The sequence below is a fragment of the Oncorhynchus masou genome, chromosome 15 (assembly GCF_036934945.1).
Source record: "Oncorhynchus masou masou isolate Uvic2021 chromosome 15, UVic_Omas_1.1, whole genome shotgun sequence".
Taxonomy (NCBI): Eukaryota; Metazoa; Chordata; class Actinopteri; order Salmoniformes; family Salmonidae; genus Oncorhynchus; species Oncorhynchus masou.
The window spans coordinates 13,097,017-13,168,184 of record NC_088226.1 but is presented as its reverse complement, the minus strand read 5'-3'; the positions used below and the strand labels follow the sequence as shown (position 1 = coordinate 13,168,184).

Here is a 71,168-nt window from a genome sequence, read left to right as displayed (position 1 = left end):
AGATCCTCCTGTTGATTCATTTGTTAAGAAATCACTCAGAGAGATTTTGGCTGGTTGGGTGATGAATTTGGGAAGTAGCCATGTTGTTGTGGGTCAATGACAAGCTGCACTGCCAGCTATTAAGAGTCCACCGTAGTCAGAACATTGTGGAAAGATGCAGGTAATATTTCTCTATGCTTCGGCCCTCTGGTAGAATGTCAACCAACCCCTTGACAGTGTTTCAAGGATGCTGCATTGACAGGGTTCTGAAAAACAAGGACTACTCACATGACAGACATGCTCCATTTTGCACAACTTTTTTCTTACATCAAATGGTGACAAAAAGTATGAAAGACTTCCTTTGTTGAATCCATCATTGCAACTGATCATGTTTCTTACCTTTGAGAGGCCATTTGTCTAGGGGAAATGTTACTGTAAGTTGAATATAAAACCAAATGGAGTGTGTTCTATCCTCCCAGTTGAAAAGATCAAATAGGATTTAAAATGCTGACTGGCACAATTTACATAGAATATCGTGCAAGACCTACTCCACTGGGCACACACTGTTTAAATCAACGTTGTTTCCACGTCATTTCAAAGAAATTACTTTGAATCAACGTGGAATAGACGTTGAATTGAAAGCTTCAAATTCCTCTGCGTATACATCACCGACTATCTGAAATGGTCCACTCACACAGACAGTGTGGTGATGAAGGCGCCACAGCGTCTCTTCAACCTCAGGAGGCAGAAGAAATTTGGCATGGCCCCTAAGACCCTCACTAACCTTTACAGATGCACAATTGAGAGCATCCTGTCAGGCTGTTTCTTCGCCTGGTACAGCAGCTGCACTGCCCGCAACCACAGGGCTCTCCAGAGGGTGATGTGGTCTGCCCAACGCATCACCGGGGGCACACTGCCTGCCCTCCAGGACACCTACAGCACTCGATGTCACAGGAAGGCCAAAAATATCAAATCATCAAATCAAATCAGGTTTTATTGGTCACATACACAAGGTTAGCAGATGTTAATGCGAGTGTAGCAAAATGCTTGTGCTTCTAGTTCCGACAGTGCAGTAATATCTAACAAGTAATCTAACAATTCCCCAGCAACTACATAATACACACAAATTTAAAGGGGTGAATGAGAATATGTACATAGAAATATATGGAATAGATGGTATAAAATACAGTATATACACATAATAATGTAATGTATGATATGTAAAAAAAGTGACATTATTTAAAGGTGCGCTGTTTAAAGTGACTAGTGACCCATTTATTAAAGTGGCCAGTGATTGGGTCTTAATGTAGGCAGCAGCCTCTTTGAGTTAGTGATTGCTGTTTAGCAGTCTGATGGCCTAGAGATGGAAGCTGTTTTTCAGTCTCTCGGTCCCAGTTTTGATGGACCTGTATTGACCTCGCCATCTGGATGGTAGAAGTGTGAACCGGCAGTGGCTCGAGTGGTTGTTGTCCTTTGAACGTCTTTTTGGCCTTCCTGTGACATCGGGTGCTGTAGGTGTCATGGAGGGCAGGTAGTTTGCCCCCAGTGATGCGTTGTGCAATCCGCACCACCCTCTGGAGAGCCTTGTGGTTGAGGGCAGTGCAGTTGCCTTACCAAACTGTGATTGTGAATCTGTAAAAGTTTGTCAGGGTTTTAGGTGCCAAGCCAAATTTCTTCAGACTCCTGAGGTTGAAAAGGCACTGTTGCGCCTTCTTCACCACACTGTCTGTGTGGGTTGACCATTTCAGTTTGTCTGTGACGTGTACGCCAAGGAACTTAAAACTTTCCACCTTCTCCACTGCTGTCCCTTTGATGTGGATAGGGAGGTGCTCCCTCTGCTGTTTCCTGAAGTCTGCAATCATCTCCTTTGTTTTCTTGATGTTGAATGAGAGATTGTTTTCCTGACACCACACTCCAAGTGCCCTCACCTCCTCCCTGTAGGCTTTCTCATCGTTGTTGGTAATCAAGCCCACTACTGTTGGTTCGTCTGCAAACTTGATGATTGAGTTGGAGGCGTGCATGACCACGCAGTTGTGGGTGAACAGGGAGTACAGGAGGGGGCTGAGCATGAACACCCGAGCCATGGCCTGTTCACCCTGTTACCATCCAGAAGGCAAGGTCAGTATAGATGCATCAAAGCTGGGACCGAAAGACTAAAAAACAGCTTCTATCTCAAGGCCATCAGACTGTTAAATAGCCATCACTTGCTGCCTACCACCCGGTTACTCAACCCTGCACCTTAGAGGCTGCTGCCCTATATACATAGACGTGGAATCACTGGTCACTTTAATAATGGAACACTGGTCACTTTAATAATGTTTACATACTACTTTACTCATCTCATATGTATATACTGTATTCTATTCTACTGTATTTTAGTCAATGCCACTCCGACATTGCTTGTCCTAATATTTATACATTTCTTAACTCCATTCTTTTAATTTAGATTTGTGTGTATTATTGTGAATTGTTAGATATTACTGCACTGTTGGAGCTAGAAACACAAGCATTTTACTACACCCACAATAACATCTGCTGAATATGTTTATGTGACCAATACAATTTTATTTTATTTTATTTGAATTGACGTCTGTGCCCAGTGGGACATTTCATGATCCATGGCCAAATGTTTTTTCTCTCGCTCCCTCTTTTTCTGTTATGGGATAATTGCATGGCGACCTAGTAGTCTGCATTCTTTGTTTTAGTATTGCCTAACTGAGAGAAGATCATTGCTAGTCCACACAGAACCATGCTCCTAATTTTCATAAGTCATGGGGTCAAGGAAGAGGGATGGGGGGATAGGTCGGGCTGAGCTGAACCACGCCTTCTCTGCTGATTAATGCAGTGCAGCACAGCCTCTAACCAGAAGCACATGCAGGCCTTTTGCAGCCAAACCAAATTAATGAATGTCTATCATGAGACGAGTAGAGGACGGGGACAGAACAACAGAGAAAATGTTGAGACACACAGCTTTATTGTATGGCCTCTTGTTTGGCAGAATCTATTTGGGCCATCTATGTTTGCGTCTATAATGTCTCTTGGTAAAAGTGCAATAAAATAGAGCCAAAATGCCTTCTCATGGTGAACACATGACAAAAAAGGATGCTATAGCCACATAGAGGTGTCATGGCCATAGGGGCCACAAGGGCACCTCATATTTGTGCTGTTTTGTTCAAATAATTACTAAACAGTTTATTATTATGCATGAATTATTTCTAAAAAGACCTTACAAAGCAGGCACACTGACTGGACCAGGCAAAGAGTACCCCTACATCCTCCCTAGTAAGTGGTTCCTTCCAAGGTGCACCATGAGCAAAGATATGCTATGCAGGATGCTCGATACTCTAGTGCATGCAGACAGTATCGTCAGTGAAGGAGGAGAGAGAGTGTTGATTGACACACAGCGTTTGATTAGATTTTAGCTGCTGGTGATGAGGAGGACTTGCAGGAGGTATGTTTGTAAATGAATTTGATCAAGCTATGTAGCCTATTGATTCCTTCTTGATGAATACATAAAAAAAAATATTTGTTGTTTTTCTGTAATATCCCAATCTCGCACCCCCCCCCCCCCTCCCCTCCATCATCACATACTTTGTGAACCCTCTAAAATAATGGGTGCATGACGCCCCTGTATCCATATACAGGTTATACTGAGCAGAATTGCATGGCTCCATCCCTCTGTACTTTAATGAGAAATACTCTTCTAACCCAACCTCAATTAATCAAAATAACTTACATTTCTCTCCTATTTAGCTAAAGTTATATCCCACAAGACAGGTTGAGACATGTTTCACTGCACATAGCAAAATCCTCAGTTGCTGCAAAGCATTTTCACAATCTTCTTCTGCAAGTCAGGACACTTTCCTTGTGAATCATCACACATTCCCCTTTATCTTTTCTCACCAAAGAAGTGAAGATAAAAGTCATTCCTCTCCAAGTCATGAAAGAGAGGAGACAGATCCCTCTAACTTCCTTATCAGATTACACACACTCCAGTCATCGGTTGATTATAGGCCTGTAAGTTGCCATGTGAATGATGGTCAACATGGTGACTCAGCAGGCTGAGTGGACCTGAGTGGTAGGTTTATTGGGTGATGGTAGCATTAATAATCACAGCTGCTCCTTTTCATGTCTACATGAGTGGAGTCTCCTCAAAGGAGGAAGGGGAGGACCATCCTTAAAAATAAAATAGTGAAACACTAAAAAAGTTGTTGTTTTTAGATAAAACTATACTAAATATATTCATGTCACCAAATAATTTATTAAAACACACTGTTTTGCAATGAAGGTCTACAGTAGCCTCAACAGCACTCTGTAGGGCAGCACCATGGTGTAGCCTGAGGATATTGAGTTCCCGTCTTCCACTGGGTACATTGAAAGAGAGGGATGCTGTGTTAGCTAGCTGGCTATCCAACACTAGAACTCTTGTTAATTTTTTACCAGCTAAAGATGTAGGGTGTGTGTAGTGGTCAGCGGTTATGATATGAAAGTTTGGCTTGGAAAGTTTTTTTTGCCTGGTCACAGACAGCTAATTTGTTGTGCACTGAAGTCCGGCGAAGGGAAAGGGTGAGAGGAGAGCACATAGATAAGAGAAGGAATTTTTGTGATCATGCTGTTTGTATGTGGCTGCTATGAAAGTGAACTGTGTTTACGTGTGATCAGGGGTGTATTCATTATGTCAAAAAACGTTTCTAAAACTGAAGCAAACGGAACCAAACAGCGATAAACATACCTGAATGTGTCCAATAGAAACTCTTGTTCGCAAATGTTGGACTAATGATTACACCCTAGATCACCTAGATGCAGGCAAGAGGGTGCAATGTGTCACTCACTGCCTGTCACCTTGATTACTAACATTTTTCTCTCACCCTGTGTTGTAAACTTTCAATCTAAGTGTGCGTTCTCTAATTCTCTCCTTCTCTCTTTCTTTCTCTCTCTCGGAGGACCTGAGCCCTAGGACCATGCCCCAGGACTACCTGAGATGATGACTCCTTGCTGTCCCCAGTCCACCTGGCCATGCTGCTGCTCCAGTTTCAACTGTTCTGCCTTATTATTATTTGACCATGCTGGTCATTTATGAACATTTGAACATCTTGGCCATGTTCTGTTATAATCACCACCCGGCACAGCCAGAAGAGGACTGGCCAGCCCACATAGCCTGGTTCCTCTCTAGGTTTCTTCCTAGGTTTTGGCCTTTCTAGGGAGTTTTTCCTAGCCACCGTGCTTCTACACTTGCATTGCTTGCTGTTTGGGGTTTTAGGCTGGGTTTCTGTACAGCACTTTGAGATATCAGTTGATGTACGAAGGGCTATATAAATAAATTTGATTTGATTTGATTTGATTTACAGGCTAGGTTTTTGTCACGCCCTGGTCTTAGTATTTTGTGTTTTCTTTATTATTTTGGTCAGGCCAGGGTGTGACATGGGTTATTTATGTGGTGTGTTTTGTCTTTTTTTTTTTGTAGGTAATGGGATTGTGGTATAGTAGAGTTGTCTAGGTAAGTCTATGGTTGCCTAGAGTGGTTCTCAATCAGAGGCAGGTGTTTATCGTTGTCTCTGATTGGGAACCATATTTAGGCAGCCATATTCTTTGAGTGTTTTGTGGGTGATTGTTCCTGTCTCTGTGTTTGTTGTCACAAAATAGGCTCAGTCACTTTGGTTTTTCTTTTTTTCCTTGTTTTGGAAGAGAAGAGAACGAGCGCCATTCTCCTTGCGGAGATGGTGCAAAATACATCAACACGGTCGGTCCCTGGGATTGGGCTGGCCAACACGATTCGGTTTGCTTGGAAGGAAAAGGAGTTGGAGCCTTTAGGACGGGAAACTTTTGGAAGGATAATAATGATGGGGATTCTAAAGCTGACGGTGAAGGACGTGTTTTGTTTCCAAGCCAACTCGTTGGAGGGAGCATACGACGTGGCACTATATACAGAGGAGAAACACAATGATATCCTGAGAAGGGCAAGAGCAGTGGGAGGTGAGAGGCCGATGAGCCACTATGAAATAACAAGCCTGGCGAAGAACAACTTTAGGGTTGTAACTGTCAACATTTACAACCCATACGTTAAGGACGAAGAGGTGAGGGCCTTTCTGGGGAGATACATGGATAACGTCTCCTCAGCAAGGCACCTCAAAGACTCCCTTGGGTTTTGGAATGGGAAGAGAGGCTTCCAGGCCCTCCTCAGGGAGGACCCAAAGGGATATGGTGGCTACCTCCATCCTCCTGCTATGTTCTCCCTAGGGGCTGACAGGGGGACGTTGTTTTATGCACGTCAGCCCCCATTTTGCTGGCGCTGTATGGCCTACGGTCACATTTTCGCCTCCTGCAGCACGAGAAAATGCAGATTTTGTGGATCTGAGGAACACGAGGCGAGAGATTGTGACAAGCCTAAGGCGTGCCACGGGTGTGGCTCGTCAGCACACCTGTGGCGGGGGTGCCCGGCTCGTCAGAGGTCATATGCATCTGCGGCTGGGGGGGGGAGCAGGAGCGGGGGATGGGGGAAGAAGAGGAGGGGAAGGAAGCACGCCTCATGACCAGAGTACAGGTCCAGAGGGGAAGGCCGCAAGGAAGGAGGAGGAGCAAGAAGCGGCGGATGGAAGAGAGAAGGAAACGGAAGGCACAGGAGTAGGAGAACCAGGAAAAGTGGCGGAAGAAGGCAACCGAGTGGAGGAGCATGAGAGAGAAGAAAGCGAGGGAGGAGTGTTGGAGAAGGAGACGGTGGAAGAGCAAGTGGACTGGGGGGAAAGTGCCCTGGTGGAAGAGATGAGGGGTATGGTGGAAGAGCTGGTGGGGGGGGGGGGAGGGTGGTATCTCTCCACTGCCGCCATCACCAAAGAAGAGAATGAAGAGGAGGGTGCGATTGGCCGACAGTGAGAGGGAGGGGATGGCCAAGAGAGTGATGGGGGTGGGAGAAACTTCTGGGTTGCTGCTGGTTTCCCCAGGCCCTCAACTTCTGTTGGGTGGGGACACACCTAACAAGACTCAGGACTGGGTACAGGAGGAGGTGGGGAGTTTTTTGTTTGGGGACTCAGCCTCCCCAATTTTTTTTTACAATCCAGCTGCAGCACTGGGGAGGGGGAGGATTGTGTGGGTAGACCCAGGGTGCAGGGCACCCCAGAGCCAAACACTATTCCTGCATCCTGGGTTGGTGAGATGGAGGAAGAGGGGGGGATGTCGGGAGTACGGATGGTGTTCTCACCGGTAGATATGGAGCAGGGGAGCATCGGGTGAGTCTCCTGTTTTTGTTTTTTTTTCTGTTTGGGTTTAGAATTTGAGTGTATTACATGTTTTTATTTTATTCTTTCATGGGGTCTAATTTTACTTTTGTTAGTTTAAATGTAAGGGGTTTAAGGGATTTTGTTAAGAGGAGGGCGGTTTTTAGTTATTTGGAGGGTGTGGGGTTTGATTTTTGTTTTTTACAGGAGGTTCACCTGAGGGATGGAGGGGATGTTAGTAGGTTTAAGAGGGAGTGGGACAAGGGGGAGTCGGTTTGGGGTATTGGGGGGGTGCACTCATCGGGGGTAGGGATTTTGTGTGGGCACAGGGAGGTAAAAGTGGAGGATTCTTTTGTGGTAATGCAGGGGATGGTTATAGGGGTGGATGTCACGATAAGGGATTGTAAATGTAGATTAGTGGTGGTGTATGGGCCACAGGTGGTGGCAGACAGGAGGGAGATGGTGGACTGTCTGACGCCCCTGTGTGTCACAAATAGGAAATTAGTGATAGGGGGGATTTTAATACAGATTTAGGAATAGGGGGGGATAGCAGTGCAGGCGCCATTGCCGGGCTAATGGCTTGCCATGGTCTGATAGGTGGTGGTCTGCACACTACTCCGAAAATGGCCGGTCCTACATGGCGCAACTCCAGGGGGGTTGAGCGGAGGCTCGACTATATTTTTGTACCCAGGTCTTTGGGTAAGTTGTCTGGGCGGCTGTTGCTTGTTTTCTTTTCGGATCACGACGGGGTGCTCCTGCAGGTGGGGTCGCCAGTCTGCCTCTTTGGTAGGGGGTACTGGAAGTTAGATCGGGATGTGCTGGAGGAGCAGGCTTTTGTTGACAGGTTTTATGGTTTCTTTTGGAGGCTTGAAGGCCTCCGGTCCATGTGCGAGGGGGTGTTAGAGTGGTGGGAATTAGTTAAGGTGAGGATTAGGGCTTTTATAATAGGATATTGCAAGAGGAAAAAAAGGGAGGAGAGGAGGGAGGTGGATCGTATCCAAAGGTCAATTGAACTCGAATACGAGGCAGGCAACCTCGGCGGGTCGTTTGACTGGGAGAGATCCGCAACCCTAAAGGCGCAGCTCAGGGAGTTGCAGGAGCGGAAGGCTCTAGCTTTCCTGGAGCGTGCGCATAGTGGCTTTCTAGAACATAATGAGACTTGTTCTGCTATGTTCTTTAAGTCGGTTAGGGCCAGACAGAGTAGGAAGGTAATGCGTGGCGTTAGGGAAGAAAATGGTAGTATAGTTAGAGAACCAGAGGATATGGTCAGGGTGACAACTGATCATTTCCAAGGTTTATTTAAGGAAAGGGAAATAGATGTAGAGCAGGGAAATGTGTTTTTAGAACACTTGTCCAGGCGGTTGCCGGAGGACATTAGAGAAGTGATGGAGGCCCAGATCTCACTAGAGGAGGTTGAGAGCGCTCTTAGGAGGATGGGAAAAGGGAAGGTGCCTGGGATGGATGGGCTGCCGGCTGAGTTTTATCTCAAGTTTTGGGGTATACTTGGACCAGTGGTCATCGAAGTCTTGAAGGCCATCCTTGAGACGGGGGTCCCGGGGGGATCAATGGCTGTTGGTGTGCTGTCACTTTTATATAAGAAGGGGGAAGTAACAGACCTTGGAAACTGGCGGCCGTTGACTTTGCTGTGTGTAGATTACAAGCTACTTGCAAAGGTTTTAGCAGACCGGTTGCGCACAGCCCTTCCCTACGTCGTTCATGAGGATCAGACGTGCGGGGTAGAGGGCCGCTCTATTAGATGGAACCTACAGTTAATCAGGGACTCCATCGCTTGGGTTGAAGATAGAGGACTGCCTTTAATGGTAGCAGCGCTAGATCAGGCGAAAGCCTTTGATCGCGTGAATAGATCCTTTTTATTCCGAGTGTTAGGTCGATTAGGATTTGGGGAGAAGTTCATAGGATGGATTCGTACATTATATGTCGGAGCGGGGTGCCGAGTTAGTGTAAATAGTCACTTGGGTGATGTTTTTGACCTCTCGTCTGGGGTCAAGCAGGGGTGCCCACTCTCGGCTCTCCTCTTCGTTCTGTACATGGAGCCTCTGGGGGCTGCCATTAGGGCAGACACAGGGGTGGAAGGCTTGTTGATCCCTGGAAGTGGTGGGCTGCGTGTTAAGATGACGCAGTACGCCGACGACACTTCCTTGCTGCTGTGCAAGGACTCGTGCCTGACAAGGTCCCTTGCCATCTTTGGGGATTTCACCCGAGCGTCGGGAGCGGTTCTGAACCATGCAAAGTCTTCCGTCAAGTTTTTCGGAAGATGGCGCGGTAGAACGGATGTGCCCGGGGGGTTATCTCTCTGTGAGGGGGCCCTGAGGATTCTCAGGGTCCATTTTGAGACCTCCGGCTCAGCGACGCTAAACTGGAACATGCGTATCGCAGTGGTACAGAGGAAGCTAGCAATGTGGAAGGCTAGGTATTTGTCTTTTATGGGCAAAGTCCTGGTCCTAAAGGTGGATGTGTTGCCATCTCTTTTGTATTTGGCGTACATCTACCCATTGCCGGCTTGTCTGAGGAGGCCTCTAGTGAGGCCTGTGTTTCAGTTCATGTGGAGTGGCAGGTGCGAGTGGGTCGCCAGGGCACGCATGCTCTGTCCCAACGGGGAGGGAGGTAGGGGGGTACCACATTTCCCCCTCAAACTGGATGCAATTTTTGTTTCTTTCTTGTTAACGGAGCTTGCTCATCCAGTGATACACCCGTCCGGTTACCTCCTGCGGGTGTTCTTCTCGTATCAGGCGAGAAGCGTAATGGTGTGGTCTAACACGGGTCCTCGGGCGGAACAGCTGCCGTGGCACTTTGGTCATGCGGCCAAGTGGCTGCGTGCACACCCTGAGGTTGAAGTTGCCCGAGTAGGTTTAGATCACAGGCACCTGTACGAGGAGGTCAGAAAGGCAGGGAGTCCGGCGCTTGTAGTGGGCATCTCGGAAGTGGTCTGGGAGGGAGTGCAGACGCGGGGTCTGGACAACAGGCTCAAGGACCTGAATTGGTTGAGCCTCCATAAGTGCTTGCCGGTATGTTCCATCATGTACCGGTATAGTTTGGTGCAATCCCCCACCTGTCCAAGATCCTCTTGTGGCAGGGAGGAGACTGTGCGCCATGTCTTTTGGGACTGTGCCTTTGCCGGAGTAGTATGGGCTAGGGCACGGGTGTTGTTAGGTTTGATAAGGGGGGATTTTGTATTGACGTGGGCCAGGTTAGAGAGAGGTGTAGGGAGAGCGAGAGGGACAGATAGGGACAGGTTTCTGCTCTGGCTTCTCATGAGTCTCTTTAAACGGGGGCTGTGGGAAGCCAGGCAGAACATGGTGAAGACAGGGAGAGATTGGGGGGTGGAAGGGATAGTGAGGAGGGTGGAAGGAGATTTGAAGGGGAGGATGAAGAGGGAGGAGAGGAAGCGGGGGCAGGAAGGGGGTTTAGGGCTGGGTGTCATTTAGATTTGTAAGGGGATAGATTAGGGACGGGGAGATAGGGAAAGGTAGTTTGTAGGGTGACGGGGAGGGAAGATGCTCCCCTGAGGTTTTGTTTGGGGTTTTTGTTTAGTTAAATTAAAATACCATTATTGGAGTATGTATCAAAATTATGAGTTGTAAAGAATGAATGGTATTGAAGGTAATAAATTATTTTTTATAAAAAAAAAATTTAAAAAAAGATTAGGCTGTTTAGGTTTTAACGGCACGGTTCTTATTTTGTATTGTTCGTGTATCATCTTCATTAAAGGTGTATCGAAATAACCACGTTGCATTTTGGTCCGCCTCTCTTTCACCAGAAGAAAACCCTAACAGAATCACCCACCACAACAGGACCAAGCGGCGTGGTGACAGGCAGTGGCAGCAGGAGCAGCGAAATCCAGATTTCTGGACATGGGAGGTTTTAGGTTTTAGCAACCTCATGATGGGTATAGGGAACATTAGAGTACCATGTATTAGCCAATTTGAAAAATGTCATATGTAAACAGCTTTTCAAGATGGTGAAACCTTGTTGTGTTCACTTTTATGAGAAACAGCAGAGCCTGCCAAACAGCTACAGTAATATTCAAAACATTGAAGCACATGAGAAATGTTTTCCAGTTCAGCCTGTCTTCGGTCATGTGACAATAGGTGTTGTGATGCAACACCACATATCCCACAAAGGGCTGCTCCAAGAAATGAACTCCTTGGCAGTCAGAGGCTCTTTTCTTGGCATGGCCTGGGAGGTGGGAAATGGTAAAACAGGAGACCCACACGGCAGCAGCCCTCTCTCAGAATATCTAGTCGATTTTAGCTACTGTGGTTCCTCATACTTACTCCTGTCTTGTTAAAATGTCTTACAAACCAGTGCCACCTTGAATTACAGGTAAGAGAGATCTTATAGCTAATAATGGTATTTGACATATTGTGTGTAATATGAATATACATATTGTGTAATGGAGAAATTGTAGGAGTAGAGTAAACTCAACATTTGGGTTGCAAGGCAAAAAGGATAGAGGAGTTAAATTATGTAAATGACGCACCACATTATGTCCTCTTAGTCAAATGAAAGTGAGGAGCTTCTAAAAGGAAGTTAACAGGCCAACATGAAAATGAGGAATTAAAAGCACCCTTTCTCCTCCTGCTTTGGCATGTGACGATCACAGCATATGACTTCCATCGCCCATTACCCAGTGAAGGGTTGGACACAATTGAGTGAGTGTTGTTTGGGCCATGCCCTAGATACTTGTTTCTCCCAGTCCTCAGCTATATCTGGTCACTGTGCAGAAGCATCCACTCCCGTTTCAGGCCAAGTCACCACTGGCCACACTGTCTGCAGGCTGCAAAGGGCTTTACATGATGACCCATACCGGGAAACAAATACATTTTAATATATTTAATGTCACGCAAAATGTATGTATTTCTAATATATATAGCACATATATATAGCACATTTGCATATTTGCTCAAATGCATGTAATGCCCGACAATATGCCAAAGTGGTTCCTAATTTGGCTTCTTAAATTACTTAATTTACATAATGATCAATGGAGATAATTGTTTGGGGCCACCAAGCCAAAACGTTGGCAGTGATATAATTTAAAGTGTGATGGTGAGTAAAAACAAACGGAAGATTTCACCTGTCATGTCTTGTTATGTCTGTTCCTGTCCTTTCTCTTCACTCTGTCTCTCTCTGCTGGTCTTTTTAGGTTACCTTCTCTGTCTCTCATTCTTCAGCTGTTCTACATCTCCCCTAACTAGCTCATTCTCTCTGTCCCACCTGTTCTCTCTTCCCCTCTGATTAGGTCTCTATTTCTCTCTCTGTTCCTGCTACTTTCAGTGTCTGATTCTTGTTTGTGTTTTTGATGCCAGAAGCAAGCTGTTGTCTCGTTTGCTTCCACCTTGTCCTATCCTGTCGGAGTCTGCCTGGCAGGTGCATCCTGCACTATACTAACGTTCTTTTTGTTCCATTTGACAACGTTGGAAGAGGATTTATGCCATTCCTGTTTTTCATTAAAGAACTCTGTTTTCTGTTAAAACCGCTTTTGGGTCTTCACTCAAGTACATAACAGAAGAATCAGACCAAGAATGGACCCAGCGGCTCCGGACCCTTTTCACTCCGCCGTCGAGATCCAGGGAGCGATGCTAGGCAGACACGAGGAGGAATTGTCTGCTGCTCGACATGCCGTTGAGACCCTGGCCGTCCAAGTCTCCGACCTCACAAGACAGGTTCACCAACTCCACCTCGATCCACCGCCCACTTCCAGGGTTTCCGAGTCTCCGGAGCCCAGGATCAACAACCCGCCCTGTTACTCTGGGGAGCCCACTGAGTGCCGCTCATTCCTCACTCAGTGTGATGTGGTGTTCTCTCTCCAGCCCAACACTTACTCCAGGAGCGCAGCCCGCATCGCCTACGTCATTTCTCTCCTTACCGGACGGGCGCGTGAGTGGGGCACGGCAATCTGGGAGGCGAGGGCTGAGTGTATTAACCAGTATCAGGACTTTAAGGAGGAGATGATACGGGTTTTTGACCGTTCTGTTTTTGGGGAGGAGGCTTCCAGGGCCCTGTCTTCCCTATGTCAGGGGAATCGATCCATAACGGATTATTCTATTGAGTTTCGCACTCTCGCTGCCTCTAGTGACTGGAACGAGCCGGCTTTGCTCGCTCGTTTTCTGGAGGGTCTCCTCGTCGAGGTTAAGGATGAGATCCTCTCCCGGGAGGTTCCTTCCAGTCTGGACTCCTTAATAGCTCTCGCTATTCGCATAGAGCGACGGTTTGATCTTCGTCGCCGAGCTCGTGGAAGGGAGCTCGCGTTCTCCGTTGCTCCCCTCTCCACATCACTGCCACCTGCCGCATCACTGCCACCCTCCTCCGCCGGCTCGGATGCTGAGCCTATGCAGCTGGGGGTATCCGCATCTCGGCCAAGGAGAAGGAACGGAGAATCACCAATCGCCTCTGTCTCTACTGCGGCTCCGCTGGTCATTTTGTCACCTCATGTCCAGTAAAAGCCAGAGCTCATCAGTAAGGGGAGGGCTACTGGTGAGCGCAACTACTCAGGCCTCTCCTTCTGGATCACGCACTACCTTCCGGTCCATCTCTGCTGGCCCGGTTCATCTGCTTCCTGCAGTGCCTTGATAGACTCTGGGGCGGAGGGCTGTTTTATGGACGAGACCTGGGCTCGGGAACATGACATTCCTCTCAGACAGTTAGGGAGCCCACGGCCTTGTTCGCTTTAGATGGTAGTTCTCTCCCCAAGATTCAGCGTGAGACGCTGCCTTTAACCCTCACTGTCTCTGGTAATCATAGCGAAACCATTTCTTTTTTAATTTTTCGTTCACCTTTTACACCTGTTGTTTTGGGTCATCCCTGGCTAGTGCGCCATAACCCTTCTATTAATTGGTCTAGTAATACTATCCTATCCTGGAATGTTTCTTGTCATGTGACCTGTTTAATGTCTGCTATCCCTCCTGTTTCCTCTGTCCCTTCTTCACAGGAGGAGCCTGGCGATTTGACAGGGGTGCCGGAGGAGTATCACGATCTGCGCACGGTGTTCAGTCGTTCAAGGCCACTTCTCTCCCTCCACACCGGTCGTATGACTGTAGTATTGATCTCCTTCCGGGAACTACTCCCCCGGGGTAGATTATACTCTCTGTCGGCTCCCGAACGTAAGGCTCTCGAGGATTATTTGTCTGTTTCGCTCGACGCTGGTACCATAGTCTCCTCCTCCTCTCCCGCCGGAGCGGGGTTTTTTTTTGTTCAGAAGAAGGACGGGTCCCTGCGCCCATGCGTGGATTATCGAGGGCTGAATGACATAACAGTTAAGAATCGTTATCCGCTTCCTCTTATGTCTTCAGCCTTCGAGATCCTGCAGGAGCCAGGTTTTTCACCAAATTGGACCTTCGTAACGCCTACCATCTCGTGCGCATCAGGGAGGGGGACGAGTGGAAGACGGCGTTTAACACTCCGTTAGGGCACTTTGAATACCGGGTTCTTCCTTTCGGCCTCGTTAACGCTCCAGCTGTCTTTCAGGCACTAGTTAACGACGTCCTGAGAGACATGCTGAACATTTTTGTTTTCGTTTACATGGACGATATCCTGATTTTTTCACCGTCTCTCCCGATTCATGTTCAGCACGTGCGACGCGTCCTCCAGCGCCTTTTGGAGAACTGTCTTTATGTGAAGGCTGAGAAGTGCACTTTTCATGCCGCCTCTGTCCCTTTTCTCGGTTCCGTTATTTCCGCTGAGGGCATTAAGATGGATCCCGCTAAGGTCCAGGCTGTCATTGATTGGCCCGTTCCTAAGTCACGCGTCGAGCTGCAGCGCTTTCTGGGCTTCGCTAATTTCTATCGTCGTTTCATCCGTAATTTCGGTCAGGTGGCAGCTCCCCTCACAGCCCTTACTTCTGTTAAGACGTGCTTTAAGTGGTCCGTTTCCGCCCAGGGAGCTTTTGATCTTCTTAAGAATCGTTTTACATCCGCACCTATTCTTGTTACACCTGACATCTCTAGACAGTTTGTTGTTGAGGTTGACGCGTCAGAGGTGGGCGTGGGAGCCATTCTTTCTCAGCGCTCTCTCTGACGGCAAGGTCCATCCTTGCGCGTTTTCTCTCATCGCTTATCGCCGTCAGAACGTAACTATGATGTTGGTAATCGCGAACTGCTCGCCATCCGCTTAGCCCTAGGCGAATGGCGACAGTGGTTGGAGGGGCGACCGTTCCTTTTGTCGTTTGGACTGACCATAGGAACCTTGAGTACATCCGTTCAGCCAAACGACTTAATGCGCGTCAGGCTCGTTGGGCTCTGTTTTTCGCTCGTTTCGAGTTTGTTATTTCTTATCGTCCGGGCTCAAAAAACACCAAGCCTGATGCTTTATCTCGTCTCTTCAGTTCTTCTGAGGTCTCCACCGACCCCGAGGGGATTCTCCTGGGGGCGTGTTGTCGGGTTGACTGTCTGGGGAATTGAGAGGCAGGTAAAGCAAGCACTCGCTCACACTCCGTCGCCGCGAGCTTGTCCTAGGAACCTTCTGTTCGTTCCCGTTCCTACTCGTCCGGCCGTTCTTCAGTGGGCCCACTCTGCCAAGTTAGCCGGCCACCCCGGCGTTCGGGGTACGCTCGCTTCCATTCGCCAGCGTTTCTGGTGGCCCACTCGGGAACGTGACGCGCGTCGATTTGTCGCCGCTTGTTCGGTCTGCGCGCAGACTAAATCTGGGAACTCTCCTCCTGCCGGCCGTCTCAGACCGCTTCCCATTCCCTCTCGACCGTGGTCTCACATCGCTTTAGATTTTATCACCGGACTGCCTTCATCAGCGGGAAGACAGTTATTCTTACGGTTGTCGATAGATTCTCTAAGGCGGCTCATTTCATTCCTCTCGCTAAGCTCCCTTCTGCTAAGGAGACGGCTCAGATCATTATCGAGAATGTTTTCCGAATTCATGGCCTTCCGTCTGACGTCGTTTCCGACAGAGGCCCGCAGTTCACGTCTCAATTTTGGAGGGAGTTTTGCCGTTTGATTGGGGCTTCCGTCAGTCTCTCGTCCGGCTTTCATCCCCAGTCTAACGGTCAAGCTGAACGGGCCAATCAGACTGTTGGTCGCATTTTACGCAGTCTTTCTTTTCGTAACCCTGCGTCTTGGTCAGAACAGCTCCCCTGGGCAGAGTACGCCCACAACTCGCTTCCTTCGTCTGCTACCGGTCTATCTCCTTTTCAGAGTAGCCTCGGGTACCAGCCCCCGCTGTTCTCATCTCAGCTCGCCGAGTCCTGCGTCCCCTCCGCTCAGGCTTTTGTCCAGCGTTGCGAGCGCACCTGGAAGGGGGTCAGGTCGGCACTTTGCCGTAATAGGGCGCAGACTGTGAGGGCCGCTAATAAGCGTAGGACCAAGAGTCCTAGATATTGTTGCGGTCAGAGAGTATGGCTCTCCACTCAGAACCTTCCCCTTAAGACAGCTTCTCGCAAGTTGGCCCCGCGGTTCATTGGTCTGTTCCGTATTTCTCAGGTCATTAATCCTGTCGCAGTGCGACTTCTTCTCCGCGCTATCTTCGTCGCGTTCACCCGGTCTTCCATGTCTCCTGTGTTAAGCCCGTTCTTCGCGCCCCCGCTCGTCCCTCCCCCCCCATCCTTGTCGAGGGCGCACCCATCTACAGGGTTCGTAAGATTTTGGACAGGCGCCCTCGGGGCCGTGGTCATCAGTACCTAGTGGATTGGGAGGGGTACGGTCCTGAGGAGAGGAGTTGGGTTCCCTCTCGGGACGTGCTGGACCGTTCGCTGATCGATGATTTCCTCCGTTGCCGCCAGGTTTCCTCCTCGAGTGCGCCAGGAGGCGCTCGGTGAGTGGGGGGGTACTGTCATGTCTTGTTATGTCTGTTCCTGTCCTTTCTCTTCACTCTGTCTCTCTCTGCTGGTCTTTTTAGGTTACCTTCTCTGTCTCTCATTCTTCAGCTGTTCTACATCTCCCCTAACTAGCTCATTCTCTCTGTCCCACCTGTTCTCTCTTCCCCCTCTGATTAGGTCTCTATTTCTCTCTCTGTTCCTGCTACTTTCAGTGTCTGATTCTTGTTTGTGTTTTTGATGCCAGAAGCAAGCTGTCGTCTCGTTTGCTTCCACCTTGTCCTATCCTGTCGGAGTCTGCCTGGCAGGTGCATCCTGCACTATACTAACGTTCTTTTTGTTCCATTTGACAACGTTGGAAGAGGATTTATGCCATTCCTGTTTTTCATTAAAGAACTCTGTTTTCTGTTAAAACCGCTTTTGGGTCTTCACTCAAGTACATAACATTCACCGAATTTTAACATTCTTTCATAAAGAGCACATGTTCAAATTCATAAAAAACATATTTTCCTATCTCTAACCAAAAAATATATAGTAAGTGCCTCTCTTCAGCTTAATTAAATAATTTAAAAATTGAGTTGTTTTTGTATAGTTTTAGTTTTAGTTTTTAATGATTTAAACAAAACAAAATACATTTTACAACGCTCCACAATATGTTAAAATGTAGATCTATGTCTTGTGCTTCCAATGAGTTATATTATACAGCTCTGCAGTAGATGGTTAGCGGTGTTATGGTGCGTCCGTAGTGAAGTGGGAATTTACCACATCTGGGAAAAATCCAATTGAACAGCCCTTCAACTGGTAGTTACCAATGGTGTATATAAACCCTGGATTGTTTATTCTATGTATTGGCCATTGAGAGGCTTTGAAGCCACCAGTCGGCCATATTGGCTTGTCGGAGCAGTCCTCCATATTAATTAATGTAATTCTACAGTATTTCGGACAAAATAACATGTTTGATGTTGTCGTGGGGACAGTAACATTAGTCATCTGTAAATTATACTTTAAGGAGAATGTTTTTATATATTGTTTTCTTTATGTTTAGCTCACATAGTACACTGTAAAACTATGCATCAAGCTGTCTGTAATGTAATATAATAAATGCGGTAAACCTTAATGTAGACCTCAATACATGCATTTCTATAGTTTATAAAATATTTTCTACAATGGTCGGGGAGTTGCAAAATCGAGACACAGTGGCTTCAACACAGCTCCCTCTATCAGTCACCTAGTGTATACAGTGCCTTCAAAAAGTATTCACACCCCTTGGCTTTTTCCACATTTTGTTGTGTAACAAAGGATAAAATAAATGTAATTGGCATTTTGTGTTAAATTTTGTGTTAATGAAAAATTAAATATTAATATCTTGATTAGATAAGTATTCAACCCCCTGAGACAACACATTTTAGAATCACCTTTGGCAGTGAATACAGCTGTGAGTCTTTCTGGGTAAAAGTCTCTAAGAGCTTTCCACACTAGGATTGTGCAACATTTGCCCGTTATTGTTTTCTAAATACTTCACACTCTGTCAAATTGGTTGTTGAGCATGGCTAAATCACCATTTGCAGGTCTTGCCATAGATGTTCAAGCAGATTTAAGTCAAACCTGTAACTCTTTACATTCACTATCTTGGTAAGCAATTACAGTGTATATTTGGCCTTATGTTTTAGGTTATTGTCCTGCTGAAAGGTGAATTCATATCCCAGTGTCTGGTGGAAAGCAGACTGAAGCAGGTTTTCCTCTAGGATTTTGCCAGTGCTTAGCTCCATTCAGTAAAAAAATATCCTGAAAAATTCCTCAGTCCTTAACAATTACAAGCATACCCATAACATGATGCAGTCACCACTATGCTTGAAAATATGGAGAGTGGTACTCAGTAATGTGTTGTATTGGATTTGCCCAAGTGAGAACACTGTATTTGGGACAAAAAGTTAGTTTTCCAGTATTACCTTTGTGTCTTGTTCAAACAGGATGCATGTTTTGGGATATTTTTAGTTTTTGTAGAGGCTTCCTTCTTTTCACTCTTTCAATTAGGTTATTATTGTGGAGTAACTACAATGCTGTTTATCCATCCTCAGATTTCTCCTATCACAGCCATTAAACTCTGTAACTGTTCTAATGTCACCTTTGGCCTCATGGTGAAATCCCTGAGCGGTTTCCTTCCTCTCCGGCAACCTAAGTTAGGAAGGACGCCTGTACCTTTGTATAGTGACTGGGTATACTGATACACCCACCAAAGTGTAATTAATAACTTCACCACGCTCAAAGGGATATTTAATGTTTTTTTTTGTTTTTTGTACCCATCTACCAATAGGTGCCCTTCTTTGCGAGGCATTTGAAAACGTCAATGGTCTTTGTGGTTGAATCTGTGTTTGAAATTCACTGCTTGACTGAGGGATCTTACAGATGATTGTATCTGTGGGGTGCAGAGATGAGGTAGTCCTACAAAAATCATATTAAACACTCTTATTGTACACAGAGTGAGTCCATGCAACTTAGTATATGACTTGTTGAGCATATTTTCACTCCCAAACTTATTTAAGCTTGCCATAACAAAGGAATTGAATACTTTTTGTCTGAATACATTTCAGTTCTTCAGCTTGAATTCATTTGTAAAAATTCCGAAAACATAATTCCACATTATGGAGTACTGTGTGCCAATGACAAAATAAAACTACATTTAATTGATTTTAAATGAAGGCTGTAACACAACAAAATGTGGAAAAAATCAAGGGGTGTGAAAACTTTCTGAAGGCACTGAATAGAAATGATTGATAATTACTAGTTAAAGCAGCCATGAATCCCCATTGTCACAGGGGAATTGAAGCTTGTTTTGTGCAATAGGGAGGTCCAATTGAATGCAAAAAATCTCAAAAATTGTTAAAACATTTCTAGCCCGTTTATCTATGAGTAGAGCAAGGTTGACGTGTTATGCTCGACCCGCTCAGTTTTTCACAATAAAAAACAAACATAAAATGGCTCAAAAGAGTAGAAACAGTCCACCTGCTTTTAAACTATGATTTGACTTGTGAAAGAAATATTTTAAAAAACATGTTACACCATATTATGTATGTAGTTCTGTCCTTGAGCTGATAGCCTCAGACAACAACATCTATGTATACACTGATTCGGTGAGAGAGTTTATTAGCAAGTGCATCGGTGATGTTGTACCCACATTGACTATTAAAATCTTCCCCAATCTGTTATGTACTTGAGTGAAGACCCAAAAGCGGTTTTAACAGAAAACAGAGTTCTTTAATGAAAAAACAGGAATGGCATAAATCCTCTTCCAACGTTGTCAATGGAACAAAAAGAACGTTAGTATAATGCAGGATGCACCTGCCAGGCAGACTCCGACAGGATAGGACAAGGTGGAAGCAAACGAGACGACAGATTGCTTCTGGCATGAAAAACACAAACAAGAATCAGACACTGAAAGTAGCAGGAACAGAGAGAGAAATAGAGACCTAATCAGAGGGGGAAGAGAGAACAGGTGGGAAAGAGTGAATGAGCTAGTTAGGGGAGATGTAGAACAGCTGAAGAATGAGAGACAGAGAAGGTAACCTAAAAAGACCAGCAGAGAGAGACAGAGTGAAGAGAAAGGACAGGAACAGACATAACAAGACATGACAGTACCCCCCCACTCACCGAGCGCCTCCTGGCGCACTCGAGGAGGAAACCTGGCGGCAACGGAGGAAATCATCGATCAGCGAACGGTCCAGCACGTCCCGAGAGGGAACCCAACTCCTCTCCTCAGGACCGTACCCCTCCCAATCCACTAGGTACTGATGACCACGGCCCCGAGGGCGCATGTCCAAAATCTTACGAACCCTGTAGATGGGTGCGCCTCGACAAGGATGGGGGGGGAGGGACGAGCGGGGGCGCGAAGAACGGGCTTAACACAGGAGACATGGAAGACCGGGTGAACGCGACGAAGATAGCGCTGGAGAAGAAGTCGCACTGCGACAGGATTAATGACCTGAGAAATACGGAACAGACCAATGAACCGCGGGGCCAACTTGCGAGAAGCTGTCTTAAGGGGAAGGTTCTGAGTGGAGAGCCATACTCTCTGACCGCAACAATATCTAGGACTCTTGGTCCTACGCTTATTAGCGGCCCTCACAGTCTGCGCCCTATTACGGCAAAGTGCCGACCTGACCCCCTTCCAGGTGCGCGCAACGCTGGACAAAAGCCTGAGCGGAGGGGACGCTGGACTCGGCGAGCTGAGATGAGAACAGCGGAGGCTGGTACCCGAGGCTACTCTGAAAAGGAGATAGACCGGTAGCAGACGAGGGAAGCGAGTTGTGGGCGTACTCTGCCCAGGGAGCTGTTCTGACCAAGACGCAGGGTTACGAAAAGAAAGACTGCGTAAAATGCGACCAACAGTCTGATTGGCCCGTTCGGCTTGACCGTTAGACTGGGGATGAAAGCCGGACGAGAGACTGACGGAAGCCCCAATCAAACGGCAAAACTCCCTCCAAAATTGAGACGTGAACTGCGGGCCTCTGTCGGAAACGACGTCAGACGGAAGGCCATGAATTCGGAAAACATTCTCGATAATGATCTGAGCCGTCTCCTTAGCAGAAGGGAGCTTAGCGAGAGGAATGAAATGAGCCGCCTTAGAGAATCTATCGACAACCGTAAGAATAACTGTCTTCCCGCTGATGAAGGCAGTCCGGTGATAAAATCTAAAGCGATGTGAGACCACGGTCGAGAGGGAATGGGAAGCGGTCTGAGACGGCCGGCAGGAGGAGAGTTCCCAGATTTAGTCTGCGCGCAGACCGAACAAGCGGCGACAAATCGACGCGCGTCACGTTCCCGAGTGGGCCACCAGAAACGCTGGCGAATGGAAGCGAGCGTACCCCGAACGCCGGGGTGGCCGGCTAACTTGGCAGAGTGGGCCCACTGAAGAACGGCCGGACGAGTAGGAACGGGAACGAACAGAAGGTTCCTAGGACAAGCTCGCGGCGACGGAGTGTGAGCGAGTGCTTGCTTTACCTGCCTCTCAATTCCCAGACAGTCAACCCGACAACACGCCCCCAGGGAGAATCCCTCGGGGTCGGTGGAGACCTCAGAAGAACTGAAGAGACGAGATAAAGCATCAGGCTTGGTGTTTTTGAGCCCGGACGATAAGAAATAACAAACTCGAAACGAGCGAAAAACAGAGCCCAACGAGCCTGACGCGCATTAAGTCGTTTGGCTGAACGGATGTACTCAAGGTTCCTATGGTCAGTCCAAACGACAAAAGGAACGGTCGCCCCTCCAACCACTGTCGCCATTCGCCTAGGGCTAAGCGGATGGCGAGCAGTTCGCGATTACCAACATCATAGTTACGTTCTGACGGCGATAAGCGATGAGAGAAAAACGCGCAAGGATGGACCTTGCCGTCAGAGAGAGAGCGCTGAGAAAGAATGGCTCCCACGCCCACCTCTGACGCGTCAACCTCAACAACAAACTGTCTAGAGATGTCAGGTGTAACAAGAATAGGTGCGGATGTAAAACGATTCTTAAGAAGATCAAAAGCTCCCTGGGCGGAAACGGACCACTTAAAGCACGTCTTAACAGAAGTAAGGGCTGTGAGGGGAGCTGCCACCTGACCGAAATTACGGATGAAACGACGATAGAAATTAGCGAAGCCCAGAAAGCGCTGCAGCTCGACGCGTGACTTAGGAACGGGCCAATCAATGACAGCCTGGACCTTAGCGGGATCCATCTTAATGCCCTCAGCGGAAATAACGGAACCGAGAAAAGGGACAGAGGCGGCATGAAAAGTGCACTTCTCAGCCTTCACATAAAGACAGTTCTCCAAAAGGCGCTGGAGGACGCGTCGCACGTGCTGAACATGAATCGGGAGAGACGGTGAAAAAATCAGGATATCGTCCATGTAAACGAAAACAAAAATGTTCAGCATGTCTCTCAGGACGTCGTTAACTAGTGCCTGAAAGACAGCTGGAGCGTTAACGAGGCCGAAAGGAAGAACCCGGTATTCAAAGTGCCCTAACGGAGTGTTAAACGCCGTCTTCCACTCGTCCCCCTCCCTGATGCGCACGAGATGGTAGGCGTTACGAAGGTCCAATTTGGTGAAAAACCTGGCTCCCTGCAGGATCTCGAAGGCTGAAGACATAAGAGGAAGCGGATAACGATTCTTAACTGTTATGTCATTCAGCCCTCGATAATCCACGCATGGGCGCAGGGACCCGTCCTTCTTCTGAACAAAAAAAAACCCCGCTCCGGCGGGAGAGGAGGAGGAGACTATGGTACCAGCGTCGAGCGAAAACAGACAAATAATCCTCGAGAGCCTTACGTTCGGGAGCCGACAGAGAGTATAATCTACCCGGGGGGGAGTAGTTCCCGGAAGGAGATCAATACTACAGTCATACGACCGGTGTGGAGGGAGAGAAGTGGCCTTGGAACGACTGAACACCGTGCGCAGATCGTGATACTCCTCCGGCACCCCTGTCAAATCGCCAGGCTCCTCCTGTGAAGAAGGGACAGAGGAAACAGGAGGGATAGCAGACATTAAACAGGTCACATGACAAGAAACATTCCAGGATAGGATAGTATTACTAGACCAATTAATAGAAGGGTTATGGCGCACTAGCCAGGGATGACCCAAAACAACAGGTGTAAAAGGTGAACGAAAAATTAAAAAAGAAATGGTTTCGCTATGATTACCAGAGACAGTGAGGGTTAAAGGCAGCGTCTCACGCTGAATCTTGGGGAGAGAACTACCATCTAAAGCGAACAAGGCCGTGGGCTCCCTAACTGTCTGAGAGGAATGTCATGTTCCCGAGCCCAGGTCTCGTCCATAAAACAGCCCTCCGCCCCAGAGTCTATCAAGGCACTGCAGGAAGCAGATGAACCGGGCCAGCGGAGATGGACCGGAAAGGTAGTGCGTGATCCAGAAGGAGAGGCCTGAGTAGTTGCGCTCACCAGTAGCCCTCCTCTTACTGATGAGCTCTGGCTTTTACTGGACATGAGGTGACAAAATGACCAGCGGAGCCGCAGTAGAGACAGAGGCGATTGGTGATTCTCCGTTCCTTCTCCTTGGCCGAGATGCGGATACCCCCCAGCTGCATAGGCTCAGCATCCGAGCCGGCGGAGGAGGGTGGCAGTGATGCGGCAGGTGGCAGTGATGTGGAGAGGGGAGCAACGGAGAACGCGAACTCCTTTCCACGTGCTCGGCGACGAAGATCAAACCGTCGCTCTATGCGAATAGCGAGAGCTATTAAGGAGTCCAGACTGGAAGGAACCTCCCGGGAGAGGATCTCATCCTTAACCTCGACGAGGAGACCCTCCAGAAAGCGAGCGAGCAAAGCCGGCTCGTTCCAGTCACTAGAGGCAGCGAGAGTGCGAAACTCAATAGAATAATCCGTTATGGATCGATTCCCCTGACATAGGGAAGACAGGGCCCTGGAAGCCTCCTCCCCAAAAACAGAACGGTCAAAAACCCGTATCATCTCCTCCTTAAAGTCCTGATACTGGTAAATACACTCAGCCCTCGCCTCCCAGATTGCCGTGCCCCACTCACGCGCCCGTCCGGTAAGGAGAGAAATGACGTAGGCGATGCGGGCTGCGCTCCTGGAGTAAGTGTTGGGCTGGAGAGAGAACACCACGTCACACTGAGTGAGGAATGAGCGGCACTCAGTGGGCTCCCCAGAGTAACACGGCGGGTTGTTGATCCTGGGCTCCGGAGACTCGGAAACCCTGGAAGTGGGCGGTGGATCGAGGTGGAGTTGGTGATCCCGTCTTGTGAGGTCGGAGACTTGGACGGCCAGGGTCTCAACGGCATGTCGAGCAGCAGACAATTCCTCCTCGTGTCTGCCTAGCATCGCTCCCTGGATCTCGACGGCGGAGTGAAAAGGGTCCGGAGCCGCTGGGTCCATTCAGGGTCTGATTCTTCTGTTATGTACTTGAGTGAAGACCCAAAAGCGGTTTTAACAGAAAACAGAGTTCTTTAATGAAAAAACAGGAATGGCATAAATCCTCTTCCAACGTTGTCAATGGAACAAAAAGAACGTTAGTATAATGCAGGATGCACCTGCCAGGCAGACTCCGACAGGATAGGACAAGGTGGAAGCAAACGAGACGACAGCTTGCTTCTGGCATGAAAAACACAAACAAGAATCAGACACTGAAAGTAGCAGGAACAGAGAGAGAAATAGAGACCTAATCAGAGGGGGAAGAGAGAACAGGTGGGAAAGAGTGAATGAGCTAGTTAGGGGAGATGTAGAACAGCTGAAGAATGAGAGACAGAGAAGGTAACCTAAAAAGACCAGCAGAGAGAGACAGAGTGAAGAGAAAGGACAGGAACAGACATAACAAGACATGACACAATCAGAAACCGTGGATTGTTGACAGCATTCGCGCAAAACTGAAAGTGCGAACCACTGCTTTTAATCATGGCAAGGCGACCGGAAACATGACTGAATACAAACAGTGTAGTTATTCCCTCCCCATGACAATCAAACAAGCTAATCATCAGTATAGCGATAAAGTAGAGTCGCAATTCAACGACTCAGACATAAGATGTATGTGGCAGGGTCTACAGTCAATCACGGGTTACAAAAAGAAAACCAGCCCCGTTGCGGAAATCGATGTCTTGCTCCCAGACAAACTAAAAAACTTCTTTACTCGCTTTGAGAACAACACAGTACCACTGACACAGCTCGCTACCAAAACCTGCGGGCTCGCCTTCACCGCAGCCGAGGTGAGTAAAACATTTAAACGTGTTAACCCTTACAAGGCTGCCGGCCCAGACGGCATCCCTAGCCGCGTCCTCAGAGCATGCGCAGACCAGCTGGCTAGTGTGTTTAGGACATATTCAATCAATCCCTATACCAGCCCTTTCAAGCTTAACATCCTTATCATTTATCGCCCTCCAGGTTCCCTCGGAGAGTTCATCAATGAGCTTGATGCCTTGATAAGCTCCTTTCCTGAGGACGGCTCACCTCTCACAGTCCTGGGCGACTTTAACCTCCCCACGTCTACCTTTGACTCATTCCTCTCTGCCTCCTTCTTTCCACTCCTCTCCTCTTTTGACCTCACCCTCTCACCTTCCCCCCCTACTCACAAGGCAGGCAATACGCTCGACCTCATCTTTACTAGATGCTGTTCTTCCACTAACCTCATTGCAACTCCCCTCCAAGTCTCCGACCACTACCTTGTATCCTTTTCCCTCTCGCTCTCATCCAACACTTCCCACACTGCCCCTACTCGGATGGTATCGCGCCGTCCCAACCTTCGCTCTCTCTCCCCGCTACTCTCTCCTCTTCCATCCTATCATCTCTTCCCTCTGCTCATACCTTCTCCAACCTATCTCCTGATTCTGCCTCCTCAACCCTCCTCTCTTCCCTTTCTGCATCCTTTGACTCTCTATGTCCCCTATCCTCCAGGCCGGCTCGGTCCTCCCCTCCCGCTCCGTGGCTCGACGACTCACTGCGAGCTCACAGAACAGAGCTCCGGGCAGCCGAGCGGAAATGGAGGAAAACTCGCCTCCCTGCGGACCTGGCATCCTTTCACTCCCTCCTCTCTACATTTTCCTCCTCTGTCTCTGCTGCTAAAGCCACTTTCTACCACTCTAAATTCCAAGCATCTGCCTCTAACCCTAGGAAGCTCTTTGCCACCTTCTCCTCCCTCCTGAATCCTCCCCCCCCCCCCTCCTCCCTCTCTGCAGATGACTTCGTCAACCATTTTGAAAAGAAGGTCGACGACATCCGATCCTCGTTTGCTAAGTCAAACGACACCGCTGGTTCTGCTCACACTGCCCTACCCTGTGCTCTGACCTCTTTCTCCCTCTCTCTCCAGATGAAATCTCGCTTCTTGTGACGGCCGGCCGCCCAACAACCTGCCCGCTTGACCCTATCCCCTCCTCTCTTTTCCAGACCATTTCCGGAGACCTTCTCCCTTACCTCACCTCGCTCATCAACTCATCCCTGACCGCTGGCTACGTCCCTTCCGTCTTCAAGAGAGCGAGAGTTGCACCCCTTCTGAAAAAACCTACACTCGATCCCTCCGATGTCAACAACTACAGACCAGTATCCCTTCTTTCTTTTCTCTCCAAAACTCTTGAACGTGCCGTCCTTGGCCAGCTCTCCCGCTATCTCTCTCAGAATGACCTTCTTGATCCAAATCAGTCAGGTTTCAAGACTAGTCATTCAACTGAGACTGCTCTTCTCTGTATCACGGAGGCGCTCCGCACTGCTAAAGCTAACTCTCTCTCCTCTGCTCTCATCCTTCTAGACCTATCGGCTGCCTTCGATACTGTGAACCATCAGATCCTCCTCTCCACCCTCTCCGAGTGGGGCATCTCCGGCGCGGCCCACGCTTGGATTGCGTCCTACCTGACAGGTCGCTCCTACCAGGTGGCGTGGCGAGAATCTGTCTCCTCGCCACGCGCTCTCACCACTGGTGTCCCCCAGGGCTCTGTTCTAGGCCCTCTCCTATTCTCGCTATACACCAAGTCACTTGGCTCTGTCATAACCTCACATGGTCTCTCCTATCATTGCTATGCAGACGACACACAATTAATCTTCTCCTTTCCCCTTCTGATGACCAGGTGGCGAATCGCATCTCTGCATGTCTGGCAGACATATCAGTGTGGATGACGGATCACCACCTCAAGCTGAACCTCGGCAAGACGGAGCTGCTCTTCCTCCCGGGGAAGGACTGCCCGTTCCATGATCTCGCCATCACGGTTGACAACTCCATTGTGTCCTCCTCCCAGAGCGCTAAGAACCTTGGCGTGATCCTGGACAACACCCTGTCGTTCTCAACCAACATCATGGCGGTGGCCCGTTCCTGTAGGTTCATGCTCTACAACATCCGCAGAGTACGACCCTGCCTCACACAGGAAGCGGCGCAGGTCCTAATCCAGGCACTTGTCATCTCCCGTCTGGATTACTGCAACTCGCTGTTGGCTGGGCTCCCTGCCTGTGCCATTAAACCCCTACAACTCATCCAGAACGCCGCAGCCCGTCTGGTGTTCAACCTTCCCAAGTTCTCTCACGTCACCCCGCTCCTCTGCTCTCTCCACTGGCTTCCAGTTGAAGCTCGCATCCGCTACAAGACCATGGTGCTTGCCTACGGAGCTGTGAGGGGAACGGCACCGCAGTACCTCCAGGCTCTGATCAGGCCCTACACCCAAGCAAGGGCACTGCGTTCATCCACCTCTGGCCTGCTCGCCTCCCTACCACTGAGGAAGTACAGTTCCCGCTCAGCCCAGTCAAAACTGTTCGCTGCTCTGGCCCCCCAATGGTGGAACAAACTCCCTCACGACGCCAGGACAGCGGAGTCAATCACCACCTTCCGGAGACACCTGAAACCCCACCTCTTCAAGGAATACCTAGGATAGGATAAGTAATCCTTCTCACCCCCCCTTAATGATTTAGATGCACTATTGTAAAGTGGCTGTTCCACTGGATGTCAGAAGGTGAATTCACCAATTTGTAAGTCGCTCTGGATAAGAGCGTCTGCTAAATGACTTAAATGTAAATGTAAATGTCTGCTGTTCCCACATGCTTCAAGAGGGCCACCATTGTTCCTGTTCCCAAGAAAGCTAAGGTAACTAAGCTAAACAACTATCGCCCTGTAGCACTCACTTCTGTCATCATGAAGTGCTTTGAGAGACTAGTCAAGGATCATATCCCCTCCACCCTAGACCCACTCCAATTTGCTTACCGCCCCAATAGGTCCACAGCGACGCAATTGCAATCACACTGCACACTGCCCTAACCCATCTGGACAAGAGGAATACCTACGTAAGAATGCTGTTCATTGATTACAGCTCAGCATTTAACACCATAGTACCCTCCAAACTTGTCATTAAGCTCAAGACCCTTTGTCTCGACCCCACCCTGTGCAACTGGGTCCTGGACTTTCTGACTGGCCGCCCCCAGGTGGTGAAGGTAGGAAACAACATCTCCACTCCGCTGATCCTCAATACTGTGGCCCCACACGGGTGCGTTCTCAGCCCTCTCCTGTACTCCCTGTTCACCCATGACTGTGTGGCCATGCATGCCTCCAACGCAATCATTAAGTTTGCAGACAACACTACAGTGGTAGGCTTGATTACCAACAACGACGAGACAGCCTACAGGGAGAAAGTGAGGGCACTCAGAGTGTTGTGTCAGGAAAATAACCTCACACTCAATGTCAACAAAACAAACAAGATGATTGTGGACTTCAGGAAACAGCAGAGGGAGCACCCCCCTATCCATATCGATGGGACAGTAGTGGAGAAGGTGGAAAGCTTTAGGTTCCTCGACATACACATCACAGACAAACTGAAATGGTCCACCCACACAGACAGCGTGGTGAAGAAGGCACAACAGTGCCTCTTCAACCTCAGGAGGCTGAAGAAATTTGGCTTGTTATTCACAAACTTTTACAGATGCACAATCGAGAGAATCCTGTCTTGCTGTATCACCGCCTGGTACGGCAGCTGCTCCGCCCACAACCATAAGGCTCTCCAGAGGGAAGTGAAGGCCAAAAGATCATCAAGGATAACAACCAACCGAGCCACTGCCTGTTCACCCTGCTATCATCCAGAATGCGCGGTCAACTGGTGCATCAAAGCTGGGACAGAGAGACTGAAAAACAGCTTCTATCTCAAGGCCATCAGACTGTTAAAACAGCCATCACTAACATTGAGTGGCTGCTGTCAACATACTGACTCCAATCTCTAGCCACTTTAATTATAAAAAATGGGATGTAATAAATGTATCACTAGTCACTTTAAACAATGCCACTTTATATAATGTTTACATACCCTACATTACTCATCTCATATGTATATACTGTACTCTATACCATCTACTGCATCTTGCCTATGCCGCACGGCCATCACTCATCCATATATTTATATGTACATATTCTTATTCCTTCCTTTACACTTGTGTGTAAGGTAGTTGTTGTAAAATTGTTACTTACTTTTTAGATATTACTGCACGGTCGGAACACGGTCGGAACTAGAAGCACAAGCATTTCGCTACCCTCACATTAACATCTGCTAACCATATGTATGTGACCAACAACATTTGATTAGTCTATTACCATTCTGTATAATGTTATGTTTATGTATTTTCTGGGGTTGGTGGGTTAAACTATTACTCGATGTCACAGGGGAATATGTCAAAATGCTGAATATTTGCACTTCACAAGTCTTTATTCATATTGAAAATCAGATTTATTGAATTCTCCAAGTGACCAATATTAAAGGGCACTTCATTTCATATACCAGACTTTTAAAATGCAATATTGCTGCATCATTTCAACTTAACATATGAATTGTATTTAAAAGGCACTAATTTCGTCGAACGACCCAGTACACGTTAAGTTCTGCCAGTTGGAAGTTGGTTGCAATGCACTCGTCAATATTTTTTACAATGGTGGGGTATTGCCAAGATGGAGACACGGTGGCCTCTATTAGTCATCTAGTGTATCTATAAATCATTGGTAATTACTAGTTCAATCCACCATGACAGGGGGAATGGAAGCTTGTTGTGTGCAACAGGGAGTTCCAATTGAATGCAAAAGCTACCCAGTACACGTTAAGTTGGATGTTGGTTGCAATGCTCTCGTTAAGTTTGTTGGTTTATTTGTCACACACGGTCACTACATGACCGATGATGTATCATGTCTGTAGTCATTTATGTAGTCATTTAAATGTTTCTTAGTGCTTTTGGTATGCTTTTGGTATGTGTCAAGTACTATAATTGGCGGCAGCCTATTAAAAGACTTGGAGGCTTGTCTTTTGGGAGTGTAGTCTCCCATGAGATGGTTTGTCATGCCAGTTTATGTGTTAAGTTGCATTCTGTGAAGGTTAAGCTGCTGTGGAGTCGCAAGATGGTGGGTACACCTGAATGGTTGTCAGACTTGGGGATTGAGTCAGGGGAACCCATTGAGGTGGGTAGGGAAAAAAAGGAATCAATTGGAACATTTTAAGAGTAAATATAGTGTGCTGGAGAGGGAAATTGAACATGACGAGACTGAGGATGAATTAACTGCGGTGGCAGGTGTCGGGAAGAGTTTGAGCCTCGTCCGATGAGGATAAATCATTTTTTGCTAAGTGGAAGTGAAAGTTTTGGAGAGAATGTGTCCTTGCCTTCTGGCTGATCCATATGTGTTGTCGGGTTGAGTGGAGAAGAGGTTGGAGAATGTTGGGTCGGTGAAAGTGACTCGAAGTGGAATTATGTAGATTTTTTTTATTTTTTTGCCATCCAGAAGGACAAGAACTGTGACTTGCTTTCCTCTCCCGTGGAGGGCGCTGTTGAAAGGAGTGATAACTGGAGTGGCGTTATGTGTTGAGGAGGGACATCCGAAGTTGAAGATTCCTGGTGTCTGTGACTCCCTCCGTTTGGTGCGATGAGAGTGTGGTGAAACAGAGAAGACACTCTCTGTACTACTGAGTTTTGATTTGAGTATGAGGGAGATTCCTATATGTGAGAAGTGTGCAGGAGGAATGTTTAGTGCTGTTGTAAAAGGTTGTGTGTGTAAACTGTAGGGGTTCCCATGGTGGGGGTACACATGGCTTTGTCTCAGATGTGTCAGCTGAGAGAAAGGCAGGTTTAGGTTACCAGGATCAGAGTAGTGGACACGCAGGCTTAGCTACTTCACTGTGATCTGTGAAAAGTGGATGCACTTACTGAAGTAATCAGATTACACTAATATGGTTGTTTACATTAGTTCACATGATCAAGACTGTTGTACTTCTGAGTTTACTGGTCGGTAGTGTCATACAGTATATAGCAACAGCGATCATCATCGGGTTATATAAGCGGGAAGGAATTTATGTGCAATATAGTTTGGGTTCAAAATAGGAGTCAGACATAATAATTATCTTTTGACCCCTACTGCTCACACTTATTGGAAAACTATTTGAATTAATTTTGGGTCCTTGTGCATTACATGAGGTACAACAGTAGACAATGTTCAGCCAAACTAAAGTACAACTATTTATTTCTTAGCAATTTAATTGAACTATGATTCAGACACAATAAACATCTGTGCTGTCTTGTCCCTACTCCATCTAGTCTCAGGTCTAGTTAACTATGTTTATGACACCACCTGCTGGTGCTGAGTACTTGCTGACACTACCTACAGCAGATTACAAAACAAGGAAACCATTCAGATGGGGGAACATCCTCCACCACCACACCATTAACACACAAACAGATTTACTTCCTAACCTTGTGTCCTTAAACTCAGGTCTGGAAACTGAGGCCATCTCTGTAAGGAACTCACTGTTGAGCCATGTGGGAGTGACGTGGGAAAAAGCATCATACCAATGACTGTATTGAAGGAGGAGGGACTTCTTTTAGCAGCCTGTGTTTCCTTTTGCCCGTAGGGGGAGCCAGATTCCTTTCATGAGCATGAGAATGCCCAACATTCCCAGAATGCGAACACATACCGCTGTAGATTGGACTAAAGCAGGACTTCTATACAGACTACTTATAGTCATAGCATCTGTATGATATCTCCAGCTTATTACAGGAGTTTGGGTTTCTAATGCCCAAAAACAGAAATACTAAAACATTCCAAACAGCTTAATCATTTGAAGTTAGGAATTCATTTCTGATGCAGCATCGCAGGACAAAACATGCCCAAATAAAGTATAAGACAGACTTCAGTTGCCTCAAATTTGACATTCCCTATGCTGGTCATATGTCACCTGCCACAAACGTAGACAAGAAATTGATCTACCTCGGAGGAGACCTGGGTTTAATACATGCATATTTCTGTGTATTTGAGTATTTTCAAATGATTTTGCCAGATCAGCTACTTTAATTTTAAGTATTTGAAAGTATTTTTGAATAATTCTATAAATAGCCATCCTCGGTTATTTCAAATACCCCTAGGACCAAATGGACCTGGGGACAAATGCAAGGAGTATTTTAATATTTGTATTCGAAAATATACTTGTCTGTGTATTTAAGCATTTTCAAATACATGAAATAAAGTGTATTTCCAAGTACATTGCAATATTCAACTACTTGTATTTTCAAATAAAAAAGATCAAGTGTTCTTGTAAGTAATTGAAATACCCTAAATAGTATTTGCACCCAGGTCTGCCTTAGATAGAAATTCATTAGGCTAGATGTAAGTATACAGTATGCTACTAATAGTGTATGAACGTGTTTGCATCGTTGCTGTAAACTGTAACATGAACATCTTAGCTTTGCAGTTAACATTCAACATTGCCATCTGTTGGTCACGTGCTGTACATCATACTTTACGGCTACTGAGCTCCAGCAAAGTAAACATTAAGTTGAAAACTTCAATCAGGTGAAAACCTCAGGATGCTTTTAGAATCCTTTTAAGAGGTGAAATATCATGCTGGGTTAGTTTGAGAGGATTAGAGCAGTGGAAAAGAGACCTCGGCAGAACCTCAGGGAGTATAAGGTAAGGCACAACATACCCAGGTATAAGTACACTATTGTAAGGACTTAGGCTACCTGATCTCACCTTGGCTGCAACATTCCACCCCCTAAGAATAAACCCTTGGATGTTATGTAACCTCTACTGAGCTCTCTCTGTTTTGTACACTAGTTTGTTACCTGTGCTTGTAATTTCTGGTCATTATACTCAATTTGGAGAGCCTCATCGCACAGTTTGTTTATCTAATGACATAGTCACACTGTGATAGTGGTTTAAGCATGTTTTTCCTTTTCATATAAATGGAAAAAAGGAGATACCAACACAAAATGCCCTGAACTATTACTGCTGTTACATGTCATTATAATGTTGTGAAGGAGATCCTTCTGATATTCGAATAACATAAATAGACACACAGCCAATGTAAAAATCAACAAGTGTACATTTATTGAATCAGTAGATATTACATGTTGGCAGTGTACACCCACAGAGAAAGTCTGGCCACATAGCATATTTCCGGATGAAAGGTGCCTTTCTCAAGCATTTGGCTGCCTCCCTGTCACATTTGCAGAGAATCTTCTCACATTTGTCCTTGAGATCATCTGGAATGAAAAGAGGGTTAAGCGGGTGAGTAGTTTCCTTAAAGGACAGCTGATGTGAAAGGAGTGGTCTGCGGAGGATATGAAGGAAACACTCTGAGGTTTAGAAATGTTGGAAAATGTCTGATGCTCAAATAAACACCGTAAACATCCTGAACTGTGTTGCTTGTCCTATGTGCTTTTGCGATTAGCAATTATGGTTGGGAGCTTAAAATACCTGAAAATGTGGGTGAGAAATGATTCCTTTCGTGCCCATTCCCTCCTAGCACTCCTGTCCCCTATAATGTCTGCAGTGTTTGTAAACTTCTCAGATGTTTGTTGATCACACATCTGTTATTTTCCATGCACTGAAAAGACCCATTCATTTTCAACAGCAAAACAATGACAAAGTCATAGCATGTAGTATTTTCTTTCTCTAAATGACCACACCTCTGTAAGGGGAGGGATAGACTTATTCAGCTTGATTTAATCATTATGTCTCATTCATGTGCATAAAACTGAGATGGCATACCACATTCTGCAGTCCTGTCTTCACATGTCCATTGATACTTTCTTGTCTTGGTTTGGCAACCAGCAATTTCTGCATCTCCGTAGCAACAGTCATGTTTGTGACAGCACCTTAATGAAGGAAACAATATACTACTGTAACACTTAAAACAGGGCATTATAAGAACTATTTGCTGTCTCAGTGATGCACTGCATAAGTAATACAGTCCCTTTTTCTATAAACTATTAACTGAAAAGGCAGAGACTGGGCGTTTTTCCATATTATTGTAGCTTGGACCAACAGCAGCTCTATTTAAAAGAAAAGGAAATGAGAGGATGGGCTCAACTATTGTTAGTAGGCAGGCCTGTGAGAGATTTGGAGGCTGGAGGTTCTGTAGTTTAACGGTTTTGTGGGAGTTCATGTCTGTGATTAGTGGACAGAAGGAAGTTATGGTTAGGATTGTGGGTGTGGGAGTGCTGGTTGTGCATGTCTATTTCCAAATATCCAATTGACAGGAGGGCAAAACCTCAAAAGAAAACCCAAAATGATACTCTTTGCAGTTTGAACTGCATCGCATAATGCAGGTTGTTATTGTGGCCTACCAGACTGCGAAGTAAATGGAGGGGTTTTTCATTCAGTGGTACTTAAATGATCAGAGTTTGTTATGAAATGGCACTCCCCCCCCCCCCCCAAAAAAAATATATATTTATAACATGTTTATAACACATCATTACAACTGCCTTACCAGTCTGCTTTATCCCTGGGCCAGCCCTGACCCCCCAGTCCACAGTAGCAGCCATACATCATATAAGCCAGGGCTGATCTGCCTGTGCTGCACTTGATGACTCCTGCCAGCTCCAGTAGCCCTCTCTTAGTCCGTGGGGGGCTCTGCAGTGCCATAGAGGCTATTACCACTGCAACAACAACAACAACAACAGAAGAAGAACATGAAACTCAGCGCATCACATGTACACCAATCACATATACACACATCTTGTTCAAAATGTGCACTTACATATACTTGTCTGTATGTAGCAGCCTTGCTTAGTATGTGCCATTTGCTTCATACTATCTCTTTAGTCATATGTCCTGCCATCAAGTGAATATTGAGAAGTGTAGCTCGGTGATTAGTCTCCCATATGAAGATTATTCTGAATGTCTAAGTGTTCAAAGTGTCGGAATGGACATGCTGTATTATTACAAGTCTATTTATGTGACGACCTAATATTGCAATTGCAAAGCCTGGAGAAGTCTCTCACATTTTCCAAGAAAGATGCACTTTGTAATGGGGAATATTTAAGACGAATAAAGTTCATATTCATTTAAAAGTAATAAACACAATACTTAGAAAATGTTTATGTTTTCCCTTTCTGTCAGACACACAATTTCCAGTGTTCTATTTGTGACACTCATTCGTGTACGGGTTGATGGTCACTAGACTTGTCACTGAATGTTATGGATTGTTCTCATATCGTTTGATAGTGATTGACGCCAGAGCTACTGAATGTGCAAGGACTGAGGACACAATGACATTATGAACTCAGTGATTCTGTAGCAGCTGGCAAAGTCACTGTCTTTTGTTTTGACTTCGTACAAGCCTCTCAGGCTGATGTTTAGAGAACATTCATAAGGTCTGATTAATATATAAGTACCTTCTCAGAGAAGGCCCGTTTAATGTTTTCTATGCTTCTATGCTGGGGTGTCTCCTTTTTGCAACTTGTATTAAACCAAATGTGTTTCTGATTGACTATAATTTCTCTGACACTGATATTTTTAGAAAACCATAGCTTTTGAAACTTTCCCACAATACAAAACAACTTCACACTTTTTTTATGGGACTGCTCTCCTTTTTGTTCAGCTGGAAATTCCCTTTACACTCTTATACTATGGTCTAGTTCTATGACCTCTTTTCCCAGATCAAATTAACATGAATTTGTAATGTGCATATTAGTTGTCAAAATACAAGACATGACAATTGACATTGGTACTGATTTGTTAAATCATTAAACATGCATTAAAGTAAAAAAATTCAACCATAAAATGATCTCTATATAAAGATCACAAGATTATGGAAATAAAAGATTCAACCATTTCAAGATGATACAGTTGTATTGTTGTGTGAAATTAAGGAGTTGAATCATCAGGCTATAACAGATCTAAGTTCCTTTCATGTTAGATCCCTGAAGGCACTCATAACATTGTCCTTTAACATTACTTCACTCCCTCCCAATCCCTCTTAATCATTCCCTGCAAAATGTGTTAAAAAGGTAAAGAAATTCAAGCAGCAATTTACCAGAGAACAGCAGAAGTATCCGATAAAGCGCAGGCATGGTGTGCAAGAGGGAGTCTGCATGCACTGCTGCTTATTTACACTCTGGTGGACATAGGCATTCAGTGCAGTGGGGAGTTTTTTTTAGAGTCTGGTTTGGATAATCTCCTGAGCATCATTCCCTCCTCCTCCCGGAATAATCTGCTGTAAACTAATCATTGAACACTGATCTGAACTTGGTTTGAGTTCCCTCTCCGTTAGAATCACCCCAGTCCATAATGTAGTATTACTTAAAGCCAATTGTTCAATGACTTTTGTTCAGATTCTCAAAAACCAAGGACTTCAGTTGACTTTTGTTCAGATTCTGGAAGGCCAAGGACTTCAGTTCAGGACTAATGCCATGTAGAATACTAGAAGTAGGTCTAATTGATCAATACATGAATGTCTGTGGTCATTGTTTTATCATGTCAACAGCCTTATTGCATGCAATTCCCCACAGAAAACATGTTCATAAGGGCCCATCAAGTCAACATTGTCAAAAGGTTGTACATCATGCTATATTCCCATTAATAATTCATTTAAATTAGATTTATTTGTTGACATTTCAAGATCTCATCATGTACATAGTACTTTAATTTCATAGTTTATTAAAGTAAAAAGTCAGAACACAGTTTGTGGTCAACAGGGGGCCCTGTTTCCTCGAATAAGAATGGAATCTAGCAAACATAAAAAAACGTCATGCCAGAGACCAGGCCACATCATGATTCGTGTCCCCGACACTCAAGAAATCACTGATGCTGGCCAGGGAACAAGTCATACATCTTAAGCTGTACTCATTTAGATGTGGACTTTTTTTTACATCTAAATATTCCTTAAGGGTGAGCATGTTTTAAATGTCATTATTTGCAAGATGGCTATCTAGCTAGTTTGCTATCTAGCTGTTAGCTACACCGCTAACAGTCATGTACTGTAGTTAGCTCTCTTGCATCTCCCGCCCGACATATTGATAACTAGCTTGCTAGGAAGCTAGCTAACGTTACTGTAGAAAAATGTACAGATACTCTACTAGTGTGCGTTATCTTTGACAAGCATGTAACTGTAAACTGTATAGCCATGGCTATCTAGCAATCACATTGCATACTGTTTGTGTTCAGAATGTCTATCTTTCTCGTGCCAGATCGGTTAGTCTAATTTAGTTAAGCTAGCCTACCTAGATTGAGGTATTTGTTCGACCTAGACGCTAACTAGTTAGCTACATATGTCAGTGGGTATCGAACATTTCCTGACGTTATGGGGCTAACTTGTGACAATGTACACTTTATAACGTTCGTCCAAGATCAACTCTCCCGACTACTGTACTGTAGATTTGTATATCCAGACTCGTTGTCAGTCGTAAGCAGACTCACTTTAGCTAGTTAGATTTTTATCTTCTTTTTATCTTCTTCTTTTAACTAACTAGCTTGTGAAGACGACAGACAGGAAGTTCAAGGCATGACGAATTTTAAAGCCATGGGGTTTTCGAGGCTGTCGTATGCTTTGTTGAATCAGTAGCACGTGAAGCCTGAAAAGTACTTTTCACCTGTTTAACGTTCTACAAATTCATGATGTGAATTGTTTCGTCTTTATTTGAGTATTTAATGAGTGAGTAACTTAATGAAAATGTATGTTTGAACGTATTCTTACAAGGCCTACGACAAAAACGGGTTTGACAATAATACAATTATACTCAGAGTAGGCCTAAAACATGTTAACTAGAAAGGTAACTAACTTTTTTTTGAATGACTTATTGTGTTGACAGAGACCAGGACCTAAAGAAACAGGTGAACATGTCAATCCTGTGTCAGGACCGAAGCAGTCGCTGGCAGGATATTCAGAATGGGCTGCAGTTCATCCAGTGAGTATGATCAGGACTCCCCAGTTCAAGTCCGTGTTCCCCAGGGAATGCAGATTGGTTGAGCGCATAGGGAAATCAGGCTACAGAGCTGTTGTCAGCCACCAATGGATGGTCTTGGGGGAAGAGAATTACAATTAATTTTTGCAGGAGACAGCCTAAGTGTTTGCATAGTGGTAACTGCCTGGAACTGTACAACAAGTCAGATGTTGTTTAACAATTTCTGGATCTTGTGCCTTAATGTGAGTAATATTGAAATTGTATTATTTGGGAAAAGATTACTCCATGATGCCCTTGAATGGTGTAACACTTGAATATGCTCATGTTTTCAGTGTCAACGGAAGGAGATCTAAGTTTGAACTTGTTTGTTTCTAGGTCAACTCTGCCCTATCCTGGAACTCAGGAACGATATGAGGTGATTGTGCAATCAAGCCAAATGGCAGCACCTACATTCGTGACACATGAAGCTCAGAATGCAGCTCATATTTTGGTATTTATTTAGAAGTTGAATTTGTTTTTTATTTAGAGGTTGAATTTGTTTATTTCAGGTGTTCATTCAGGACCTTGTGAAGAATCTGTTTGGTGAAGGAAATGACGTGTTCAATGAAGGGGAATGGATGCGATCTATAGAAATGTACACTGAGGCCTTGAGCATAGCAGAATATGCAGATTCGGAAGACATCAGTGTACCTACTGGAACGTTGGAAAAGCTGTATGCCAATCGAGCTGCTGCTTACTTGAACGTTGTACCGGTAAGTCAGGGTTAAGAAAGTGGTGTGTTTTGTCTTTATGAATGATGTATTTTTTCTCTATTTATTTAGTGGTATAATTTGGGAATTTTATTTCAGGGTCTGCATGATGAAGCACTAGTAGACTGTGAGAAAGCTCTTCAATTGAATGAGGGAAACCATAGAGCTCTTTATAGGAAAGCCAGAGCCTTGAAAGAGATGGGCAGGCATAAAGAGGCCTATGAGACTGTGGCGAAGTGCTCCCTTGCAGTGCCTCAGGTGAGACCGCAGACGAAATATACCATGTGGTAAGGTTTTGTAGATTGTTCCTTTTATTGTCTTAAATTCATAATCCTTATTGTCAATATGTGATTGTTTTTTCAGGATCCCAATGTCATAGGATTGACTCAGGACCTGGCCAAAATGTTGGGATTGAAAATTCGTAAAGCCTATGTCAGGAGTAAGGTGAGAGTGTACTGTGTTGAGTATGAATTATGGCACATTGGCTACTTCAGTATGTGGCTTAGTATCTAACCTTGAGACATTCCTTTCAACAGCCTGCCTTAAATGTTTTGCCTGGATCGAGCTATTCAGGTGCATCCAATGACAAGGTAAAGAGAATTCCATTTCTTTGTGTGAATCTGCACACAATACAGATTACTTGCACCAAATGAACATGGTGTACCAGCAAGTAAAGATGTTAAGAGCATTCTTTTTATTTGTTTCAGTCTCATGGATCTACATCTGTGGAAGATATAGAAATTGGTAAGAGATTCTGTGATTTAGTTTGAGTAATTTACTTAAAGGCCCAGTGCAGTCAAATGTGGTTTCCCTGTGTTTTGAATACACTGAGTATATAAAATATTAAGAACACCTGCTCGTTACATGACAGACTGACCAGGTAAATCCAGGTGAAAGCTATGATCCCTTATTGATGGCACTTGTTAAATCCACTTCAATCAGTGTAGATGAAGGGGATTTTTTTATTTCCACTCATGAAACATGGGACCAACACTTTACATGTTGCATGTTATATATTTGTTCAGTGTAGGAGACAACAATTGCTCATTGTGCAAATGTATTTCTTTTCAATTAACATTTCGTGACAAAATAAGCCAACCCTGTCTGTTTTGCCCCATAGTTGCGCACGCGTCAGTTTTGTTGATAAACAACCAACACGTCCATAAGAGAGAGAGATCCAAACCTCTGCCAATAACAGCTTTCTTTTTCCATTTCCACTCCCCACTCAGTCTTAGCAAAATATCTTACTTGAGAAATTGCTCTTTGTGAATAAGTTATTTTGAAATTGTTTAACTCATTTGAATTGAAAACAATCACAGTAAGTTACTTACTTGTTTCCCAGAAATGATTTGATGAGAGAAAAACGGCTGCATTGGACCTTTTTAAATGTGGAAGGTCTTGTTGCTAAAAATAATGTTTGCGCTTTCCAAATTCCCACCTGTGTTGTAGAAGTGAATCAGCCCCTTCAGGAAATTGACGGTCCAGACCCAGCCCCCCAAGCCATGACCCATTGGCAGCAATGAAGGTGCACCCCCCTCGGAATGAGAGACTAGAAGCTGAATCCCCCCCTGTCAGCATCATCCCTTCAGTATCGCCTGTTGAGGTTCACACCCCAGAGCCCAATCATGTTCTGGTGCCTATGCCCATTTCCAAAACCATGCCTATGCATACGTTGGTCAATGGTGCCAGAGCCAGCCCTACCCAGTCTTATCATTTGCCAATGCAAAAGTCTCACCCGGACTTCGATGCGGAAATTATTGGAGATGACCTGGATGATCTGCTGGACCAAGCTGGCCCTGGCCCCACAGAATCTCCCATGGTACGTTCATGGGAGATTGCTGCTAATGTAGGAAAATTTTTTTTTTTTTTTTTTGCACATTCAATTTTAGTTAAATCTGTCTTTGTTTTAAATTTGGCCTTTTCACTATCATGTTAAAACAATATCTAATGTAGAGTGTATTGTTCTCTCTCTAGGTCATTCCCACCATGAAGGGCCCTATCCCTTTTCCAACCAGTGCCCCCTCAAATTCCATGTCTAGTCCTTTCCTTATGCCATCTCACATGAACCCTTTTATGCATGTGACATCACAGTGCACAGTGACTCTGCCTCCTCCCTACCACAAGCCACAAGCCAGCGGGTACTCTTTAGGTCTGGACACCTTCGGGGTCTCCTCTCCATTGGACTCACTGGACAGTCTCTCCATGTCAGAGCCTCAGACAGGTATGCAAGGAGTTGCATACAGCCAGTTTAACGGTAATACCTCTCGAATGTGTTGAACATTTGTTATTATCCTTATATCTTATATCTGGGGCGGCACGTAGCCTAGCGCTTGAGAGCCAGTAACCAGTAAGCTGGTTCGAAAATCTGTCCCTATGCCCTAGATCAAGGCTCTTAAACTTAATTGCTCTGGATAAGAGCGTCTGCTAAATGACTAAAATGTAATGTCTTATTGAATAGTGAAATCTCAATTGCTAACAAATTTGGTTTTTTATTTGTTATTTACTTTTCATAAACGTTTTGTCAATGTTGTCTCTGATGTATTTTTCTCTCCCCCCCCCCCAAAAAAAACAAAACAAAAACAAATCTAGGATATAGTCAGCATCCATTCATGCAGGTGAGTCTAGCTAGTCTAGTCTTCATGTCCCACTGATATTTTCACAACAGTACCTTGTGTTTTATATGTTTAGTTTTTCTTGTCTATTTTTTAAATAAATCATGATATTTGTTCCCCCTCCAGTTGACCGACCATGATAAGCCAATGGGAATGGCCCTGGGGATGCCGGATGTAACCCCCCTCCCTGCTGTTGTGGATCTGGCCAAAAATCCCCTGGCTGATACTCATGAATTCAAACAGGCATGCTCAAACTGCTATGTCAAAACTGGTAAGAACATGCTTTATGTAATATAAATGCAACATGCAACAATTTCAAAGATTTTACTGAGTTACAGTTCAAATAAGGAAATCAGTCAATTGAAATAAATGATTTAGGCCTTATCTATGGATTGCACATGACTGGGCAGGGGTTTATTTCAGCTCATGAAACATGGGACCAACACTTTACATGTTGCGTTTTTATATTTTTGTTCAGTGTATATGATTGTCTGTTTTGCTTATTGTGCAACATCTAATAGTATGAAACTGGGTTGATAAATGGGTATGGGACATGATAATTATTGTATGTGAAAGCTCATGTTGATATACTATCACTAGGGCTTGGAGTGTTGGATTTCACACTCTATACCGAAGAGCACAAATGCAAGAAGGACATATTACTTGGAAGGATAAAAAATCAACCAGACAAGTCATGGAAGCTGATCAGACCCAGACCGACAAAATCCCAGTATGTTGGGCCATACTACATCTGCAAAGGTAAGCCTTGAAAATACTACTACTATAATACTACTACTACTACTACTCTAATACTACTACTCCAATGTGCTTCATGGTCCGTCTGTGCCAGTGTTCAGCTGCCTATGGAGATGTATTAACTAAAACGATGATCTTGTAGATGTCGCCATTGGAGAGGGGTGCAGGTACCCTGGTCACTGCACATTTGCCTACTGCCAAGAGGAGATTGATGTTTGGTCCCTGGAGCGCAAAGGCTTCATCTGCAGAGACTTTCTCTTTGATCCATTTGGGCCCACCAGTAAGATCAATCTGACTGTCCCGAAGATCCTACAGGAGCATCACGGGATATTCATGTTCCTCTGCGGAGTAAGTTGGGCTTTTTAATGTAAAAATATATATATAATTGTGACGTGTTCCTCCTGGAATGGGGTGTCTTCATTGATAAGTTGCTGAGTCTGTCTTATTGCATTGCCATTGTTGTGTTAGAGCAGCAAAGGTACACAACTCTGGTTCTTGAGTGCTGCAGTGGATGCTTGGTTTTGCCTTTTCATCAGCCCAGAGTAATAGTGTGTGTGTGGACAATCAATTTAAGTGTCAGGGAGAAATGAAAACCAGCAGGACTGAGGACATCTGACTGGAGTGGAGCACCACTGTGTTATAGAGAGAACTTTTGACTTGAAGTTCCCCTGATGTAACCTGACTGTAACCACACCCTGTGTCCTCATTCTTCTCACGAGAAATAGAATTCCACGGAACAATGATGCTGAGACTACGATTTTGTTTTCTGTTTTAAAAGTGCCAAACAAAAACCAATGATTACAGAGTTAAATCATACAAATCTATGCATTAGGACAACTTTTTTAAAACAATTTTCCACTGATAAAAAAATCTAATTATACATTTACTTGAAGATACAAAGTTTGGTAACAGAATTACGGTTTGTTGTTTTTTTGCCATCATTCTGTTACCATGGAATTACCCTGATACAACACTAATGTTGACTGTCATATTACTGCCTCTGGTATAAGTGTCAGTTTTATGAGTGGGAGCTGTGCCCTTTATTAAAACCTCTACTCTGTGTACAGTGTCTTGTAAGAGTTGTCCATCCCTCTAATGTATCGTATCTGATCTCCAGGTGTGTTTTGATCACAAACCCAGAATAATCAGCAAAACCAATAAGGACAACCCATCTTTTTGCTCTCACCCCGTGACAAAACATGCCTTTGAAGATCAGAAGTAAGCCATTTCACTTGTTTACACATGCTGAGACAGGTGCAGAGGTTTTTTAAGTTAATTAAGCAGCAGTCTACCTTGTAAGTGATGGTTTGTGGCTGACCACTCTGGTTCCTTTAGTAATTAAGCCCACTAGTGTATATTGTAACATGATTCTATGCCCTGCACAGTGGGGTTGTGAACTTGATGAGTTGTTGCGCTTTCAGGTGCCTGGTCCACATTCTGAGGGAGAACACTGTGCGCTACTCCAAAATCCGTCCGTACAGTCCGCAGAACCAGATGGACATCTGTCGGCATGAGGTGCGCTATGGGTGCGTGCGGGAAGATGAGTGCTTCTATGCCCACAGCCTGATCGAGCTGAAGGTGTGGATGATGCAGCACCAGCTAGGTAAGCTCTTACCACCTATTAAAGGTGCCTTCAAATAGCATCTAATCAAAGAATGTTATTGGTAATTCAACAAGATTACTTTTCCCAGTTGTAAGAGGTGCCGACAGACATGGCACCTCTGCTTCTAGCTCCTAAGCAACTTTGTAGTATTTAGTTTGTGTGTTATTTCTTACATTATTAGCCCATAATGTTTTTTTGTGTTATTACATACAGCCAAAAAAGTATTTTAAGGACCTTCTGGTAACTTTTGTGGGTTTTCTAAGTGAACATCCCTCTTAACTCTTTGCAATCTGTTTATGATCATATAGGCATCACTCCTGAAAATATAGTCCATGAGGCCAATAGGTTTTGGAACATGGAGGCAGGCACCCAAGGATCCCTGGTAAACAGTCATTGTACACAACACTATATTCAGAACATGCTTTATTTCCTAAATGTATTTCTAATGTTCATTTGACTGCAGATTTTCCACATGACTTAACACAAACCATTTATTTTGTGTCATTCCAGCAATTCACCACACCACTGAAGAGGTTTGGACCCCCAAATCTGAAGATGCAGTTTGTGTGTGGGCAGTGTTGGAGAAATGGCCAAGTTAGTGAGGCAGACAAGAACAAGAAGTACTGCACTGCCAAAGCCAGGCATTCGTGAGTAGTTATTTCCCCTGAAACCATTTCAGGACAATTTGAACAATGAGCCTGGTCAGCATAGTGAATTTCATCTGAACTGTGTTGCAGGTGGTCAAAAGACAAACGAGTGGTGCTGGTGAGTTCCATCGAACGCAAGAAGTGGACAACAATCCGCCCTCTCCCAACAAAGAAGCCCATCCCATCTCAGTTTGAGGTAGGCCTAGGAGGGCTGAAAATGCTCCCAGAGCAACTGGTCTGACCACGTACTCTGCTGACTCATATGGGAATTTCCCAGAGAGAATCATGTTTTGTCCTCGTTAAGTGTTCATGTTTTGTTTGTGTGTTTTACTTACAGATTTGTATGCACGTGTCCACTGGCAAAAAGTGCCAGTACATCGGAAACTGCACATTTGCACACAGCACAGAGGAAAGGGACCTGTGGACATACATGAAAGAGAACAACAGTGAGTTTGTTACAGATGGACCGTAGTTTTTGTACAGCAGTTCATGTGATGTACAGTAAATATATTATGATGACTAATACAAACTTAATCAGATACTAAACTGTGTGTGTCCATTTAGTTCCTGACATGGAGCAGCTGTATGAGCACTGGCTGCAGTCTCAGAAGCCTGGCTGGAGCGAGGAGGCCTCCAACAGCTCCATCAAGGAGAACGGGAAGCAGATCCACATGCCCACAGACTATGCTGAGGAGATGGTAAGCAATCTCTGTTTTAACCACACCCAGATGGTTATATGACCTTCAACATGCTGTAGGTGACCACAAACCTTCAACATGCTAATATCATCTTGATGATATCTGTTATGCTAGACTGGCAACCACTGTTGGCTTTGTGGTAAGAACTGCAACAGTGACAGGCAGTGGCAGCAGCACATCACCTCAGAAAAACACAGAGAGAAAGTGTTTAACTCTGAAGACGATCAGAACTGCTGGCAGTATCGCTTCCCCACTGGCACCTTCAGAGTTTGCGAGAGGTAAAGTTTCTATGCTAATTCAATGTTTATTTAGGTCGCTTGTGCCTAATTTGATTACTGGAAATGGTGTTATTGGTGACTGACATTTCTGATACTGCATCCATTTCCACAGATACCTTAAAGGCACTTGCACAGAGGAGGAGTTGTGTAAACTGGCTCATGGAAACGAGGAACTAAGGGAATGGACGGAGCGCAGGGAGTTCCTTTTGATGAAACTGGCCAAAGCGAGAAAAGACCATCTTATAGCCCCAAATGACAATGACTTTGGCAAATATAGTTTTCTTCTTAAAGACATAAAGTAATGATTTGATGACAATGATTATGTTGGGATGCAATATATTTTGCAGTGTTAAGTAAAAGAGGTACAGGTTCAGGTAAGCCTTTGGGAGGCTCTAGTCTGTACCATTTAAGAGGAGAGATGCAGATCACAGCTTGATTTTAATGGGAAGTACACAGTTGGCTGTGTGCTCCAAATGATCATAGCAGTGTTCCTTTTATCACAGATAAAGAGATGCACCATTGCCTTTTACGTAACGTAGCAATCATTGACGCGTCACAAAGATCGCTTGTCATAAAATGGATTGATGTCCTGCTCAGAGAAGCCAAAGCAGGGGAAGACACCATCAGAACAGCTTTTATGTCGAAAGGTCACATAAAAAAGGCTTGTTTTTGTATTTGAGTTTTTAAGAAAGGTTCCTTTTTGTTTTATACGATTCAGAAGTCTGAAGATTGGAATGTTTTGAAATGGAATTATGCATCCTTTCAAAAATTATGTTCGCGTAGGTCTTTTTCATTATTTCCATAATTTGTTGCATTTATGCCTGTTGGTTTTGGAATATGCCAACCAACCAAAATAAAATCTTGATTTCTTGTTGCAAGTATTGATTTTGTACTTGTTCATTAGGGTAGCAGCCTAGAAAATGTAGGTTGACATTCTATGCAATGTGCTTAGTTGTCATGAAGTCTAAAATGGAAGACATTTTGCAAAGTTTAATCAGTGGTAGGATGGATACAATGGTTTGTGGAATGACAATAGTCGAGTTCCTGCCTGACGACATTGCAGATGCATGCCAGATCTTACAACTCCTGGATAGGTATTTTATTATGTACTAGCTAACCACACACGAAATATACAGAAGTATGGACACCCCTTCAAATTTCTGTATTTGACTATTTCAGTCACACCCGTAGCTGACAGGTGTGTAAAATCAAGCACAAAGCCATATTATCTACATAGGTAAACATTGGCAGTCTTACTGAAGAGCTCAGTGACTTTCAATGTGGCACTGTCATAGGATGCCACCTTTCCAACAAGTCAGTCAAATTTCTGGCTCAGCCGCAAAGTAGTAGGCCACACTAGCTCACAGAACAGGATCAACAAGTGCTGAAGCGCATAGCACGTAAAAAAATCATCTATCTTGCAACACTAACTACCAAGTTCCAAACGGCCTCTGGAAACAATGTCAGCACAAGAACTGTTCGTTGGGAGCTTCATGAAATGGGTTTCCATGGCCGAGCAGCCGCACACAAGCCTAAGATCACCACGCACAATGCCAAGCGTCAGAAGGCGTGGTGTAAAGCTCACCGCCATTGGACTCGAGCAGTGGAAACTTGTTCTCTGGAGTGATTAATCACGCGTCACCACCTAAGAGTCCGACTGACAAATCTGGGCTCGGCGGATCCCAGGAGAACACTCCCTGCCCGAAAACACAGTGCTAACTGTAAAGCTTGGTGGAGGAATAATGGTCTGTGGCTGTTTTAATGGTTCAGGTTAGGCCCCTTAGTTCCAGTGAAGGGAAATATTAATGCTACAGCATACAATGACATTCTAGGCAATTCTTTGCTTCCAACTTTGTGGCAACAGTTTGGGGAAGTCCCTTCTCTGTTTCAGCATGACATTGCCCTCATGCACAAAGCAATGTCCATGGTTTGTCGAGATTGGTGTGAAAGAACTTGACTGACCTGCACAGAGCCCTGATCTCAATCCCATCAAACACCTTTGGAATGAATTGTGAACGACGACTGCGAGTCAGGCCTAACATCAATGCCCGACCTCATGAATACACTTGTGGCTGAATGGAAGCAAGTCCCCGCAGCAATGTTCCAACATCTAGTGGAAAGCCTTCAGAGAAGAGAGGAGGCTATTATAGCAGCAAAGGGGGGACCAACTCCATATTAAAGCCCATGATTTTGGAATGAGATGTTCGACAAGCAGGTGTCCACATAATTTTGGTAATGTTGTAGCAACCTGTCAGTCAATACCATAGGTTGACCCATGCCATGTCTGAGCAGGGGAATGCGACCCATGTGATATACAGTGCCTATAGAAAGGCTCTACACCCTCCTTGGATTTCTTCAAATTTATTGTATTACAAAGTGGGTTGAAAATGGATTTGTTTTTTGCCTATGCTCTACATAAAATAATGCGGAGGAGAAATTCTAACATTTACAGATTATTGAAAAATAAAAAACAAATACACACTTCTGTTCAAAAGTTTGGGGTCAATTAGAAATGTCGTTGTTTTTGATTTTTGAAAGAAAAGCAAAAAAGTGTCCATTTTTAAAATAGCATCAAATTGATGAGAAATACAGTGTAGACATTGTGGATGTTTTGAGTGACTTTTGTAGCTGATTTTTTATGGAATATCTACATAGGTGTACAGAGGCCCATTATCGGCAACCATCACTCCTGTGTTCCAATGGCACATTGTGTCAGCTAATCCGAGTTTATCAGTTGAAAACGCAAATTGATCATCAAATCAAATTTTAGTTGTCACAAGCGCCGAAGACGACAGTGACCTTACAGTGAAATGCTTACTTACAAGCCCTTAAGCAACAATGCAGTTTTCAGAAAATACCTACAAAAAAAGTAAGAGAAAAGAAAAACCAATAATTAAAGAGCAGCAGTAAATAACAATAGTGGGGCTGTATATATGGGGTACCAGTTCAGAGTCAATGTGCGGTGTCAAGGTATTTATGTACATGCAGGTAGGGTTATAAAAGTGTCTATGCATAGATAACAGAAAGTAGCAACAGAGTAGGAGGGGGGGGGCGGGGTGCACCACACGGTCAGGTCTCTGACGACCTCCCTATAGGCTGTCTCATCGTTGTCGGTGATCAGGCCTACCACTGTTGTGTCATCAGCAAACTTAATGATGGCGTTGGAGTTGTGCCTGGCAGTGCAGTCATGAGTGAACAGGGAGTATAGGAGGGGACTGAGCACGTACCTGTATTGAGGATCAGCGTGGTGGATGTGTTGATACCTACCCTTACCACCTGGGGGTGGCCCGTCAGGAAGTCTAGGATCCCGTTGCAGAGGGAGGTGTTTAGTCCCAGGGTCCTTAGCTTAGTGATGAGCTTTGAGGTCACTATGGTGTTGAATGCTGAGGTGTAGTCAATGAATAGCATTCTCACATAGGTGTTCCTTTTGTCCAGATGGGAAAGGGCAGTGTGGAGTGTAATAGAGATTGCATCATCTTTGGATCTGTTGATGCGGTATGCAAATTGAAGTGGGTCTAGGGTTTCTGGGATAATGGGGTTGTGAGCCATAACCAGCCTTTCAATGCATTTCATGGCTACAAAGTGCTACGGGTCAGTAGTCATTTAGGCAGGTTACCTTAGTGTTATTGGGCACAGGGACTATGGTGGTCTGCTTGAAACATGTTGGTATTACAGACTCAGAGGTTGAAAATGTCAGTGAAGACACTTGCCAGTTAGTCAGTGCATGCTCGGAGTACACGTCCTGGTAATCCATCAGGCCCAGCGGCCTTGTGAATGTTGACCTGTTTAAAGGTCTTACATCGGCTGCAGAGAGCATAATCACACAGTCATCAGTACCAGCTGATGCTCTCATGCATGTTTCAATGTTACTTGCCTCGAAGTGCACATAGTAGTTATTTAGCTCGTCTGGTAGGGTCCTGTCACTGGGCAGCTCTCAGTTATGTTTCCCTTTGTAGTCTGTAGTAGTTTGCAAGCTCTAACACATCCAACGAGCGTCGGAACCGGTGAAGTACAATTCGATCTTAGTCCTGTATTGATGCTTTGCCTGTTTGATGGTTCATCGGAGGGCATAACGGGATTTCTTATAAGCTTCCGGGTTAGAGTCCCGCTCCTTGAAAGTGGCAGCTCTACCCTTTAGCTCGTTGCGAATGTTGCCTGTAATCCATGGCTTCTGGTTGGGGTATGTACGTACAGTCACTGTGGGGACGACGTCCTCGATGCACTTATTGATAAAGCCTGTGACTGATGTGGTGTTCTCCTCAATGCCATCGGAAGAATCCCGGAACATGTTCCAGTCTGTGCTAGCAAAACAGTCCTGTCGTTCAGCATCTGCTTCATCTGACCACTTTTTTATAGCCCGAGTCACAGGTGCTTCCTGCTTTAATATTTGCTTGTAAGAAGTAATCAGGAGGATAGAGTTATGGTCAGATTTGCCAAATGGAGGGCAAGGGAGAGCTTTGTACGTGTCTCTGTGTGTGGAGTAAAGGTGGTCCAGATTTTTTTCCCTCTGGTTGCACATTTCACATGCTGATAGAAATTTGTTAAAACTGATTTAAGTTTCCCTGCATTAATGTCACCAGCCACCAAGAGCGCAACCACTGGATGAGTGTTTTCCTGTTTGCCTATGGCTGAATACAGCTCATTGAGTGCGGTTTTAGTTTTAACTTCGCTCTGTGGTGGTATGTAGACAGCTACGAAAAATACAGATTAACACTCTAGGTAGATATTGTGGTCTACAGTTTATCATGAGATACTCTACCTCAGGAGGGAAAACTTTGAAACTTCCTTAGATATTGTGCTCCAGCTGTTGTTTACATAAATGCATAGGCACCCACCGTGTCTTACCAGAGGTTGCTGTTCTGTCTTGCCGATAGTGTTTAACCCACCAGTTGTATGTTCTTAATGTCGTCGTTCAGCCACGACTCGGTGCAACATAATATATTACCGTTTTTAATGTCCCTTTGGTAGGATATAAACTCAGCAAAAAAGTTACCTCCTCTCACTGTCAACTGCGTATATTTTCAGCAGGGGGGGGGGGAATCAAAAGTAACAGTCACCAGCTACATTAAGTACTGCAGTGCATCTCCTCCTCATGGACTGCACCAAATTTGCCAGTCCTTGCTGTGAGATGTTACCCCAATCTTCCACCAAGGCACCTGCAAGTTCCCGGAAATTTCTAGGGGGAATGGCCCTAGCCCTCAACCTCCGATCCAACAGGTCTAGAAGGCCAGCATACCAGAGTCGCCTCTTCACTGTTGAAGTTGAGACAGGTGTTTTTGCGGGTACTATTTAATTAAGCTGCCAGTTGAGGACTTGTGAGGCGTCTGTTTCTCAAACTAGACACTCTAATGTACTTGTCCTCTTGCTCAGTTGTGCACCGGTGCCTCCCACTCTTTCTATTCTGGTTAGAGCCAGTTTGCGCAATTCTGTGAAGGGAGTAGTACATAGCGTTGTACGAGATCTTCAGTTTCTTGGCAATTTCTCGCATGGAATAGCCTTAATTCCTCAGAACAAGAATAGACTGACGAGTTTCAGAAGAAAGTTCTTTGTTTCTGGCCATTTTCAGCCTGTAATCAAACCCACAAATGCTGATGCTCCAGATACTCAACTAGTCTAAAGAAGGCCAGTTGTATTGCTTCTTTAATCATGACAACAGTTTTAAGCTGTGCTAACATAATTGCAAAAGGGTTTTCTAGTGATAACTAGCCTTTTAAAATGATAAACTTGGATTAGCTAATGCAATGTGCCATTGGAACACAGGAGTGATGGTTGCTGATAATGGGCCTCTGTACGCCTATGTAGATATTCTATAAAAATCTGCCGTTTCCAGCTACAATAGTCATTTACAACAATAACAATGTCTACACTGTTTTTCTGATCAAACAAGGACATTTTTAAGTGTCCCCAAACTTTTGAACGGTAGTGCACATTTTAGATACAGTGCATTTGGAAAGTATTCAGACCCCTTGACTATTTCCACATTTTTTAACATTTCAGCCTTATTCTAAAACGTATTAAATATTTTCTTAAAAATTAAAAAAAAAAAATAGAAATATCACATTTACATAAGAATTCAGACCCTTTACTCAGTACTTTGTTGAAGCACCTTTGGCAGCGATTACAGCCTCGAGTCTTCTGGGTATGATGCTACAAGCTTGGCACACCTGTATTTGGGGAGTTTCTCCCATTCTTCTCTGTCAGGTTGGATGGGGAGTGTCACTGGACAGCAATTTTCAGGTCTCCAGATATGTTCGATCGGGTTGGAGTCCGGGCTCTGGCTGGGCCACTGAAGGACATTCAGAGACTTGTCCCGAAGCCACTCCTGTGTTGTCTTGTCTGTGTGCTTAAGGTCGATGTTCTGTTGGAAGGTGAACCTTCGCCCCAGTCTGAGGTCCTGGGCGCTCTGGAGTAAGTTTTCATTAAGGATATTTTTGTACCTTGCACCGAGCAGGCTGTCGTGCCTTTTACTGAGGAATAGCTTCTGTCTGGCCACTCTACCATAAAGGCCTGATTGGTGGAGTGCTGCAGAGATGGTTGTCCTTCTGGAAGGTTCTCCCATTTCCACATAGGAACTCTGGAGCTCTGTCAGAGTGACCATCGAGTTCTTGGTCACCTCCCTGACCAAGACCCTTCTCTCCTGACTGCTCAGTTTGGCCAGGCGGCACGCTATAGGAAGTGTCTATGTGGTTCCAAACGTCTTCCATTTAAGAATGATGGCAGCCACTGTGTTCTTGGGGACCTTCAATGCTGCAGAAATATTTTTGTTTTTTGATCTGATATGCACTCCTTCTTCTATGATATAATGGCAGTCAGCAAACCAATGTTAAAGGTGCATGCCCCCACCTTCTGTGCTGGAGTGTGGTCAATCACCATTTGCAACATTTCTAAATTCTCCTACCCTGCTTCCCCTCTGGAACGCTGCTGCTACTCTCTGTTATTATCTATGTATAGTCACTTTAATAACTCTACCCTTATGTACATATTACCTCAACACCGGTGCCCCCGTACATCCGCTACAAGACCATGGTGCTTGCCTACGGAGCTGTGAGGGGAACGGCACCGCAGTACCTCCAGGCTCTGATCAGCCCCTACACCCAAGCAAGGGCACTGCGTTCATCCACCTCTGGCCTGCTCGCCTCCCTACCATTGAGGAAGTACAGTTCCCGCTCAGCCCAGTCAAAACTGTTCGCTGCTCTGGCCCCCCAATGGTGGAACAAACTTCGCGACGCCAGGACAGCGGAGTCAATACCTTCCGGAGACAACTGAAACCCCACCTCTTCAAGGAATACCTAGGATAGGATAAGTAATCCTTCTCACCCCCCCTTAATGATTTAGATGCACTATTGTAATCCACTGGATGTTGAATTCACCAATTTGTAGTCGCTCTGGATAAGAGCATCTGCTAAATGACTTAAATGTAATGTAAATGTACATTGACTCTGTACCGGTACCACCTGTATATAGCACTGCTATTGTTATTTACTGCTGCTCTTTAATCATTTGTTAGTATTATCTCTTACTTTTTTTAGGTATTTTCTTAAAACTGCATTGTTGGTTAAGGGCTTGTAAGCATTTCACTGTAAGGTCACTGTCGTATTCGGCGCATGTGATAAATAACAATTGGTAGACTGTAAACTCTCCTTCCAGACTTACATTAAGCATCTTCAATCCAAAATTAAATCTAGAATCCGCTTCCTACTTCGCAACAAAGCATCCTTCACATATGTTGCCAAACATACCCTCGTAAAACTGACTATCCTACCGATCCTTGACTTCGGTGATTTACAAAACAGCCTCCAACACTATACTCAGCAAATTGGATGCAGTCTATCACGGTGCCATCCATTTTTGTCTCCAAAGCCCCATATACTACCCGCCACTGCGACCTGTATGCTCTTGTTGGCTGGTCCTCGCTTCATATTCGTCGCCAAACCCACTGGCTCCTGATCATCTATAAGTCTTTGCTAGGTAATGCCCCGCCTTATCTCAGCTCACTGGTCACCATAGCAGCACCCACCCGTAGCACGGGCTCCAGAAGGTATATTTCACTGGTCACCCCCAAAGCCAATTCCGCGTTTGGCCGCCTTTCCTTCCAGTTCTCTGCTGCCAATGACTGGAACGAATTGCAAAAATCACTGAAGCTGGAGACCCATAACTCCCTCACTAACTTTAAGCATCAGTTGTCAGAGCAGCTTACAGATCATTGCACCTGTACATAGCCCATCTGTAAATAGGCCACCCAACTACCTCATGCCCATATTGTTATTTATTTTAATTACATTTTTTTGCTCCTTTGCACCCCAGTATCTCTACTTGCACGTTCATCTTCTGCACATCTATCACTCCAGTGTTTAATTGCTCAATTGTAATTACTTCGCCACTACAACCTGTTTATTGCATTACCTCATTTGCACACACTGTATATAGACTTTTCTATTGTGTTATTGACTGTTTGTTTATTCCATGTGTAACTCTGTGTTGTTGTTTGTGTCGCACTGCTTTGCTTTATCTTGACCAGGTCGCAGTTGTAAATGAGAACTTGTTCTCTATTGGCCTACCTGGTTTAATAAAGGTGAAATAATATATATATATTTTTTAACTCAGTACTTTCAGAAAATAAAAAATAGACCTACTAACTTCTAATAGACCCTCCCCTATCCCCATAATCCCTTCCAACCCTGTTCAACCTCAATGACCCTACACTTCAATCTTTCCCTCTCTTCAACATACTTACAACAATTTAACAACACATGCGCCACTGATTCATCGACCATACACTCCAGACACCAACCATTCACATGTTTGCCAACCAGATGTAATGACGAGCGCAATTGAGCAAACACCACCTTCCTTCCTAATCTGACCTTTGAATCATGGTCCACCAACCTGTCTTTGGAGGGCATATAAATGCTTGCCCTTGTGCTCAGAATCCCATCTCTTCTGACACACATCTATCAAAATGGCTCTGATCTTACATTTGGCCTCTCCTCTACCCAGTGGCACATTAATATCAATTATATCTCGTTTCAAAGCTCTTTTAGCTAACTGGTCTACAATTTCACCCCCTTCCACACCTGAATGGGAACGTGCTGGGACCCAGTAGAATCTCACAAATACACCCATTCTCTCAATTCTCCATAATAACATTAACACATCCAATAGTAGGTCACTCCTGTTAGATTTACCAGATGATAAACTATTCAATACCGACAGAAAATCTCTGACATGCACTTTCAACTGTGGGACTTTAAATAGACAGGTGTGTGCCTTCCCAAATCATGTCCAATCAATTGAATTTAGCACAGGTAGACTCCAATCAAGTTGTGGAAACATCTCAAGGATGATCAATAGAAACAGAATACACCTGAGCTCAATTTCAAGTCTCATAGCAAAGTGTCTGAATACTTATGTAAATAAGGTATTTCTGTTTTTTATTTGTAATAAATTGGTTAAACATTTCTACAAACCTGTTTTCACTGTGTCATCATGGGGTATTGTGTGTTGATTGATGAGAAATGTTTTATTTAATACATTTTAGAATAAGGCTGTAACGTAACAACATGGAAAAAGTCAAAGGGACTGAATACTTTCCAAATTCACTGTAAATATTCACCACCCTTAGTAAATACATTTTACCAACACCTTTGCCAGCGATTACAGCTTTGTGTCTTCTTGGTGAAGTCTAAGAGCTTTGCACACCTGTATTGTGCAATATTTGCCCATTATTTTTTTTATTATTCTTGAAATCTTTGAATTCCCCTCCCAGTGTCTGTTGTAAAGCAGACTGAAGCAAGTTTCACTCTTAGGTTTTTACCTGTCCTTAGCTCCATCACTTTCGTTTCAACTCAATTTCATGTTACGAATTTCAATTCATACAATACGTTGTGCATTTGCAAAACATATATATATATATATTTTAAGATTAATGAAAAATAAAAAACACATTTATTAGAAAAGTATTCACCACCCTTAGTCAATACATTTTACAAACACCTTCGGCAGCAATTACAACTTTGAGTCTTCTTGGTAAAGTCTCATAAGAGCTTTGCACACCTGTATTGTGCAATATTTGCCCATTATTCTTTTTAAAGTTCTTCAAGCTCTGTCAAGGTGTTGGGGATCATGGCCAGACAGACATTTTCAAGTCTTGCCATTGATTATCCAGCAGATTTTAGTCACAACTGGGTACATTCACTGTCTTCTTGGTAAGCAACTCCAGTGTAGATCTGGGTTTGTGTTGTAGGTTATTGTCCTGCTGAAAGGTGAATTCCTCTCCCAGTGTCTGGTGTAAAGCAGACTGAAGCAGGTTTCCTTCTAGGATTTTGCCTGTGCTTAGCTCCACCCTGTTTTTTTTTCATCCTGAAAAACTATTTCATATGACATGTTACAATTTACAATTGATATATTTTACCATTTGCAAATTGTCAATATATTTTACGAATTTGCAAAATGTATAATATGTTACGAATTTGCAAAACTTGTGTTACGAATTCCAATTTGTTGTGGCTAACATTAGCTAGGTGGCTAACGTTAGCTAGATGGCTAACGTTAGCTAACGTTAGCTAGATGGCTAACGTTAGCTAGATGGCTAACGTTAGCTAGGGGTTAGGTTAAAGGGTTAAGGTTAGCTAAAAGAGTTAAGGTCAGGGGAAGGGTTAGATAACATGCTAAGTAATTGCAAAGTAGCTCAAAAGTAGTAGGTAGTTAGTTAAAGTTGTCCGTTATGAGATTCGAACATGCAACATTTTCGTTGCTAGACGTTCGCAGTACACAAACACACTCCTTTCGTGTTCGCCTTAAGTAACCTATCTTATGTAACTATGCCAAACATAACATATCTTACTAATTTGAGTGTCCCAGATTTACATTTACTATGTAACGTCTAGTCTGAGACCAGTTTGCTGTAGCTTTTTTAAAATCACCAATGGCCTCATGGTGACATCCTTAAGCAGTTTCATTCCTGTCCTGCAGCTCAGTTCAGAAGGACAACTGCATCTTTGATGTGTCTGGGTGGTTTAGTACATCATCCACAGTATAATTATTAACTTGATCATGCTTAAAGATATGTATTAAATGTCTGATTTGTTATTGTTACCCATCTACCAATCACTGCCCTTCTTTATGAGGCTTTTGAAAAGCTCCCTGGTCTTTGTCCTTGAATCTGTGCTTGAAATTCAATATTTGTCCGAGGGACCTTACAGATGTTTGTATCGGGGACAGAGGAAGGGGTAGTCATTCAGAAATCATGTCAGCCCCTGTAATTTCACACACAAGTTATGTGATTCGTTAAGCCACATTTGACTTTGAACTAATTTAGGCTTGCCTAAACAAAGGGTGTGAATACTTATGCAATTATTATATTTTAGTTATTTAATTTAGTAAAAATGTGTAGAATTATATTTTCACTGGCATTATGGATTACTTAATGTAGATTAATGACAAATTACTATTGAATCAACATTTGAAAAAAGTTCAATGGGGTGTAGACTTTTTATAGGCACTGTAGTAGGCAGGTCCCCTGCTCAGACGTTGCATGCATTAACCAAAGGTTTCGTGCCACTTCATTGACTGTGTCATCGACTGACAGATTGCTGTAACATATGATGTCGTTAGCTGAAATGTAAAATACCTATTCAGGCGTTGTAGGATCTGGCATGTCAGAAATGCCTGGGCTGAGGAATGCGCCCTGTGTTTTGGGTAGGTCCTAACTCTAACTGCCTTCAGGCTATGTGGGAGATGATGAATCATCTCTGCACTGGTATGACACTGTAGTCATTGAGCCTTCCAATTAAGTCTATGCATACTGCACATTACTTATGCAGGTGGTCATACTTTTAGTAGTACTTTTAAATGTATACTGTATTTCACAAGCTGCTGAACTCTCAAGACAGAAGTGGGGTCATCTCAAGTTTGTCAGCAAAACTTATTGGAACCAATACTATTACCATTTGTGTAATCATATAAAAATCTACAAATTGTCACAGTATTATGATATTTCACCATCGTTTAAACAGCAATAAGAACAACTATCAACAATACATACACCTGTAAGGAATGAATCTAAAGGAATCATAAGGCCTATGGATCGATATAACATTTAAAGTGGATTTGTATTTTTTTAATTGAACCTTTATTTAGCAAGTCAAGAAATGATACAATGGTACATCAAATGACAAAGAGAACAATAGTCTTCATAATGTTATTTACATTTCATAATACTTTATAACATTGTTTCATCAAATATCAACCTACTCAGCTACCATAGAATCTGGCCATCAGGACTTCCTATTTTGCAACTGAATATAGAAAATATGTCATTGGCTCTTGGTAGCTTCTTGGCAGGACTCCTCAACCCATGTCAGTTGTAGCGGCTACTCAGTGTTGTAGCTACAAATGAGGACACCTAGGTACGGACCTTGCCAACATTTAAAAAATATATAATAATCTATATTTTTTTTAGGAACAGTTGGGGTTTCAACTTACTGTTGAGAGTTTGAATAGTAAAATACACAAGGTGCAATTTCGAACTTGGTTGTGAATCAGCAGTTTCCCTCTTCTTATTGGCGCTCATTAACTGTCACTCAATTAGCCCATGGCATTTTTTTTTTTAGATTGTTAAATTAGTCTAGCCAGCTATCTAAATGTGTAGTAATCATAGCCAAATTTGGCTGTTCTCCAAATAGTATTTTAGAGTGCTAACCTCACTAAAACTCAGACCCGGGACCTTGTTGTGCTTGTGATGGTTTATCAAAGGAGAATTGCTTTTTCAATGACTGGTTTTATTGCAGTGATTGTCTGTGCAACCACAGGAGAAAATAAACAGTATTTTGTACACTAGATTATTTAGTAAGTAGCGGCAACAACAGACATAAACTAGGGAGTGAATCACACCTTTTATCTTCGGGCAAATCTGGCATTTAGCAAATTATTAAAATGGCTATTAACTCACATTTGAATACTGAAGGTAAATAAAACCAAATTCAACTATGCAAAACAAACAAATTAAGCAAATTTCAAATAATTTGAGCAACTTGATATTAAGTCAATTGTTTTGTCATCAATTTGTCATACATTCTTCCAACAAGCTCAAGAAGGTTTTTCCCACTCATTTGTTCAGAGCGCTGTCTACCGTCACAATTCAGTAGTGGATTGCTGAGTTAACAAAAACTATCAACATCAATCAGATGTACATTTTTGAGTTTAAAATATGTATACTTAAGAAACCTAACAATGAGCTGTTCACAACCTCACATCCTGAGATCCACACAATGGAATGAGAAACAAAAATATCACATTTCCTCATAAAACATTGAGCTGCAGTCCGTGGGTTCGATTCCTGGGACCACCCATATGTAAAAGTAGTGGCCCCAGCCGACTTGTAAGTCGCTTTGGACAAAAGCGTCTGCTAAATGGGATATATTTATTTATATTTATTTATCATCTTTCAATGGCACGATGAAATATGATGATCAGCAGGAAATGTGAATGAGGTGATCCTCTTGGTTAATATTAGGTGATGACACAGTTTCTTAATGACTCAGTTAAGTGTGATTCTCAGTGCCTTTGTGGGCGAGCTTGATTTTGTGCTCGACGTGAGGGCCCCTGGTGGAGTACTGTACCATCAGGAAGGGCTCCTTGGTCTCGCCCTCTCCTACAATACTCTCCTCATCTTCAGACTGGCCAATCCGCTGCAGGAGCAGGTAGCACCAACATCCGCAGATGAGAACACTGAGGGCAGCAACAGCAATGAGGATCACTACGATTGTCACCACCCCAGTAGTTGGGCTGTGGTCTGTGATGTACATGTTGCAACGGGAAGGTGACTCAGAGCATTGTGACAGAACAGGGTATTTGAGAAGGACAGCGTGGTGTGATCCCTTGCTGATTTTGGTGTCTTATGGTACTGCTTGGGAGACCTGGGGGTCACAAAAAGCAAATAATGTTGAATATTTAACTAACAAAAAATAACAAAATAAACCCTGTGGTCAGTGCTTGTATCTGCACATCTGAATCCGTTTAATGAATTTTCGGCAGACATCTGCTGACTCAACCATAGACCTATGTAATAGGACTCAACACAGAATCTAACATCCAAATCCACCAAAGAAGCAAACGGCTTGAAATAATGTATTGATACAAAATTTAGTTGATAGCCTAGCACCCTGTGGTAGGTAATCATATGCAATAATGAACTATGAACGGAACGCCTGTATGCCGTCAATGCTAACGCATGTTTCAACTGTGCACGTCGAATCATTGCTCAGTAATACACATGTATGTATGTACATGCATGATACATCGGGTCGGAAGGAGAATTAAGGCGCACTAGATGAGATTCCTTACAATTCCATTAAGACTGACGACGCGATCGCGTGTCTTCATCAATGTGCTATGCAGCAACAGCCCTGCCTGTATCAACATATAAAAGCCATGGCCCTTCCTAAAGGAACCGATTTCATTCTAAAAAAAATGCTAATGCAGTGTATTAAATACACTAGTAGCTACTCACGAAAGAACTGAACTTCAAGGCCCCTGTTTCAGTGCAGGAAATGAGACCATGTGATGCACAATATATCGAAACAAATGTTATTTATGCTGTCAATCTCTATTTTAAAGCAACAGTAGTAGCTATATTATATTCATTGACAACATGTACATCAAAATATATATATATCACTTAATGTTTGTCTATGGACACAATTTTGAAAAGTGAAATAGTTATAGCTCATAGATTTGCTGTGTTAACCTTCTTGGTCTCATATCAGTCCTAGCTCAATGTTATGTGGTGGTGTCATGCAAATACTGGTAGATGCTCCAGACGCCAAAATATCACGTGATACATACAGGCTGCTTCTTCATGGAAGATGGCTCGAGCTACTGTAAAAGTATTTTTATTATGAACACAACAAATACAAAAACAACCCAGAAATATACAAACAAGAGTACATAAACCTAACAGACAGGGAGGGGTATTACATATCAAGATTCATTTTCAATTGTTAAATACTTTTATGGTGTGTAATTGCTTCTTTTTTTTTTCAAGAGAGATATATAGATCTGTTGTCTTAGGCCTAAATGCCTTTAGGTTGAATGAATGAGCAGTTATGCTGCGGAAGAAGTCTTATTTCAGGATGTTTTGATTGAAATCCAGGCAACTTGGAGCATTCCCAAGTCCATGGTTTTACAAGGGTGTCATTGATTGTATAGGCCCCATTTATTTTCATTCATCACATACAATTGTGTGCTTCTGTGGAATTCACTTAATGGCACTTTTTCAATGTGTATGCATGACATAAGCACAAATAAAATAGATAATTTTACCACCAAATGAGATCATTGTTCACTCTTTAATTTAAATTCTTTGTCTTTTGTTTGAGTTTGCGCGTTCTTGCCCGGACTAGCTTTTTTTCCAATCATAACCCTCCTCCAGCACTTCTGACATGTTTAGTGTATTATATGCATACTGGGTGGTTCGAGCACTGAATGCTGATTGGCTGACAGTATACTAAGCGTATGACAAAACAGCCCCTAGCCATGGTATATTGACCATATACCAGACCCCTTCGTGCCTTATTGCATAATTATAGCCTATCATAAAAAGTGTTAGGCTATAATATATGCATATAATGCACTTCCTATCATAAACGGTGATGGGCACGTACTTCTAGGCTATGATCCATTACCTTTGGCAATGAAATATCTGGCAGGCCAGAAACCGCTCAAAACCAGTAGCAATATTTACATTTTGATAAAAATAAATGAAAACAAACAGGCATTGATATCAACATACTGCTTGTGCTTCTTTCTACGTGAGTGTTTGCTGAAGGTCTTCCACCTCCAACTTCCACATTTTTCTGTGAATCGCAGCACGTTCAGAAAGGTCTGCCATCTTTACCGCGCGAAGGACAGGTTCTGGAGAGAGGGCCTGGATCATCCCCATCACCATGACATAGTTACCTGTGTAAAATCAGGGGATAACAAATCAAAGGTTTTGTTAAATGTTGTACATATTTTAGCTGCAGCTAGAAGGAAAATAAAAGTGCATCTCACCCTGAAGTAGGCATGGGTTGCCCTTGGGAATGTTGTTGACGCCATTGACAACGAATGTCCCTGTCTCATCCAAAAGAAGAACCGTGTTGTGATCGGACCTAACTTCCAGTATTGTCCCTTGCATCCAAACCACAGAGACTACAAGTGCAGTATTTTTCAAATGTCCCAGTCTTTTTATATTAAATTCGAGCTTGCCATTCAATCGGCTATCTTTTCCCTCTCGGAGTTGGCTGGAAAGAACTTTGATAGGAGGACTTTTCTTCTTTTCGCCTGAAATTTGTCCTGAGTCCATGCCATATGCGAGTGAAACCTTTCAAACGAGTTAGTTCAAAAAAATATTTCGTGTGACCTTTGACGTAATTGTGACCAATTTCCGGGATGTTGATTTCAACATTTGTCTTTTGGGTATTGTTTATATATAGACTTGTGTTCCCCCATGTACTTGTTAAATCGATTTGTCGTTAATAATAAAAATACAATAAAATATTTGAACATTTCAAAATAAAAGCACACGTGGTGCTAACACTGGGTATTATCAAAGATTATAAACTGGGTGGTTTGAGCCCTGAATTCTGATTGGCTGAAAGCCATGGTATAGCAGAATGTATACCACTGATATGACAAAATATTTAGTTCTACTGCTCCAATTATACCACACATATTCGTGCATTATTGCTTAATTATACATGACAATGGGAGTCGTTTTTCACAAAGCGACACAGAGGGCTGTCTAGCTCCCGCCTATCCTTTCTTTGGATTGGTGGATACATTTCCATGCAGCTTGTTGACGTAAACCCCCTGTATTTATTGGATAGACTGCTACTAGCCTCATACAAGGAATATGCATAGCTATCTCGAGATAACTCCTATATAAAGTGTTTGTTTTTTTCTCAAAGTTGACGGGATGTCACCTGTCCTACTTATATCAGTACACTCCTAACAATTTAAGAAAGTTATATTCGACCAAATAAACCTCACGTAGAAAACAAGCCATTATTTTTTGTTGTTGAACAAATTCGACCATCTCATTGACCTCCATACAAACCTCCTTGCATGGTGGGCGAAACAACGAAAAAACGCCACCTGCTGCAGGGAGAAAGATTTTCCGCCGAGTTGGGCCTCTTTTTCTCTGGTATTTTCATTTGCTGATGATGGGCATAGGGAACACACGTTTTGTCGTACTCATTTGATTTATTTGATCCTGATTGACCCATGCCGTTTCTTAGGCCTATCACTATTGTGAACCATCAACTGAACAAAGTAAAACCATGTTCCGTAAATAATAATAACATTGACGAGCAAATATAAAACTAGAAAATCAAATTGGACGCTTTTTCATTTTAATTGAAAAGTCACATCTTTCTCCCTTTCTTTGAGAAAAGCATTTCTGGCAGATTAAAGTGCCCCTTCTTAGTAAAACCCACAACAGAACACCCACATATTAATCTGTATTTCTTTCCCATTCCCAACATTATATATATATATACACATTATATATATATATAAAAAAATGTAGTCGTTGATAAATAACCTACAGTAGTTATATTAATATTAATGATTAACCAATAGAAAATACAATTGGAGCAATGGAGTTCATAAAACACTATATATTATATGGGATATTTATTGCATACTGCACTCATTTGGCTGTCAAATATAATGTCTTCTTTAAAAATAGATTACAAAAATAGATGTAATATTAAGACGTGATATGATAATTATGCAACCTGGTGTAAATTATAATGCTTCTCTTGCAATATTAGAATCTACATTTGCACTGCAATGAACAAGAGACCAAACAGGAAAAGCAGAGGAGCTGGATATGTGCCTCTGCTCTGGCCTAAAAGATAAGGAGAGAAAGAACAGAATAACAAGGTTAAGATTTGCATGTCTTCTGTCACTACTGTTACTTTCTGTTCCCAAACACATTCCTATACATTATAAATATAATTATGTTTATGGTACATGACAGATAACTAATGTCCCTCTTTGAAACCAAATGATTTGTAAAACTTTCTAATGGAATCACATTTTAAAATGGATTTAGCGCATGCGAAGCATGCTAACTATTAATGCAACATTTGGTGGTGTTTGAATCTCAGCTACTGCAAAGAAGGCCTTCTTATATGCTGAGGAACAGCTAGTGATTTCCAGAGCATCTGCATCTCTGTTGTGTTCAGAAGGCACAAGAAAAACACTAACTATGAACACTCAAACAAAAAAAGCATATGAAAATGATCCAACATTTTAAGGGGCATTTAGGCCTGGATACTCTGTTGAGGTTAACCACTGCAAGAGCACAACAAAGATAAATGTGAACTGGAGTGACTCGACCACAAGGTGTCTCTCTCACACAGCAAGATCTGTCGATGATCTTACCGGAGACTGTCATTTCTGATGCCTTGCAACACACTGAGGTCCAGTGCGCACCGGTTAGGCCCTCCAATTGAATTCAATTCCGAGGCTCCAAGCGAATTGCCAGCACTTAAGAACTTGGTGACAATAACTTTGGCCTGAAATTGAGAAAGGAAGATGAAAGATATATTTAAATCGAAAAGCCAACTCATTCAAATCTACCAAATGCACACCTTTTAGAAGCAAAATGTTTATCATGTTTTTTTTTAACACCATTTAAAGACATTGTTGGTGTAAAGTTAAATATCCCATTCTCCATTGCCATTGTCCATCAGTGCTGCTAGTGTGTCCACTGTAGTGATGTTCCACTTGTTAATCTGCTCCATGGAAGCTACGCGACACACCGACCCAAGCGCCTGAACCTGCTGGTCTGAGGCCTTTGGCGTACGCCTAGTGGACAAGACCACACCATAAAGAGCCGTTACTGAATGACCATCTCTTGGCAACCTGTGAGTTTGAAATCTGTTGTGATTTCCTGTTTTGTGTCAGTAAAGTTCTATACCTGGCGTAGCTTCTCCAAAATTATCTTTTTCATGTCATCATCATCTACCTTCTCAGTCAGGCTGGCCAGATTGTCCATTACTACTTGGGCGCTCAGACAGTGGTTGAACATGGTGGTGTCATACCCAAAGGGGAATGCGTTATTGCTTATGGTCACTTGAGTAATGTTGCCAAGGGAGTTTTACTAAATAGACAAGTATTGAAAAGAAATGTGATCATTCATGTCATAAAGGAGCCTCCACTATTAAAACCACAGAACAGCTATGTTGACCTGATATTATTTAAACCTACCAGTGCTTCGTTTGGATCTCAAAGACATGGTGCATTCTTTGAACAGCTTCTTCAGTTTCCTCTTCATTGTCTTGTTTGTACGTCGTCTTTTCATGAATTTCTTCAGGAACGTGCTTTTACTCAAATGATGTCACTCAAATGATGTCATTCAAAAGATAGGGGAGCTTCCTGCCACCCAGGGCCTGTATACTAGGCAGTGTCAGACAAAGGCCCCAAAAATTGTCAAAGACTCCAGTTACCCATGTCATAGACTGTCCTTTCTGCTGCCGCACGGCAAGCAGTACCAGAGAGCCAAGTCTAGGTCCAAAAGACTCCTTACCAGCTTCTACCCCCAAGCCATAAGACAGCTGAACAATTAATCATATGGCTACCCTGACAACACTGCTGATACTTGCTGTTTATTATCTATGCATAGTCACTTTACCCCTACCTACATGTACAAATTACCTTGACTAACCTGTACCCCCCACACATTGACTCGGTAGAGGTACCCCAAATATATATATTTTATGGTTATTTTGTGTTATTTATTTTTTTATTTTTTTATTTAGTTATTTAGTAACAGTGGTGGGCCGTCAGGGCCAGCAAGGCCTTCTCTGCTGGCCTAAACATCATCAGAATATTTAAAAAAATATATATATATATATTTTCCCACAAATATGTATTAAATTATTCCCCAGAGTAAGAGTTACACTCTTCATTTCATAGTGTTCCTCTTGGTTGCACTGCTTCCAGCCCCAGGTTGAGATTTGGAGGGCTGGTCTTTATGTTAGATATTTTATCCAATCATATTCAGCCATCATGTGTTGCCAGGTGTCTAAAATCTGCCCTCAGGCCTCCAGAATCAACAGTGTGGGCGCTTGTAGCTTAAAGTGAATGGAAATTAAAATTTAGTGTCAACCAATCACATGGGGCGGCAGGGTAGCCTAGTGGTTAGAGCGTTGGACTAGTAATCGAAAGGTTGCAAGTTCGAATCCCCGAGCTGACAAGGTACAAATCTGTCGTTCTGCCCCTGAACAGGCAGTTAACCCACTGTTCCTAGGCCGTCATTGAAAATAAGAATTTGTTCTTAACCGACTTGCCGAGTAAAATAAAGGTAAAAATTAAAATCAGCTTTAGAGTTGGCTATTGTACGCCTGCTGGCTGGCTCCAGTGTTACACGTGCAGGTGTAGTGCCTGCACGTCTTTTGACTGGATTACCAATATTGAGAGGCAGGTTCTATATGGGCAGGTCTCAGAACTAGGAAACTGAAATTGATCAACAAATTAATTTGCGTACTACTAAACTGTTTTTTCAACCCACAATGGCGGAAGGAGAAGATATCGATTTGGTCGAGGATATAATTATAACGCCATTCTCAAGACAAACCTTTCAAGAAAAGTTAGACATTGTCAGGAGAGGTAGACGCCGACGCTACAAAGCCGACGCTACAAAGACAGGCTCCGAGAAGCACTGCAAACTGTACTGCTGGGAATGCCTATTATTTGCAAGTGATCGATTTGGTGTTTGGAGCCACACTGGCTTTGCAAACCTGAGTTGTCTAACCAAGGCAGCAACGAGACACCAAAGTACGGCTGGGCACTTACAAACAATGGTGCTTTTGAAAACTTTTGGGGACACCCGAGTGGATCTACAGCTCATCGAAACAAGCGCGCAGGGCAACGAAGCTGCACAATGAAAAGGTATTGTACTCTTCCCCTGCAATTCTCTGAATAAAAATGTCAATTTCAAGGTGACGCAACGCCTGGTTATACTGCGTTTCTGTCTAAATGTATAGTGTCTAGAGCCATGGCATCATAATGATGGTAATAAGAGGTGGATTAATTCGGGTAGGACTGTGTAGGACTTCACTAAAGGCCCAGGCCCCAGAAGCACGGCACGCTACTGTTTAGTAAATATTTTCTTAACTATATTTTCTTAAAACTGCATTATTGGTTAAGGGCTTGTAAGTAAGCATTTCACACTAAGGTCTGCACCTGTTGTATTCTAGGGAGTTTTTCCTAGCCTCCGTGCTTCTACACCTGCATTGCTTGCTGTTTGGGGTTTTAGGCTGGGTTTCTGTACAGCACCTTGTGACATCAGCCGATGTAAGAAGGGCTTTAAAAAGAAATGTGATTCATTGATTTGATATTTGACGCATGTTACAAATACAATTTGATTTGAATACAACATATTGTCAAAGTGCTATGCAATTGTCATGTATAGTATACCGTGCTGATGTGTTTCCAGAAGTTCTCTGTCAAGTACAATGGAAGAATGTCAAGCTGTTCTAGTTTTTTCAGTCCATGTGCTTGGGTTTCTGAACAGATAAGAATAAAGACAGACTGATTAAGAAAAAATCAATAGACAAAAATGCATTCATTTTTCATTTTTTTGTGTATCTACATGAATACAAATCAGCACAGCTCCGATATCAGCAATGTGACATACCCATATGTGGTGTTGCCACTGCAGATAACAGTCTCCATAGCTTTAATCTGCTGATCGGAGAAGTCACTGGAGTTCTTTAGTTTCTCCAGGATGTAAGAGTCAGAGCTCTGAATGTAGCCCTCATCCAGAGCACATACCATGTTGCCCAGGACCTCGACATTATCTTGACTGAGCTGTGTCCCTTTGATGTTCTGGAATAAATCAAATGTCGTCATTATCACTGCTTTTAAACATTCAGCCAGAAACGTGTGTCTTTCATCTTGAATACATAACTCACCAGGCACTTTTTGGCATTGTTCAGTAGATCAACCTTTCTTCCATCCAACGTGCTGGACAGGGCAGAGAAGTCTGCTCGTCCTGTTTCAATGAAGTAGGATCTGCAGTTGGTCTGTTGCATGTTGGTGTAGCTGGAGAAAGATACAAACAGTTTATATTGTCTTTATGGTTCATTTAAAAGGCATTTTCATTTGGTTATGTCAGCGTAAAAAAATAACAGTAAATAGTTAATCTAACATTAGTTACCTTCATTGTATTTTACAATGTCAGTGACATGACCAACTTACCTGTAATACAGCAACATATCTGATGGATAGTTGTCAAAATCTTGAGGACTTTCACCTTTGATGTTGTTCCACATGCAAGTTAGCTGTAAAACAAAATGTTACTTTCTCATAATATCTGTAAAATAAGCTCCTTGAAAACAGAGAAACATATTCAATATATATTCAGTTACTGGGTTTCCAGTAACTATTGTCCTTCTTGTGCTGAGAGAATACATGCTTGGATTCATGTAGCCATGAAAAATACATTAAAACAGTTATAATTCATACAGGCACATGAACAATGTAATCTGGAGGCCTGGCTACCGGTTTGGATTGAGTAGGGCCCTTTAGTTTATGTAGAAAAAGTTGTATTTTTAATATTCACCGGTGTCTCCTTGAGAACCACCTTTCTTCGACCGTCTGCAAGCTCTGATGAGAGGTTTAATTCTTGTTATGGTGAAAGTCTGGACACGAGAGCAAATGAATCCTTGAAGCACGTACTCAGAAAGGCTACAAAAAAAATCAATGCAGTACATTCATTAGAGTTAATACAGGAACTATAAATGGCATCATAACCCATTTTTGTTCAAGTACATAATAAAAATGTATCCCCATGTGAAAATGATACATGTATGGTTTCTGCTCAGCTATTGGTCAGGACCAACATTTTCTAAACACTATTACACTTACTCATCAGGCTCATCCAATCCATTTGCTACTGTATCAAAGAACAGCACAGCCTATAAATGAAAAACAGAGGTACAGACACATTTATAGATGTATAATACACATGTTCACCACTGTATAATCGTGTAAATTTTGAAGGTCTACACAGCTTTTGAATACTACAATCCCCTCAATACCTGCTGAGGTTTCCATGTTTTTCTTGTTGATGTTCAGAGCAGTGAGTTTGATTTCCAGTTGTTGGGAAATTCAGTAGATTGCTGGGAATGTCAGTTGCCATTTCATCTGGAACATTGACTATCAGTTCCGTTGGTTTCATGTCGACTGTGATGACCTGAATAAGTAATACAAAAACATGTTAACATTTTAAAATTAATACTGTTATTATGATTGATTACCCTAGAGTTTTTCATAACACATTTAAATGAGGCATGTAGAAATATTGGGAAGGAAATTCATAACGCCTACTTCACATCAGTTAGTCTAGCTACTGTAAGTACATAGCCTTATTAACATAGATCTGCTGCACAATTGTTGGAGCAGTCAGCATGTTGGTAACACATTTTGGGTAGGCGGATGTTGTCAGAACCTGCTGCTCGGGTATTGTGGTGAGTGTTTGGGTTGGAAGACCTCCCACTAAAGAGCCCAGGTTTATTAGACTGTCGGTATTGTTTATCTGAAGAAAGAAAACATTAAATGATGAAATATCCTCTACATTGGAAGTAGAGAGGATGGAATGGTTTAAAGCATGAATCATGGTTGTGAATGATGCTCACAACCTATAGGCCACTAGCAATAAACCTATTAAGAAGTGAATCAACTGGAAGTTTTGGGTGATGAGAATCTGTATGATGGACAAGGACTGTCCCAAGTTCCATCCAGAAACACTGCTCAGAGTACTCAGGGATTGTAAAATCACACTGGGCGGGGCTTTAGTGATCTGTCCAGTGGTCAGACTTGTGACCTGCGGGCCCAGGGCCGTGATTGATCCCGGACTTGGATCCCAGACGAATCTGGATATTCGATGCCAGTGCGGAAGTAATCTGGAAGTAAATGACATCAGCGAAGATTAGGTAACAGTATCACTTAACCAATCAATGGATTATGATCACATGGAAATAGTGGCTCATACTGATCCTGAGTCCACGTTAGTACAGGATTGGTTCAGGTTGCCCAGGACAACCACACTCTCTGACTCATTGAGCTTAGAGTAAGCTGAAGCTGGGACAAAACATTATAGGTGTGGTGGAAGCCTAAAGATATGGGAATAAAACCAAAATATGAAATAAAACACTGAGTAACACTATCTTGGATTAGAATGCCATGCCCAACTTCCCCATAGCGTCATTCAGATTCAATGTAGACTGTTGTCTGTTATCATACCCTTGACATAAATGCAAGAAATAAATTAAGTTAGTAACATAAAACTAATTATTTTAGTGGCTACTGTTCAAAACTCACTGCAGTGGGAGGAAGTTGGAGTTCTGCAGGAAGATAAGCTCAGTAAAGCGTTTAGTCAGATTTTGAGGAGCTCCAGCAAAATTGAACAACTCAATGTTGACAGGGTTCACGGCAAATAGTTTTAGCTGTAAAAAAACAAACATAAGATAAAACTTTGGTTATACATTTTTGGTAATATATGATGCCCCTTCATCAAACAGGCAGGTGGATGGGCTTACCGTTGACTCTGAGCCAAATGTGTTGAAGTCTTCAATGGTCACAAAGGTGATGAACACACCAATGTAGTTAAGGAACCAGGCGGTGGAGTTGAGATTTGGGTCAGAGGGACAATAACACTTGGGTGCTGCTGAACCTACAAGTCAGAAATCAATAAAGATGTATTTGGGGCGGCAGTGTAGCCTAGTGGTTAGAGCATTGGACTAGTAACCGAAAGGTTGCAAGTTCAAATCCCCGGGTACAAAATCTGTCGTTCTGCCCCTGAACAGGCAGTTAACCCACTGTTCCTAGGCCGTCATTGAAAATAAGAATTTGTTCTTAACTGACTTGCCTAGTAAAATAAATGTAAAAAATTTAATGTGAGAAATCATATATGCTGCCATTGTATGCCGCCTTTAAAAAAAGGCATACATCCTTGAGGAATATCTGTCAGGAACATGAAGAAGCTGTTGTTCCTATAGCAACGTAGTAGAGTTGATTCTGCGAACAATGAGACAAGGTAAATTAATTTGTTCCTCATTTGGTCCAGCATTAAGCCCAAAACTGCAGCCCTCAGACCATGTTATATAAAACCCATTATTCTATATTATCATGCATTTAGGGAGAATTATAGAGAGAAGGATTATGAGAAGTAAAGTGAGAT

At 43.6% G+C, this 71,168-nt stretch overlaps 4 protein-coding genes across 5 annotated transcripts; 1 reads left to right on the top strand and 3 right to left on the bottom strand.

Moving 5' to 3' along the window:
• Window positions 1-33,769: 33,769 nt before the first annotated feature.
• On the bottom strand, window positions 33,770-36,809 carry LOC135554995 (phospholipase A2-like). The gene is made up of 4 exons (XM_064987368.1): window positions 36,725-36,809; window positions 35,177-35,345; window positions 34,456-34,562; window positions 33,770-33,947 (listed from the first exon to the last, which is right to left on the bottom strand). Exons 1-4 carry the CDS (start codon window positions 36,759-36,761, stop codon window positions 33,799-33,801), a joined length of 462 nt encoding a protein of 153 aa, XP_064843440.1. The 5' UTR covers window positions 36,762-36,809; the 3' UTR covers window positions 33,770-33,798.
• Window positions 36,810-38,195: 1,386 nt separating this feature from the next.
• LOC135555670 (zinc finger CCCH domain-containing protein 7A-like) lies at window positions 38,196-46,808 on the top strand. Its single transcript, XM_064988303.1, is given in 24 exon segments — window positions 38,196-38,341; window positions 38,499-38,594; window positions 38,967-39,006; window positions 39,140-39,343; window positions 39,440-39,598; window positions 39,704-39,784; window positions 39,877-39,930; window positions 40,048-40,084; window positions 40,790-40,828; window positions 40,831-41,159; window positions 41,315-41,561; window positions 41,930-41,955; window positions 42,079-42,223; window positions 42,553-42,711; window positions 42,851-43,056; window positions 43,826-43,926; window positions 44,130-44,311; window positions 44,620-44,693; window positions 44,822-44,958; window positions 45,049-45,154; window positions 45,296-45,404; window positions 45,523-45,656; window positions 45,771-45,934; window positions 46,047-46,808. Coding segments are annotated over 23 exon segments (2,991 nt in total). The 5' UTR covers window positions 38,196-38,341; window positions 38,499-38,526; the 3' UTR covers window positions 46,237-46,808.
• An 11,245-nt stretch (window positions 46,809-58,053) lies between these two features.
• On the bottom strand, window positions 58,054-61,742 carry LOC135555669 (stannin-like). Of its 2 annotated transcripts, none has more exons than XM_064988301.1 (2): window positions 60,444-61,742; window positions 58,054-59,850 (listed from the first exon to the last, which is right to left on the bottom strand). In XM_064988301.1, exon 2 carries the CDS (start codon window positions 59,737-59,739, stop codon window positions 59,476-59,478), a length of 264 nt encoding a protein of 87 aa, XP_064844373.1. In that variant the 5' UTR covers window positions 59,740-59,850; window positions 60,444-61,742; the 3' UTR covers window positions 58,054-59,475. The 2 variants fall into 2 exon arrangements, with proteins under 2 accessions (XP_064844373.1, XP_064844374.1); XM_064988302.1 differs by lacking the exon at window positions 60,444-61,742 and adding an exon at window positions 60,278-60,434.
• Window positions 61,743-67,406: 5,664 nt separating this feature from the next.
• Window positions 67,407-69,163, bottom strand: LOC135554993 (mesothelin-like protein). Its single transcript, XM_064987367.1, has 7 exons — window positions 69,028-69,163; window positions 68,855-68,904; window positions 68,550-68,674; window positions 68,186-68,268; window positions 67,900-68,029; window positions 67,623-67,813; window positions 67,407-67,491 (listed from the first exon to the last, which is right to left on the bottom strand). The coding sequence occupies exons 4-7, from the start codon at window positions 68,257-68,259 to the stop codon at window positions 67,452-67,454; spliced, it is 435 nt and encodes a 144-aa protein (XP_064843439.1). The 5' UTR covers window positions 68,260-68,268; window positions 68,550-68,674; window positions 68,855-68,904; window positions 69,028-69,163; the 3' UTR covers window positions 67,407-67,451.
• Window positions 69,164-71,168: the final 2,005 nt, after the last annotated feature.

Bases quoted from the DNA above. Each gene is read 5' to 3' on its own strand.
- LOC135554995 (XM_064987368.1), bottom strand. From the start codon at position 36,761: ATGCCTGCGCTTTATCGGATACTTCTGCTGTTCTCTG. The intron at 35,346-36,724 runs GTAAATTGCTGC...TTGTTGTTGCAG, and splicing joins GATACTTCTGCTGTTCTCTG to TGGTAATAGCCTCTATGGCA. The intron at 34,563-35,176 runs GTAAGGCAGTTG...TCCTTCATTAAG, and splicing joins CCCAGGGATAAAGCAGACTG to GTGCTGTCACAAACATGACT.
- LOC135555669 (XM_064988301.1), bottom strand. From the start codon at position 59,739: ATGTACATCACAGACCACAGCCCAACTACTGGGGTGGTGACAATCGTA.
- LOC135554993 (XM_064987367.1), bottom strand. From the start codon at position 68,259: ATGTGGAACAACATCAAAGGTGAAAGTCCTCAAGATTTTGACAACTAT. The intron at 68,030-68,185 runs GTAAGTTGGTCA...ATCTTTCTCCAG, and splicing joins GATATGTTGCTGTATTACAG to CTACACCAACATGCAACAGA. The intron at 67,492-67,622 runs GTATGTCACATT...TTATCTGTTCAG, and splicing joins AGTGGCAACACCACATATGG to AAACCCAAGCACATGGACTG.